The 60,948-nt window shown below is 37.9% G+C and overlaps 1 protein-coding gene across 1 annotated transcript; it reads right to left on the minus strand.

Moving 5' to 3' along the window:
- Positions 1–42,893: 42,893 nt before the first annotated feature.
- Positions 42,894–43,844, minus strand: LOC145632980 (uncharacterized). The gene has a single exon (XM_081685297.1). It carries the CDS (start codon positions 43,842–43,844, stop codon positions 42,894–42,896), a length of 951 nt encoding a protein of 316 aa, XP_081541423.1.
- Between the last annotated feature and the right edge of the window lie 17,104 nt (positions 43,845–60,948).

Consider the following 60,948-nt stretch of genomic DNA (forward strand, 5'->3'; position numbering starts at 1 on the left):
CTCACTTTACTCCTATGACAAAAATTCGCATATTTTACGAGCATTCTGTGAGAGTTGGTGTCCTACTGTAGGCGTCGCTCGAAGTGCGCCTACGTTAAAAGCATGTTGTGAATATGCTTGGCACTCTTAGGAAGTGGGAATTGACGTATACGATCAGGGACAAGGAAAGTAGGGAGCCGCCAACAAGTTTTTAAGGAACTTGTAAACCGTTCACGGATCATAAAAGGCAACCACGAATAAAGGGACAACGAAGGCAACAACGATTGACCCGTGAAAGTTACACCCCATTCATAATCTATGAGATTACTAACTCCATATGGTTCGGAACCAGGAAAGGAGGATCGGGGATGATGGTACGAAGTGAGTCATGTAGTCACATTCGCCCGTATTGGCCTCTACTCAATTCTTATAGTGAAAAATGATTCCTGCGATCTCAAAGGCATGCAAACAAAGATTCAATTTGCTCCAATATATTATTAAGCTAAATTGGTTGAATATTAATGCAACATATAATTCTAAAAAATTTGTGATCACTTGATTAAATAACAAGATTAAAAAGGAACCTAAACCGGTTGTCCAAATTATCTTATTAGGCGTGATTTTCAATTACATATTCCCTTTAAACATGCAATATAGTGATCATAAAAAATATAATAGAATAAACATTAATATTGGAACCAATTTAACAATAATAGTGTTAGCCAAATCAAATAATAATAATAACAACCCTAATCATGATACTAGCAATATTAAAAATAAAATAAGAGTAATTAAATTAATTAATTACTCACATTCTGCGCGTTACTTTAAATTGCTACATCATGAATAAACTATTAGTAACTTCAATAAAAAAAATATAAAGTAAATGAAAATTAAATTAAATAAAAAGTAGAGTTGATTTGGTCCAAACCCTCAGTTATTTGTACCTTTCACGCCTTGGTTTAAGGACGGAACCTCGGGTTAAGTATAGACTCCTTGGAGTGCTTAGGGGAATTATTATGGAAGAATAAGGAGGCTAGAAATTAGGTTAAAGAGGGAGAAGAGAATTATATTTAGTGTAAGGTGAGAGAGAATGATTATTGGTGCCCCGTACATCAGAAATGAGGGGGTATTTATAGAGAAAATGTGCTGAGGGAGCACACGGAACCCTAAAATGATAAAAACCCTAAAAAAGTATCCCGCGTCACGGAAAAGTGTACCGTGACACGGGAAATCCCACCGTCAGACGGGAAACTTTCCCATGACACGGTACAAATTTACGTGACACGGGAAATATTTAGGTTACGGGAAGTGAAAACGCGTTTAGGGATTACGCGGAGAAAACACGGAGCAATCCCGTGGCACGGGATGTGCAACGTGACACGGGAAGAAATGTCGTGACACGACATTGTCCACCGTGGCACAGTGCAGTATGCCGTGTCACAGTGTAAAAAGTACACGGAAATTACACTGAATATTCCCGTGTCACGGAATGGGCACCGTGACACGGGAAATTGCACCGTGACACGGTGAAAAATCCCGTGACACGGGAGAAAATTGTGCAGAAATAATAAAATGGGCACCGTGTCACGGGAATCAGCCCCCAGACACGTCAGCTTTTGCCGCGTCGCGGCATTTTTGCAGCTGCGCGGTAATTTCAGTTTTTTTACACCGTTTTTAAAATAATCATAACTTTTGATCCGTAAATTGGAATAAGGCATATAATATATCATTGGAAAGCTTATCAAGTCTTATTTCTAACCCAATTGGAATCAAGTTAAAATGATATGTAGATTTTAAGATATGGACGTTTTAATGGAAGGGTGTCGGTTTTAGGCCGAGTTTAGTGTTTTGCTCATATCTTTTTCGTTATAGCTCGGAATTGGGCTTATGAAATATGGTTGGAAATCTTATTTAAAGGCCTATCCAACAAATTAATAATTGGATCAAAATTGTATAGCCATAAAATCAGTTTCTCTCAGTTTTGCGATGTGGACACGAAAAGTGGAAAATAGGTTATGGTTTAGGAAAATGAGCTAGAAATTCGATTGGTTCATGAAATATATTGGATAGAACATGGATTTAAGCACTCCAAAGATTCAATACTCAACTCGACCAATAATGGCGGTGAAAGGTGTTCATCAACGGGTTTGGTTTTGGGGAGACATTTTTAGGTGTCTACAGAAGCCCCCACTTTGACTGAGTTTGTAGAAACGTCAGTTTCAAAAACGATAGTCAAAGTAGCCGATAGAGACGGAGAATGATTTAAGACGTTCTGTGATCCTAAATCACTCTGTATACGCCGATACCTGCAAAAAATATTAGTTCTACAGATAAAAGAGTAAAGGGATAGAATGCGTATCTGACACCAGTGTATTGGTGACAAATGAGTTAGGTAGTTTCCTATGCTTGAAGGAATCCATCGGATGACGTTTGTTGAAACGCTTTCCATGCTTGAGGAAAGCCGAAAGATGAGTTTGGTAGCTTTCTAAGCCTGAAGAAACCTACCGGATGACACTTTCCATGCTTGAGGAAAGTCGACGTATGAATTTGGTGTCATTCTATGCTTGAAGAATTCCACCGATAATGCCTTCCATGCTTGAGGAAAGTCGACTACTTGGCGGTTTTCTATACTTGAAGAAAAATCCACCGATAACGCTTTCCAAGCTTGAGGAAAGTCGACTTGGCAGTTTTCTATACTTGAAGAAAAATCCACCGATAACGCTTTCCATGCTTGAGGAAAGCCGACTTGGCGGTTTTCTATGCTTGAAGAAATCCACCGGATAATACTTTCCATGCTTGAGGAAAGTCGACAAATGATGAGATTGCAAATCTCTATGTATCGAGAACCTTGCGTCATGAAATAATGGTGGTTCGATTGTCCCCGAACGTAGGCTGTAGATGGTCCGCTTGTCCCCGGACGTGGGCTGTAGTTGGTTCGCTTGTCCCCGAACGTGGGCTGTAAATGGTTTGCTTGTCCCCGAACGTGGGCTGTAAATGGTCCGCTTGTCCCCGGACGTGGGCTGTAGATGGTCCGCTTGTCCCCGGACGTGGGCTGTAGATGGTTCGCTTGTCCCCGAACGTGGGCTGTAGATGAGACCTGCAAAAATAAATTTGCCAATGGACTCGTATATATTGTGATTGACTTGACCAACTGACTTGACCAAGTTTGACTTGACACAACATGACATGACATGAGTATGACTTGTGATTGTGTGTGTATAGTTTGAGTGTGTGTGTGTGCAGACACAAGCAAACGAAGATGCAAAAACAAAAATTTTCCATCAATTTTTGTCATGAGTGGAGGGTGCCGACTTTCTCCCGAAAAAGAAAGATGTGAAAACTGAACTTTTATTTTCGAACTTCCCTCGATGAGAAAATTTTGAAAATGTTTTGAACTTCCCCAAAATAAAATAATGAAAAAGGGAAGAAGTTTTGAACTTCCTCCTTGAGCAAGACGAAATGAATTGTATGGATTGAATTGCTTGTCCTGAAAATAATGTATGCATGATGCATGTTCTTAGGCCAGGAGGCTAAGGACAATTACATCATGTGACATGATAGATGAATGAACTTAAGTCATGGAGCTAAGCATCATATATGGTGTAAAGAAGCGATCTTGAACGTCACTTAGGTCTGGAAGCTAAGCACGTATAAAGATGAAGTGATTATTGCATAATGAACGTTGCTTAGGTCAAGGAGCTAAGCACGATATGCTTTGTATGATTAAAAATCATTGATATATAAATGTTTCTTAGCACATTATGCGATGCATGAAACAATGAATATTGCTCAGGTCAGGAAGCTAAGCAAGTATACAATGTTTCTTCTAATATCTTTAAATATGATGAAACATGCACAGTGTTAAAACAATATTTCATGATAAAGGGCTCTTAAAGGGAAGGATGATTGATATAGATATGGTCATATGGATGTGTGAGTGAAGTGTGTGAATGTGATACTAAGGCTGGCTGGAAGGGTTATGGCGATGGAAAGAGATGTGAGAAGAGTTAAAGATGATGACTCTTCAGGGTAAGCTAATGTGATTTGGGTTCAAGCCCCCAAGTCTAGCTCTAAATGGGTAGGGATATAGAGATAAGCATTGGATATTCTTTTACTCGATCATGCATAGATATGAATATGAATGTGGCCGCACCTCAATGTGAGGTTGCCTACGTATCCGTTAGGAATCAGGCCGAACGTAGCTCTAACCGAACTTTGCACAAGTGTATGCACACCTCAAAGAGGTCTTTCAAGGGTTGCAATGTGGTTAAGTTGATGGTTTAAGGAAGAAAGGGGTAAAAGGCTCAAGACCCGAGAGAAGCCCCCAAGATGTGTAATTGTGAATTTGAAAATTTTGAATTTTGCAAGTTTATTTTCAATATATATTTTTTTTCTTTAATTTTTTTTTTATTCTTTTGAATCAATGTAGGCAATCTCAGATCATGCGGTCCATCACTGACTTAGCATTCATGTTTCTCAGGCACGGTACCAAGCACTCGATGAGAGACGCAATTTGAGACATGTTCATATCAAAGACATTGGAACACTTGCCTTTAGACATTGTTTTATTGTTACTTTGCTGCCTTTTTTTTTTACTTGCTTTTTGAATGTTATACAATTACACATCTTCCAATCCCAGGGTTAAGTGAATATGGGTTTGAAGAAATGAAGGCCAAACGTTAGACGAGGCTCAAAATGGTTGATGAAGAAATGGAATGTGATTGAACGGTTAACAAGGAATGACAGGGTTGCAAAGGTGCCTCAAGTCATTGGTGTACCTTGGGTTTAGTTCGGTAATTGATTTTTTTATTTTATTTTATTTTATTTATTTTTTATTTTTGAATGAAAAATTCTATGATCGAGATGTAAAGGAAAATTGCTCATTTTATTAATGGAAAAGGTGAACAAAACAGATGAAACATATAAAAAAAAATTCAAAGTGGAAAACCTATGCTAGACATGAATGGGGAATGGAGATGAATGATAAAGAAAGAAATCATGAAATCTTGCACGAAGGATCTGCTGTGCGCCTTGTATTCATTACTTCTTGCCGCCTGTAGGGACAGGAAGTTTGTTTGCATCCATCAAGTCTTGAATGACGTCCTTCAAATTCCAACATTGCTCCGTGGTGTGGCCCCTTCGTTGATGGTACTTGCAATGGGCATTGGGATTCCATTTGACGCTCCTTTCTTCAGGTTTTGGCCCTGGAAATGGTCCAATAGGTGTGATCAAGCCTTGACCGTAAAGGCGATCAAAGGCCGCATCATAAGTCATTCCTAAATAAGTGTAAGTTCTTTTCTTCTTGGGCAATGGAGCATCAAGAGCTAACACTTCATTGATATCAACTTGGCTTATATTGTTGGTAGTAATTTCGTGCTTAGAAGACGAAGAAGAAGGATGGTCGTTCTTCTTGTTTTTCCAAGTGTTATTATTGTTACTACCAGCAGTCTTTATTAGCTCATCCTCGATATTGATGCCGATGTCGTATACAGCTTCGAAAGTGTTCAGTGGAAGAAATTTGAGATGTTCCCTATATTTATGAGTCAAATTTTGAATAAAGAGGCGAACCATCTCTCTTTCTTTGGGAGGATCTACCAAGAGTGAACCTGTTTCCCTCCACCTGTTCAGGTAAGCAGTGAAGCTTTCATTCTCTTTCTGTTTGAGAATGGAGAGTTTACGTTCAGAAGTTTTAGTTTGAATGTTACACTTGTAACGATTCATGAAACTGTCGGTGACATCTTGCCAAGTCGCAGTATGCTTCGCATCTAAGGAATAAAACCATTGTTGGCAAGCATGTTCTAAGGAGAGAGGGAACACCGTAGGGAAGAGTGTTACGTCCAATCCCTTAAGAGCCATGGTTGCAGGGAACGCCTTCAAATGGAATATTGGATTGTCAGTAGGCTTGAACTTTGGAATATCAGAAGTGGAGAACTTTTCAGGGAGTCTGTCCTTCACATCTAAAGGAGTGGGAGGCTGTTCCACATAAGTGAAATCCTCAGAAATCTTACTCATTTGTTCCTTCAGTTTGTCAAGGGTGGAAACAGTGACCTTGTTTTGTTCCATGGTAGTGACCCTAGTGGTAAGGGTTTGCATCATGGAAGACAGTGCCTCGATGGATTTGTTGATGTTCTCAATATCTTCTTTAGTGACCATTGTAAGGTGATGAGTAATGGGATGGCAAAGTTCTCTTTGAACGCCTATTAGATCTGAGAGATTGTTGCGGTAATGACTCGAACCGTATTAATCTATCCTTGTTCCTTGACCAAGTACTGTGAAATAAAATAATTCACTTAATTGTTTGACTCATTGCTCAAGATAGGAAAGGAAGGAAAAAAATAGACATTTGAAAACAGGTGAGAAAACTCCACTCATTTTTTTATTATGACGAAAAAAGGGTGCAAGAACCTAATATACGATCATAAACGACCTGGTGCACGACTCGAGTCGGAACATAAAGAAAGTGTGTGGACTATACTTGACTCGTGAGTGACTAAGTGATGTTATAAGACTCGTGGTATGATCGTATGGCTAGACATGTGAACAATAACCAAAATGACTGACGCGAGGACCAAATTAACACGGAAGACTTAAAAAAAAGCTGACTGGACTTATTTCAAGGGCACCGTGACACGGAAAACTTTACCGTGTCACGTGACAAGCTACCGTGACACGGTGTTTTTTTTTGTTTTTTTGTTTTTTTTTTTTTTTGGAAAATCCACCGTGTCGCGGTAGAAATTTGTCGTGCCACGGAATTTTTTTTTTTTTTTGCTGCAGGTCCACCGCGCCACGGTGGACTGTGCCGTGGCACGGGAATGTTTACCGCGCCACGGGAAACTCCACCGTGCCACGGGATTTTTTTTTTTTTTTTTTTTTTGGAAATCCACCGTGTCACGGTGAAAATTTGCCGTGACACGGTAGAGTTTCCCGTGGCACGACAGAAATATATATATATATATATTTTTTTTTTTTTTGCTGCAGGTCCACCGCGCCACGGTGGACATTCCCGTGTCGCGGCAACCCTTCCCTTTTTTTTTTTTTTTTTTGCTAATTACTAAGTGAGTACGGTCCATTGGCAATCGTTAGTCATAAAATAATCCACCATAGACAAAGAAATATCGTTAAGTTTAGGATCAAAACGACCAAACATAAAACACGTAGGCACAATGATGCAAAGAATAGTTCGCAACCTAAGGTCAAGTTCTATGTTCGACTATGGTCAAGTTTATTTGGTGTCAATAGGGTACCATGGTTAAGAGTTTGGACGCGTTAGCAAGGCAGCCTCCCTTGAGGGTGTATGCCAACGGGCGGCTCCGCGAGTTCGTGATGAAATCGAACTCGACTCCATGGTTTGGGTGGATTTAATAACTCGGATGAACCCTTATTGCCATGAGCGTTTTTGGGTTGATAGAGCTTAAATCCCCCGGGGCTAAGACGTATGTAGAACACATACGTTTTTTCAGAAAAATCAAAGGAAGTTGACTGTGAGAAGAGAAAATAAGCCACCGGACTGATTTTAGGACTGCCGTGACACGGCAAAGATTCCCGTGCCACGGTACGGCACACCGTCAGACGGTGCACTGTAACGTGACACGGCAGATTTTGCCGTGGCACGACAGTCAGAAAATTTGACTGGTGCCCTGTTTTCCTTCGTACGCAATCAAGTTATTCAATTTTTCCTACGGGACAGACCTAAATGCGACGTTAAGACGTCTATGCATATGCAAAAATGCCAAATTGATCACAGGAATATTTTTCAATAATATTTCAAGTCTCATCCACTCATCTTAATTAAATATCGATCACTCAAATCGATAAATAACCAAGAATCCTCCCCAGTGGAGTCGCCAAATTGTAGGCGTCGCTCGAAGTGCGCCTACGTTAAAAGCATGTTGTGAATATGCTTGACACTCTTAGGAAGTGGGAATTGACGTATACGATTAGGGACAAGGAAAGTAGGGAGTCGCCAACAAGTTTTTAAGGAACTTGTAAACCGTTCACGGATCATAAAAGGCAACCACGAATAAAGGGACAACGAAGGCAACAACGATTGACCCGTGAAGGTTACACCCCATTCATAATCTATGAGATTACTAAATCCATATGGTTCGGAACCAGGAAAGGAGGATCGGGGATGATGGTACGAAGTGAGTCATGTAGTCACATTCGCCCGTATTGGCCTCTACTCAATTCTTATAGTGAAAAATGATTCCTGCGATCTCAAAGGCATGCAAACAAAGATTCAATTTGCTCCAATATATTATTAAGCTAAATTGGTTGAATATTAATGCAACATATAATTCTAAAAAATTTGTGATCACTTGATTAAATAACAAGATTAAAAAGGAACCTTTCCCATGACACGGCAAAGTGAACTGTGACACGGGAAATCCCACCGTCAGACGGGAAACTTTCCCATGACACGGTACAAATTTGCGTGACACGGGAAATATTTAGGTTACTGGAAGTGAAAACGCGTTTAGGGATTACGCGGAGAAAACACGGAGCAATCCTGTGGCACGGGATGTGCACCGTGACACGGGAAGAAATGCCGTGACACGGCCTTGTCCACCGTGGCACAGTGCAGTATGCCGTGTCACGGTGTAAAAAGTACGCGGAAATTACACGATATATTCCTGTGTCACGGAATGGGCACCGTGACACGGGAAATTGCACCGTGACACGGTGAAAAATCCCGTGACACGGAAGAAAATTGTGCAGAAATACTAAAATGGGCACCGTGTCACGGGAATCAGCCCCGTGACATGTCAGCTTTTGCCGCGTCGCGGCATTTTTGTTGCTGCGCGGTAATTTCTGTTTTTTTACCCGTTTTAAAAATAATCATAACTTTTGATCCGTAACTCGGAATAAGGCATATAATATATCATTGGAAAGATTATCAAGTCTAATTTCCAACCCAATTTAAATAAAGTCAAAATGATTTGTAAATTTTATGATATGGACGTTTTAGTGGAAGGGTGTCGGTTTTAGGCCGAGTTTAGTGTTTTGCTCATATCTTTTTCGTTATAGCTCGGAATTGGGCTTATGACATATGGTTGGAAAGCTTATTTAAAGGCCTATCCAACAAAATAATAATTGGATCAAAATTATATAGCCATAAAATCAGTTTCTCTCAGTTTTGCGATGTGGACACGAAAAGTGGAAAATAGGTTATGGTTTAGGAAAATGAGCTAGAAATTGGATTGGTTCATGAAATATATTGGATAGAACATGGATTTAAGCACTTCAAACATTCAATACTCAACTGGACCAATAATGGCGGTGAAAGGTGTTCATCAACGGGTTTGGTTTCGGGGAGACATTTTTAGGTGTCTACACCTACCACAAACACACTCCATACAATGGCAGGAGAGTGGCCCATTTCATTGTGGGATTTGCATAGACTTGGTGGCTTACCCATTTATGGGGAAATTTATGATGAGACTTTCCCTCATTTTGCGACCCTAACAGCAACAAATGAGGACAACAAACGGTACATTTCGAAGGCTTGTGAGCATTTGTTTGTTGCTTATCATTTCCTTTACAAAGAATCGGGGCCAAGGAGGGAGGTTCTAGCTAAAGAATGGATTAGATTTGGTACTAGTAGAAAATTCGCTATGCCGCACCACCAAAGAGGACAAGATATCTCTCGACTCCTCCACAATCTACACATGACCCTGACGGAACGTTACCAGACGTACCTACGGCGTGGACAAATGAAGAGTTATCCATGTTTGAGCGTTTAGGCCTTCCCGACAACAATAGAAGGGGAATAGCCTATACTGCTGCTGACAAGGGAATAAACGCGTCGTCAATTGTCTATCCCTAGATCAAATACAATTTATAAACCTAAACAAACCTAATATGAGTATAAGGCAAGCATAGGGGTCGAACCACAGGGAACGAATAAACACCGCCAAATGTTATCGACAATTAAGCTAGTCCGGAATAGGAGATAAATAAACTAAAGTCTAAAGACACTAAAACAAGAAATAAAACACTAAGAGAAATGGTTTAGGTATAACATTCACTTGAACATAAACAAAGGCATAGAAATTGAATTAATTATGAACTAAACATGCTCGAATATCGGGGTCAATTGGCTTCTCCTAACATAGCCTCTATGTTTCCATACTAGAACCATATATTGGGAGGTGCAATCAAAGAACATTCGATAGTAATGAACCTTAACTAAGTCAACTTCCGTTCCTTTGTAGCAAAGATTCACCTTTAATCAACCAACAATGTGCACTTGCAAGAAGATTAAAGAATATCAAGCATATAAAGACTTTAATCACAAATAAATCAATTCTAAACCCTAGAACATGCTCAAGATCCAACTACACCACAACCATCCCCTTAATGGGGAAATTACTAACTAATCATGCTAACAACAAGATTAATTAACAAATAATCAAGAATAGACATGATTAATAAGCAATACCAATAACAAAAATAATAATCAAAAGAAAGCAAATAAAAATAGAGGAGAGAGAGTTAGAGATTCTCATTGATTGAAGATGAAAGTCTACAAACAAGATGACCAATCTTCTTCTTCAAAATCCAAACTCAACAATGGTGAAACCCTCACTTTCTCTCTCTAAACTACTCCAATCCTAACCTAAACCTAGAGAGAGAAGCTCTCCTAAAACTAATTAGATAATAGAATAAAATTAAATTATCTCTCCTTACTAATTACCCCAAAATTGGGTATTTCTACTAAGCTAAGAAAATAAAAGAGAAATAAAAAATAAAGAAAAAAAGAGAAAATAAAATAAAAGAAAGAAACAAGAAAAGGAAAGTAAAATAGGAAATAAAAATAAAAAGAAAAAGGAAAATTAAACACCACCAAAATCAAAACATCAGACGCCCCCCAAATTCATTCCCTTTCTTCTTTTTCGATCTTGGCTGCTTTGTTCTCCATTGAAGCGCATTACCGCCGCACATCACATCATCAATGGCTATCATCGAGCATCATCTTCGATTTGCAATCTCAACCGTTTGATCTCATTAAATATCATGTGCATAGCTCGTGAAATGGTTCGATCGAACCATGGGTTGGTGTGGCCGAACTACGGGGTTGGTTCGGTTGAACCATGGGTGTGTTCGACCACACCTCTTCAAATTACAAAACTTCAAAAGTTTCTGACTCGCACTTCGACCGAACTCCTATGCGGTTTGCTCGAACCCAATTGATTTGCTATTTGCTCTTATTTTGGTCGCTTGATTGAAGAGTTGAGTAATTGCGGTGGATGCGGAGATTGGGTGGCTGAAATTGAGTGGCTGCGGTGGTGGTGCGGTGCGCGGTGTTGCTGTTCGAATTGGAACAGGAGAATTGGTTGATTGTTGCGGTGATGATTGGTGGTTGGAATTGCAGGTCAGATGTGGTGAAGGACTGCTGTTTTAGGTGGCTGAAAGTGGTTGATTGCGGTGGTCTGGGTTGCAACTCGTGTTGGTGAGGGGCTTCTATGGTTTTGGTGGCATTGCTGCGCGAAGGGTGGACGGAAGAGGTTAATTGGTGTGAGTTTTGGTGGTTTGTGAATTGGTTGTAGGTGGTGCTGCTACTGGTTTGTGGCTGGTGTGAGGGATGTTGCGGGATGGCTGTAAATTAGTGGTTGAAGGTTGGACTGGTGGCAGAAAGTGGTAATTGGGTAGTGATGGAGCAGGGGCTGTTGATTGGTTTTGTTGGTGTGGTGGAGGATAGGAAATTGTGGGGTGAAGGTTAAGGTGGGCAACACTCAGCAGCTAGCAAAGAATTGCACACACTTTTACTCGTCCCCGAACTCCAAACTCACTTGACATGAAACTCGTGACCCTAAATACAAAACCAAGGAGAAATCAAGACAAATAAAAATGAAATAAATAAATTAGGAATAAATAAAGTAAAAGAGAAAAAGAGAAATAACACTAACCTAATAAAAATTAAATAAAACTATACAAGTAAATAAAATCAAATAAATAACAAAATAAACTTAAAACTAATAAAAACTATGAAAGTAACAAAGAAAAGGAACGAAATAAAATAAATCAAAAGCAAATAAAATACGAAAATAAACTAGAAATAATTAAATAAATTAAAGAAATTAAATTAAAACATACTTAAACTAAGAAATAAACTAGAAACAATTAAATAAAGAAATTAAATTAAAACATACTTAAACTAAGAAATAAACTAGAAACTTTATTAAAAAGAAAACAAGAGAATAAAAGGGAAAATAAGGGAAAATAAACACGGAAATAACTCTAAAACTACTCCCTAAGAGTGACATAAATATCATTCATAAGCTGCTTTCTTGTCTTGTAGGTTATGTGCATTTGTACTTCCACATTGTGATAGTAGATCAATAAGACCCGTGACATTTGAGATCGCAGCCTTGATGGCTTGTGGTAAACCATTCAGCTTGGCAGTTCCTGTCCTGGGAAGCATTTATCATGGTATGAACAACATTTTGAGGTCTCCCAAACCTTCGTATTCTGGTACCAAATCAGAACAAGAACATCGCTTTGTTTAATGATGGAAAGCTCGAGATTCCACAGTTTGGCTACCTCATCCCCCTTCACTCTAGCTACATTCTTGTACGCTCCGGTGACAAATTTTTCATAGAGCCTTACAATCCTCATCGATTTGGCAGACAATTTGGGTTTTGTCAAGACGTTCTCGGTACGCTTACGCGTGCCATAGATGATCGTCAATCTGTAGGCTATTATGAAGCTCTTCGGTATTGGGACTTGATTTTGTTTTGTTGCAGCCAATCCCGAGTGTTGACTCCTTGTCTTTCCCTGAATTGGCGTGACCTTGTAACTCGGACTTTTCGGTCTTGGTGGTCTAAAGTGACAGTTAATGACCTTAGAGACAAGGTTGACGTTCTTTGTGCAAGTATTGAAACTGATCCCAACAAGTCTAGGAAGAGCCAGGAACATGCTGGTGACACAAGTGCTCCTCGACCGAAGACCAATGTGTTGGGGTTTGGTGAGTCCGACTCACCGCGGAAACAACCCTAACCTAAGGAACCACTCGTAATTAATAAAACCATAAAGCATAAATAAATAAGCACAAGAAAAGGAAGAACGAATCATACCCTTGAAGCGAGCTTCACCCTCTCAAAACGGGCTCTTACTTGAAAGCCTTGAGCACCGCAAATGTCGTGCCTCCAACGGTATCCACCCACAAAGGACGAACACGACTTTTTAGGTCCGCTACCTTGGAGTTAGTAAGGTCCGACCAAAACCCAAGTGTTAATGGAGTTTAAGAGTTTTTCCAAAATATGGAATGCTCTTTCTAACTCCCACTCAAGCACTTTACTCCAAATCCCAAGGTTGGTATTTATAGAGGAAAGTATGAGTGGGAATTTCTATCCCATCAATGTGGGATTCATGAAATTCCACAAATTAATTTAAAGCTAAATTAAATTAAATATATAAGCAAGTAATAAATCAACAAGTGTCCTAGTCATATGTAAAGAGGAGTATGGACCACTTGGAGACGAGGGGACCATACTTGCTCCCCACTCCTTCCTCTCCTTGTGAAACTTGTCCACACCAAAAAACAAGCATACTTACTAGCTTCCCCTTTCTACCCGACCTAGGCCCATGGCCCAGCTAGCCTCGCACCGTGCGGGCTGCTAGCTGCTACCAGCTCGGCCCACTACGCCCACACACATCAATGCGGGCTGCTGATGCCGATGGCGCTGCTAGCTAGCCACGCACATGTGTGGGCTGCTAGCAGCAGCGCACGCCAGCACGCCACGCACTGCTTGCGGGCTGCTGGCCGTGCTGTGCTAGCATGCCTCGCACATGGTGCGGGCTGCTAGCCACGCCTTGCTAGCATGTCTCGCACATGGTGCGGGCTGCTAGCTCGGCTAATCCCCTAGCACTTGGGATTCCAATGCTAGGGGTATTTTGGTCATTGTTGATTTATTACTAATTTGTCGTCTCGTCTTTTTATTATTTTTTACTCGACTTCCGACGCTCGGTTTCGACGCTCTAAGCTTGAATTTCCGACGTCTAAATATTTAACACTCGGGCGACGAATTAATTTCTTCCGAATTAATTCGTCGAGTCGGTTCGTATATTTTGCTTGGGTGCGACCCGAAGGGTTTTAGTCAAGATTAAGCTGTAATGTTAATTATATTAATATTACTGATCGGAAGCGGCCTCCACCCAAGCATTCCGATCACTTGACCTTACTGAATATATTAGCTTTCTAATAATTCTGAACCCGCTATCAGAATAATACACTTGTTAGAAGGACACCATTCCTTTCAATCTCCCACTTGTCCTTCCGGACAAGTGTGCATTTAGTGTATAGCCCCTTTCCTATGTCTCTTCATGAACTACAGAGTAAGATTACTCGTCATCTCTGTTACGTCCAGAAGTGTTTCTCAAAATCCGAGTTTGACTGTCAATAAGCAGATGATTTCTAAAATCCATATGAGCACGGCCATGCATTTTCACATTCTCACTCTTCGAGAGGCCTTGTAAACAACAAGACATGTTCCCTATTGTTAGTAGGGGGACATTTCCAGTCTTGTAATGTAGCTTCTCTTACTAAGAGGACCTAGCCGCCCGATATCTGTCATTATAATCCCCAGTTACGGCAGATGTTTGCCGGATACCAAAGCGGACTAGTACTCAAACAAGAGACCTCCCACTACTCATGGTCAAGGAAAAGAGTTCCGATAGTAATAATGAGAAAAATACTTATGACGATTTTAAATCTCTTAAAGTATTCTCATAGGTCGATCCAGTACGGTTCTAAACCAAAACATGTGCAAATGATTTATATCCTTAGAGCACAAGAAACGGTGCTATAAATCATACTACACACTAATCTCTAATGGTCATTAATCGTCCACAAAAAATATGACCTTGATTAGGGATAATTTTCGATTAAAATATTCAATGTTCACTTAATAGGTGTTTCTTTATCCAAGCCATTGACTTGATACCCTATTTTGAATATTTATTAAAATCGAATGGACTCATTATTTAATTCTAAACCACAATTAAATAGAGACGGAGTGATTTAAATTGCATGAAAAATTTAATTACTCCAAAAACTGAATGGTTCATCATAGTGCTTTCAAAATTTAATTAAAACACTATAATATGGAAATCAAAGCCAGTTCGCGACATGCTTGATTCCCATTGCCTCAATGTGTTTGTTGTGCTTCACTTGAGACAAGGGTTTAGTAAGTGGATCGGCTACATTGTCATCCGTTCCCACTTTGCAAATTCTGATTTCACCCTCTGTCTTCCATTCTCGAATCATGTGAAATCGCCTCTTGACATGTTTGACCTTCTGATGTTCTCGTGGCTCTCTAGCCTGAGCAATAGCTCCATTGTTGTCACAATAGAGGTCTATTGGACCCTTGATGGAGGGTACAACACCAAGTTCATCGATGAACTTGCGAATCCAAACTGCCTCCTTGGCTGCCTCAGACGCTGCCAAGTACTCGGCTTCAGTTGTAGAATCAGCGGTTGTGCTTTGCTTTGCACTCTTCCAACTAAACGCTCCTCCATTGAGACAAAATATGTATCCGGATTGTGACTTGGAGTCGTCTCTTTCTGTCTGGAAGCTTGTGTCGGTATATCCCTCAACAACCAATTCATCTTTACCCCCATAGACCAGGAATTAATCCTTGTTCCTTTTTAGGTACTTCAGAATATTCTTGGCCGCAGTCCAATGCGCCTCTCCTGGGTCTGATTGGTATCGGCTTGTAGCACTCAAGGCATACGATACATCCGGCCTAGTACATATCATGGCATACATGATCGATCCAATAAGCGAAGCATATGGAATACGACTCATCCTTTCTCGCTCATCAGGTGTCTTTGGACACTGCTTCTTGCTTAAGGTTATGCCATGTGACATGGGTAGGTGCCCTCTCTTGGCTCCTTCCATTTGGAATCGAGCTAGTACCTTATCGATGTAAGTACTTTGACTCATTCCTATCATCCTCTTTGATCTATCCTTATAGATCTTGATGCCTAGTATGTACTGAGCCTCTCCCAATCCTTTCATTGAAAAACATTTCCCGAGCCAATCCAGTTAGGTTGGTCCATGATATGGGTCCAATAGTAGTGTAGTTGGATGGGGCTTGAAAAGAGCTTTCCAACGATATATTATAAGCCCAATTCCGATGAATATTGAGGAAGTTATGGCCAAATTACTGAATTGGGCCCGGTTTGAGCCTTATATGCGGCCCAATGATCTAGGGGAGGGCCTAATATGATTTATCATTCCTAATGCAATTAGAAATGGTTTTAGTCTTCTAGATTCTTCTAGAAGGTTATTTTCATTCTTAATTCAATTAGAATTGATAAATTGACTTTTGTTGACTTTTCAGAGTTTTAATTAAAATCAAAGAACATTTTGAGGAAAAGATACGATTTTATCCTCCTGTACGGCAAAATTTATCTGATTTTAGAAAACGCGTCAAAAACAGGTTTAGCTCCTAACGCCAGGCATTGGCGCCTGGTGCCAATAAGCTGGTGTTGGCGCCAGCTCTGTTTTAGGTGCGCCAATGCTCTGTTTTGATATTTTATCTTTTTGGCTGATTTCTCTATAAATAACGTCGTAAAAAATCCGTTTTCATTCACGAATTCTCATCAACATTCATCTACATTCACCTACAACCAGTTTTCATCAATTCACAAATTCTCCCTTAATCATTCGTTCATCTCCTTCTCTTTCTCTTTTCTAAACTAGCTTTTTACATACAAAATTCCGCATTCGCAAGATCTAGAAACACCTAGCCATATTCGAAGTTGCCTTCGCCCTAGACGTGAAAGGTTTAATTTCTCAGGGTTTGGTCCCAAATCTCTCTTTCAATTATTATTTAATTTAATTGTTTGTTTATTATTTTCCTTGAAGTAATTAACGTGTGTATTTTGTTATTAGAAAGAGGTACGAGACATCAAAGTAAGTACTTTAATGGTTTTATTTGATATTATGATATAGAAATCATGTCTAAATTGTTATTATGATATTCCTAGTATCATATTTAGGGAAAAGGTTATAGTATCAAATATGCTTATTATGATTGTTACGATGCCTTTTATGTTCCACCTAATATTTATGATTGTTAGTATCATGTTAGGGTTAAAGATTTGATTTTTATTGCTTAGTGACATGCTAGGGTTTGTTATTAATCTTGTTAGTATCATGCCTAGGATTTTGCTATTATTATGATTTAATATTAACATGAACATGATTATGATTATAATTGTTATAATTTATGATGATTATGAACATTATTAATATTATTATTAATATGATGGTTATTGTTTATTTTGATTATTATTATTATGTTGCTTGATGATTTTATTCTTATTGCTTGATCACGCCTTTTATGCATGTTTAAAGGGAATTTGTACTTGTAATCACCCTTAATAAGATAATTAATAATCTTGTTTAGGGTTAATGTGATTATAATTCAAGTGATCGCCAATAATAGATTTGTTTGTGCATTTAATTCAACCAACATAGATAAACAGGTTTAGGGTAATCCTATTGATTGCATGTTAATCAGAAAGCGCACATGAATACGATCAGAATAAAGTAGAGGCCTATTATTAGGGCAGGTTCAATCTCTTTTAGGTTGGATTTGTACCTTCATCTCCGAACCCTTATTTGGTTCTAGACCTTATGGAGTTGACGATCTCTTGGATCGTTAAGGGGTGTAACCTTCACCCTATGAACGGTTAACAAGTTCCTAAAACTTGTTAGCGACTCTTTTGCTCTATCTTCTTTCCCTTTGGACGCCACCGTACTTTAGTGTATGATCACAGTGGGGTTCAAGCTAGGGGATTAACGCTTGAAATTATTCCCTACAGGACTTTTCCAATTTCTTTACTTATTTTAGGGTTGACCTAAGGTTTAATGTTGCTTGACTCATTGACTTGACACGACTCAAGGAATAAACTTGACTCGCTGTGATTTACTCAAGGTTGACTCGACTAGAAGTGAAATGACACGTGTGACTCATGACTCGTGTGTGCATTGTATTGTGATCGTGTGACTCGAAAATGCAAAAAAGCAAAAAATTTTTGTCATTTTTGTGGAGGGTACCGACTTTCTCCCGAAAAAGAAAGACACGAAAAAGAAAGAAGCGAAGTTTTTGAAGGTGGATATTGAATGAGCTTAGTCAAATGTTGTGCAAGGATTAATTCATCCTAAGCTATCTCAATTGTTGACTCCATGATGAAAGTATTTGGGTAACTTAGGCACGGAGGCTAAGCACTTCGTACTTTGTGATGCAATGATGAGTGATGAGTGATATGACAAGGCATGCTTCAGCGTTGTTTAAGATTCTATGACAAAGGGTTCCTAAGGGAAGGTATATTTGGTCATGTATCTATGCAGTGTGTGAAAGTGATACTAAAGTTAGGACGCAAGGGCTAAGTGTGTGAGAAAAGATATTATTTTAGAAGAGTCAAATGATGGTGACTCTTAGGCTAGGTAAGCTAATGATGTAAGGATCAAGCCCCCAAGTCTAGCTCTAATTGAATAGGGATGATCATAGGGGATCCCTTAATATGATCATGGTGTGAGTGTGTGAATGTGAATATGAATGCATTTTTATTACGGCCGCACCTCGATGTGAGGTTGCCTATGTATCCGTTAGGAATCAGGCCGAACGTAGCTCTAGCCGAACCTCACACAAGTGTGTTTACCTCAAAAAGGTCTTTTGAAGGGTTGTAATGTGGTTAGGCTAAAGGTTATAGAAGAAGGGGATAAAAGCTCAAGATCCTCGATAAGCCCCCAAGGTGTGCAACTTTGCTATTTAATATTTGTATTTTCATGCTTGAGATTTTCTACTCTTTTTTAGCTCTTTCTTTTGCCTTAGCATTTATTTCATTTTTATAAGTGTGGGCAATCCCGATCATGCGGTCTATCACTCACTTGGTATTCATGATTCTCAGGCACGGTACTGAGCACTCGATAAGAGGCGCAATCTGAGACGTGTTCTTATCAAAGACATTTTCATATCACAGACATTGGAACACTTACCCTTTTGTACACTTTTTTTTGTTTATTTTTCTATTTTTGCTATTTTAATATTTTGAAGTCACTCAAGCTTTTTATGATATTGAAAACTGCATAAGTTGCACACTATCCCATCCCAAGGTTAGGTAGATATAAGTTGAAAAATGACAGGTCTATCGTTAGATGATGCTCAAAGTGGTTTATGAAGAAAGGATTGTAAATTAGAGAGGTGAAAGGCAATATTATGTGGCTACAAGGGGTGCCTCAAATCATTGGTATACCTTGTGCTTAGCTTTACAATGTTTTTTTTATTTATTTTTTTTTTTTAATGCAATGTAATGAAATGATCATATGCAAGGAAATAAATACTCATTTTATTAAAAGGAGAAGAAATAATTGTCCTACAAAATAAATCTAAGGAGAATAAAAAGGTGCCTATGCTAGACTTATTGGGGAAAGGAAAAAATGAAAAGAAATAGAAAAAAAGGTCATGAAATCTTGGTGAGAAGCTTGCCTTGTGCATTTGTTTCATAATTACCCTCATTTTTTTTATTTGTCAATCACATGACTTAAACTCGATTCAACATGAATGGATGGAAGAAGGTAGGAAGAATGAAGGTTGTGATATGGAGAAAGCATGTAGAGAATGGAAAGATGATGTAGATGGAGAGATATGAAAAAAATTAGGAATAGAATGTACCCCCAACTCAAATGACGGAAAAAGCCGACTCATACGTGAACCTAAGACATGGTCATGGTGTATATTTTATATTAGTGGGTGCATTATTGTGAGTGAAAGTGACATGTTAAGACTTGTGTCATGACCATGTGGCTAGACTATGTGACTAGACTCGAACAAAGACTAAGTTAAGACCTCACGTATATGCATTAAACTGGACAGGCTGTGGTATTTTAGTCATAAATTTTGATTTGTGACTCTTATTGGGATGAACCAACTCCAAATTAAAGATAAAACTCGGGACTACAGATCCGTAGGCTGTACGACTCGTAGTTCTTCCTAAAACTCCGGCTATGACCAAAACAAGTTGACCCTTGTGCAGTATACGGGAATAAAAATCCGGGTTGACTTAAAGGAACTATGACTCGATTTTAGGTATATTTTTTAGCTCAAATTAATCAATTAATTGATTAAGAAAAGTATTTTAGTCATTAATCAGTTTATTTAATCTTAAACAAAAGTCAAACAAACGGTTAGGAAAAATACATAGAGTATGCACAACAAATAATGCACAATTAGGCAAGTAGGCACAATCGTGATGCAATGAGTTTGCAACCTAACCATGGCTCTAGTTCTCTAAATTTCGGGATATGGGTTAGTCAAAGAGGTTCCATGGTTAATTGTTTGGATGCACCGCGTGGAAGCCTAACCGTGAAGGGTTCGCGCGAGTGGATGGGACACCGTGAGTTAAGAAAAACTCGCTTCCATGGTTTGGTGAATTCAACATTCTCGGATGTACCCTTTGTTGCACAACGTGTTCTATCAGGTAGATAGAGCATGAATTCCCAGAGGGTTATGTCCATATATAGAACACATATGGGTTTCGAAAAAGTGAGAAAAACTCAATCAGGAAGTAGGATCGAGCAAACAGTGCAAAAAACTGGTCGAAATTAGAACGCATATTTCTGGCTCGGTATTGGAAGAACTTGGTGCCAGCAAACAAAGGCCAGCGCCATAATTTGGCTTTAGCGCCTGGGGACAGAAGTTGTCGACTGGCGCTAACGTCAAATAATTAGCGCTAGACTTCGTTCGTTGACGGTAGTTCCTATGTGCCTCAGCAGCTTTCTGTGCTCGATAAAATTTTCCAGTTTAGCGCAGCATTATTTCGATCCTAGTTGTGAAAAATATTCCTCAAATTTCCTACGTGTAAAAATCCTATGTTTTAACTTATTTCGGATGGTCTTTCCAATGAGATTTTTTTTATGCATATGACAATGTTAATCAAAATTACGCACATGAAATACTTAGAACTTTTCGAGTCTCATCCACTCATTTTAAATCATTGTCGAAATAAATTTCAGGAATTAAAATAGAAATCCTCCCCAGTGGAGTCGCCAAAAACTGTAGGGAATATTTCAAGCATTACCCCTAGCTTGAACCCCACTGTGATCATACAATAAAGTATGGTGGCGTCCAAAGGGAAAGAAGATAGAGCAAAAGACTTGCGAACAAGTTTTAGGACCTTGTAAGCCGTTCACAGGGTGAAGGTTTTACCCCTTAACGATCCAAGAGATCGTCAACTCCAATAGGTCTGGAACCATGACTGGTAGTTTGGGGATGAAGGTACAAATCCAACCTAAAAGAGATTGAACCTGCCCTAATAATAGGTGTAGGGAATATTTCAAGCTTTTAAATCCCACTAGCTTGAACCCCACTGTGATCATACACTAAAGTACGGTGGCGTCCAAAAGGGAAGAAGATAGAGCAAAAGAGTCGCCAACAAGTTTTTTAGGAACTTGTAAACCGTTCACGAGGTGAAGGTTACACCCCTTAACGATACAAGAGATCGTCAACTCCATAAGGTCATGAACCAAATAAGGGTTCGGGGATGAAGGTACAAATCCAACCTAAAAGAGATTGAACCTGCCCTAATAATAGGCCTCTATTTTATTCTGATCGTATTCATGTGCGCTTTCTGATTAACATGCAATCATTAGGATTAACCCTAAATCTGTTTATCTATGTTGGTTGAATTTAATGCACAAACAAATCTATTATTGGCGATCACTTGAATTATAATAATATTAACCCTAACAAGATTATTAATTATCTTATTAAGCGTGATGACAAGTACAAATTCCCTTTAAACATGCATAAAAGGTGTGATCAAGCAATAACAATAAATATCAAGCAACAATAATAATCATAATAATAATAATAATAATGTCATAAATAAAGTAATCATCATCAAAATAATAATAATATTCATAATCATAAATTATAATGATTATAATTATAATCATGTTCATGTTAATATTAAAGCATAATAAAAGCAAGATCCTAGGCATGATACTAACAAGATTAATAACAAACCCTAGCATGTCACTAAGCAATAAAAATCAAATCTTTAACCCTAACATGATACCAACATAAATAAATATTAGGAAGAGAATAAAAGGCATCATAGCAATCATATTTAATATTAAAATTAACCTAGCCATGATACTACGAATATCATAATAACAATATAAACATGATTTCTACATCATAATATCAATAAATCAATTAAAGCACTTACTTTGATGCTTCGTACCTCTTTCTAATAACAAAATACACACGTTAGTAACTTCAAGGAAAATAATAATCAAACAATTAAATTAAATAATTGAAATAGAGATTTGGGACCAAACCCTCAGAAATTAAAACCTTTCACGTCTAGGGCGAAGGCAACTTCGAATATGGCTAGGTGTTTCTAGATCTTGCGAATGCGGAATTTTGTATTAAAAGAAAAGTTAGAAAGAATGAAAGAAAGAGAGAGAGAATAATCAAGAAAACTTGATGAGAATTGGTGAATGAATGGATGTAGATGATGAATGGTGAATCTTGATGATTGAAAACGGAGTTTTTAATACGATATTTATAGAGAAAATCAGCCAAAAAAGATAAATTAACAAAACAGAGTCTGACGCTCAGAAAACAGAGCTGGCGCCAACCCTGGCTAACTGGCGCCAGGCACCAGCACTAGCGCCAGGTGCCAATGGCTAGCGCCAGGCGCCAGGCCTGGGGTCAGACGCCAAGCTTAAATTTAACGCGTTTTCAAAAATCCGATAAGTTTACCGTATTGGAGGATAAAATAATATAATTTCTTCGAAAATGCTATTTGATTTTGATTAAAACTCTGAAAAGTCAACAAAAGTCAATTTATCAATGCTAATTGAATTAGGAATGAAAAGAACCTTCTAGAAGAATCCAGAAGACTAAAACCATTCCTAATTGCATTAGGAATGATAAATCATATTAGGCCCTCCCCTAGATCATTGGGCCGCATATAAAGCTCAAACCGGGCCCAGTTTAGTAAATTGGCCAAAACTTCCTCAATATTCATCGGAATTGGGCTTATAATATATCATTGGAAAGGTCTTTGCAAGCCCCATCCAACTACACTACTATTGGACCCATTTTATTGACCAACCAAACTGGATTGGCTGTTTTCTCAAAATAAAGTTTTCAAAAACAGGGAGAAGAGAAAAGAAAATAAAACTTTCCGCAACACTAGACTTTCCACACTTTCGTTTCATTCGATTATGATTCGACATGAAAGGTACTCATCACTGGGTTTGGTTTTGGGGAGACACAAATGGGTGTCTACAGAAGCCCCCACTTTGACTGAGTTTGGAGAAACGCAGGTTTCGAAAACAAAAGTCAAAGTATCGATAGGGACGGAGAATGATTCAGAACGTTCTGCGATCCTAAATCACTCTTGTAACGCCGATACCTGCAAAACTAGCATTAGTTGAACAGATAAAAGAGTTAAGAAACGCATAACCGATTGTTTTGATGACCTCCTACAAGCTAGAGAACGTCATCCCTCTTGAAAACCGCTACGCCTGTAACTGCTTCCAATTTGGGAGATTGTTTCTCCTGAAACGATCTTCCCCGCAATGATAATATTCCACGTCCTAGGGAATACCATCGAAGATTATTTCTCTTGAAACAATCCTCATCCGCATTGATAATACTCCACATCCTAGGGAATACCATCGAAGATTATTTCTCTTGATACAATCCTCATCCGCATTGATAATATTCCACATCCTAGGGAATACCATCGAAGACTGCTTCTCTTGAAACAATCTTCAGTTGTTTGTTACAACTCTCCATAATCCAGGGAATGCCACCTTGCTGTTTCGATGTTCACTCGTCTCTGAAAAAAGAGCTTCTTTTTTATATGACTCCAATTTCCGCCGTGATAGTCTTCGAAAAGATCACTGCTTTTATCCTTAATGTTGCTATGCCAGTACGCCGGCGCTTTGCTGCTTGTGAACCAGTATGTCGGTGTTTTTGCTGTGATGACAATCCTCTTTCTTTGGGAATAGTTGCCAACACAACTCTTATATGATGTATGAAAATCCGATTTAGGGAAAGTTGTCAATGCTTCATAACAATCCATCCTTGGAATTGTTGCCACGATGAAGCGACAATCCGTATCTCGGAAAATTTGCCAAAATCCAATTTTGGGAAAAGTTGTCAATGCTTCATAACAATCTGTCATAAGAATTTTGCTACGATCGACAATCCACATCTTGGAATATAACTCTTGAAAGCAATCCACCTTGGAAATTTGCCAACGCTATGCGACAATCCTTTTAGGAAAATATTTCCACAATTGACAATCCGCGTCTTGGAACATTTGCAAAACAAAAGAGTCGACCGAAAATCCACTTCGGGAAAATTTGCCACTTGATGAAATGAATGACAATCCACGTTGAGGAACTTTTGTCAAAATTTATGATGAGTAGAGACCTACGACAATCCTTTGGGAAATTTTGCCATAGGGAACTGGGTGTATGAAAATCCAATCTCGGAAAACTTGCCAACGATATGTGAATGTATGACAATCCGAACTTGGAAAAACTTGCCAAAAAAAGAAGGAGCACGACAATCCACGCTTGGAAACTTTGCCAGAGATGACAATCCAATCTTGGAAAAATTGTCGTTGACGAAGATGCACGACAATCCATTTTTGGAAATATTGTCAGTTAGGGATGACAATCCAATTTTTGGAAAACTTTGTCGTTTAATAAGAATGGGCGACAATCCATATTTGGAAACATTGTCGTTTAAGTGCTTGCTTTTGGACCGATTGTAATGAGCCAGTGTTTTAGGCCCTTAAGCTAAGTGAGACGATTTTTTGTCAGGTCAATCACTTACTACGATTGTAATCAAGCCGACTACTAATCATGTCAAATTGCTTATAGGGACTAAATGGCGTACCAAGGAACCCGAAATTGTTGTATGAAGTCGAAATCACCTTTCTGAGATGCTTCGAACTCTGTCGTTGCTGAGATATTTCTAGAGCCAGGAATTGGAGTAGGGTCCTCCCTATTCTGCTGCACCTGTATTTATTTTGACTATAGAACTTTGCCAATCTCTTTAGCCATCTTAGGGTTTACCTAAGGCTTAAAATTATCTTAGGGTTGACCTAAGGTTTAATGTTGCTTGACTCATCGACTTGACACGACTCAAGGTATAAACTTGACTCGCTGATTGACTGACTCGAGGTTGACTCGACTCAAAGTGACTTGACACATGTGACTCGTGACTCGTGTGTGCATTGTAATGTGATCGTGCGACTCGAAAACGCAAAAAAGCAAAAATTTTCCGTCATTTTTGTGGAGGGTACCGACTTTCTCCCGAAAAAGAAAGACGCGAAAAAGAAAGAAGCTTTCAAATGCATGTTGAACGAGCTTAGTCAAATGACATTTGATACTATCTCTCAAGGTGCAAGGATTAATCCATCATAGGCTATCTCAACTTTTGACTTCATGATGAAAGTATTTGGGTAACTTAGGCACGGAGGCTAAGCACTTCATACTTCGTGATGCAATGATGAGTGATGAGTGATGTGACAAGGCATGCTTCATCGTTAATTTCATGACAAAGGGTTCCTAAGGGAAAGTATATTTGGTCATGTATCTGTGCGGTGTGTGGAATTGACACTAAAGCTAGGCCGCAAGAGATAAGTGTGTGGAGAAAATATTATTTGTTAAAAGAGTCAAATGGTGGTGACTCTTAGGCTAGGTAAGCTAATGATATAGGGATCAAGCCCCCAAGTCTAGCTCTAAGTGAATAGGGATGAGCACAGGGAATCCCTTGATATGATCATTGTGTAAGTGTGTGAATGTGAATATGAATGCATTTTTATTACGGCCGCACCTCGATGTGAGGTTGCCTACGTATCCGTTAGGAATCAGGCCGAACGTAGCTTTAGCCGAACCTCGCACAAGTGTGTATACCTCAAAAAGGTCTTTTTAAGGGTTGTAACGTGGTTAGGCTAAAGGTTTAAAGAAGAAGGGGATAAAGGCTCAAGACCCTAGATAAGCCCCCAAGGTGTGCAACCTCGCTTTTGAATCTTTGTATTTTTATGCTTGAGGATTTTAACTCTTTTTTAGCTCTTTCTTTTGTTTTAGCATCTATTTTATTTTTATAAGCGTGGGCAATCCCGATCATGCGGTCTATCACTCACTTGGCATTCATGTTTCTCAGGCACGGTACCGAGCACTCGATAAGAGACGCAATCTGAGACGTGTTCATATCAAAGATATTTTCATATCAAAGACATTGGAACACTTGCCCTTTTGTACACTTTTATTTATTTTTCTGCTTTTTTTTTTTCTATTTTGATTTTTTGAATTACTCAAGCCTTTTTGAAATTGCATAAGTTACACACCATCCCATCCCAAGGTTAGGTAGATGCAGGTTGAAAAAAGAAAGGTCTATCGTTAGACGAGGCTCAAAGTGGTTTATGAAGAAAGGATTGCATATTTGAAAGGTGAAAGGAGATATAACGTGGCTACAAGGGGTGCCTCAAATCATTGGTATACCTTGTGCTTAATTCGACATGGATATTTTTTTTTTAATGCAATGTAATGAAATGAAATAATCATATATAAGGAAATAAATACTCATTTTATTAAAAGAAGATAAAGAATCTACAAAATTAATCTAAGGAAAGGAAAAGGTGCCTATGCTAGACTTATTGGGGAAAGGAAAAAATGAAAAAGAATAGAAAAAGAGGTCATGAAATCTTGTCGTTGAAGCTCGCCTCTTGTCTTGTGTTGTTTCCTTTATCATCACTCGCTCTTCTTGTTAAATGCAGGCATGGGAAGCTTGTTATTATCAATCAAATGTTGGATAGCCTCCTTAGCTTCCAACAACTCTCACTAGTATGACCCCTACCTTGATGGTACTTGCAGTGTTCGTCTGGATTCCAACTAGGAAATCTCTTTTCAGGTGCGGGATCTTGAATAGGTCCAATGGGAGTAATGAGTCCTTTGGACTGGAGTCGATCGAAGGCGGTATCGTAGCTCATCCCAATGGGGGTGAAGTCTTTCCTTAGTTGCTTCTTAGATCCTTGGTTATCCATGGCTAAAACTTCACTGAGATCAAAGGTACTAACATTGTTACTAGAGTGGGTGTTTTCGGAAGAAGAAGGACTGTCGCTCTTCTTTCCTTTCTAGCCACCGTGGTTACTATTGTTAGTAGCTTTTTGCTTTGCGATGTCATCTTCGATTTCAATTCTGATGTCATAAACGGCCTTGAAAGTATTCAAGTTGTGTTGATATTTTAAGTGCTTTGAATACTTTTCTTGGAGATTCTTCATAAACATCCTCACAGACTCCTTTTCAGTGGGGACCTCAATCATCTTGGCGGAAGTTTCCCTCCACTTATTAAAGAAAGAAGTAAAGCCTTCATTCTCTTTTTGTCTTAGCATCTCAAGTTGTCTATGATCGGTTTCAACTTGAATATTACACTTATACCTATCAATGAAAGCGTTTACTATCTATTCCCAAGTAGAGGTTTTCTCTTTGTCAAGGGAGAAGTACCATTGTTGGCAAACGGTTTCAAGAGACCATGAGAATAGAGAGGGGAAAAACTTCTTATCGATACTCTTAATGTTCATTATGGTTTCGAAAGCTCTTAGATGGAAGTAAGGGTTATCTGTTGCCTTGAATTTTGGGATTTCAATGGCGTTGAACTTATGCGGAAGAAGTTCCTTGTCCAGCGAGACCCCTTGCGAACTCATGCCCTGAAATTTATAGTCACTAGATAGCTTCCTCAAACTTTCTTGCATGAGGTTCATTTGTTGTTGCTTCACGGGGTCATCGATCTTGAGTGCGAGAAGCTTCAGTGTCTCAGTCACGGTAGCCAGTTGGTTCTTAAGATCATTGACTTCTTCTTGAGTTGCCCTTATCCTTTTAGCCTTCCTCTTTTGACGAATCGGTTTATTGAAAAGTGAAACTTGAATAAAGAGGTTGTCCTTGATTAATCGCCCTTCTCTCCTCGACCAAGTACTGTGGAAAAGGAATTTGGGGATATTCATTGTTAATTATTTGACTCAAACTTTATTCAACATGCAATGGATGGAGGAAGTGAAGAAAGATTGGAATAGAGCGTGAAGGAAAATGATGTAGATGGAGGTGGAGGGATATGAAGAATTAGGAATAGAATGTACCCCCCCAACTCAAATGACGGAAAAAACCGACTCATGCATGAACCTAAAACATGGTCATGGTGATATGTACTCAAAGTGTGTGCTAAGACTAGTGAGTGTAGGTGATCTGTTAAGACTCGTGTCATGACCATGTGGCTAGACTATGTGACTAGACTCAAGCAAAGACTAAATTAAGACTTCACGTATATGCATTAAACTGGACAGACTGTGGTATTTTAGTCATAACTTTTGATCCGCGACTCTGATTGGGATGAAACCAACGCCAGATTAAATAAAAAACTCGGGGCTACAGATCCATAGGTTGTACAACTGGTAACTCTTCCTATATCTCCAGCTATGACCAAAACAAGTTGACGCTTGTGCAATATACGGGAATAAAAATCCGGGTTGACTTAAAGGAACTATGACTCGATTTTATGTTTATTTATTAGCTCAAATTAATTAATTAAACAAAGTCCTTTAGTCATTAATCAGTTTATTTAATCTTAACACAAGTCAAACAAACGGTTAGGAAAAATCACATAGAGTATGCACAACAAATAATGCACAATTAGTCAAGTAGGCACAATATGATGCAATGAGTTTGCAACCTAACCATGGCTCTAGTTCTCTAAAGTTCGGGATATGGTTTAGTCAATAGAGGGTCCATGGTTAATTGTCCGGATGCACCGCGCGGAAGCCTAACCGTGAAGGGTTGGCGCGAGTGGATGGGACACCGCGAGTTTTAGAAAAAACTCGCTTCCATGGTTTGGTAAATTCAACAATCTCGGATGTACCCTTTGTTGCACGGAGCGTTCAATCGGGTAGATGGAGCATGAATTCCCAGAGGGTTATGTCCATATGTTAAACACATATGGGTTTCATAAAAGTGAGAAAAAATTCAATTAGGAAGTAGGATCGAGCAAACAATACGAAAAGCCGGTCGAAATTAGAACGCATATTTCTGGCTCAGTATTGGGGGAAATTGGCGCCAGCAATCAGAGACTGGCGCCAGTTTTTAACTGTAGCGCCTGGCGCCAATACTGGCGTCTGGCGCTACGGCTAAAAGTCCGGCGCCAAGCTCTGGCCCCTGACGCTATTTCCCACATGCCTCAGCAACTTTCTGTGCTCGATAAAATTTTCCAGTTTCGCGCGGTGTTATTTCAGTCCTAGTTGTGAAAGATATTTCTCAAATTTCCTACGTGTAAAATCCTATGTTTTTAACTCATTACAGATGGTCTTTCCAATGAGATCTTTTTTATGCATATGACAATAATGTTAATCAAAATTACGCACATGAAATACTTAGAACTTTTCGAGTCTCATCCACTCATTCTAAATCATTGCCGAAACAAATTCAGGAATTAAAATAGAAATCCTCCCCAATAGAGTCGCCAAAAAATTGTAGGGAATATTTCAAGCTTTTAAATCCCACTAGCTTGAACCCCGCTGTGATCATACACTAAAGTACGGTGGCGTCCAAAAGGGAAGAAGATAGAGCAAAAGAGTCGCCAACAAGTTTTTTAGGAACTTGTAAACCGTTCACGAGGTGAAGGTTACACCCCTTAACGATCCAAGAGATCGTCAACTCCATAAGGTCATGAACCAAATAAGGGTTCGAGGATGAAGGTAAAAGTCCAACCTAAAAGAGATTGAACCTGCCCTAATAATAGGCCTCTACTTTATTCTGATCGTATTCATGTGCGCTTTCTGATTAACATGCAATCATTAGGATTAACCCTAAACCTGTTTATCTATGTTGGTTGAATTTAATGCACAAACAAATATATTATTGGCGATCACTTGAATTATAATCATATTAACCCTAACAAGATTATTAATTATCTTATTAAGCGTGATGACAAGTACAAATTCCCTTTAAACATGGATAAAAGGTGTGATCAAGCAATAACAATAAATATCAAGCAACAATAATAATCATAATAATAATAATATCATAAATAAAGTAATCATCATCAAAATAATAATAATATTCATAATCATAAATTATCACGATTATAATTATAATCATGTTCATGTTAATATTAAAGCATAATAAAAGCAAGATCATAGGCATGATACTAACAAGATTAATAACAAACCCTAGCATGTCACTAAGCAATAAAAATCAAATCTTTAACCCTAACATGATAACAACATAAATAAATATTAGGAAGAGAATAAAAGGCATCATAGCAATCATATTTAATATTAAAATTAACCTAGACATGATACTAGGAATATCATAATAACAATATAAACATGATTTCTACATCATAATATCAATAAATCAATTAAAGCACTTACTTTGATGCTTCGTACCTCTTTCTAATAACAAAATACACACGTTAGTAACTTCAGGGAAAATAATAATCAAACAATAAAATTAAATAATTGAAATAGAGATTTGGGACCAAACCCTCAGAAATTAAAACCTTTCACGTCTAGGGCGAAGGCAATTCGAATATGGCTAGGTGTTTCTAGATCTTGCGAATGCGGAATTTTGTATTAAAAGCAAAGTTAGAAAGAATGAAAGAAAGAGAGAGAGAATAATCAAGAAAACTTGATGAGTATTGGTAAATGAATGGATGTAGATGATGAATGGTGAATCTTAATGATTGAAAACGGAGTTTTTAATACGATATTTATAGAGAAAATCAGCCAACAAAGATAAATTAACAAAACAGAGTCTGACGCTCAGAAAACAGAGCTGGCGCCAACCCTGGCTAGCTGGCGCCAGGCACCAGCACTAGCGCCAGGCGCCAGGCCTGGTTCCAGGCGCCAAGGCCTGGGGTCAGACGCCAAGCTTAAATTTAACGCGTTTTCGAAAATCCGATAAGTTTACCGTACTGGAGGATAAAATAATACAATTTCTTCGAAAATGCTATTTAATTTTGATTAAAACTCTGAAAAGTCAACAAAAGTCAATTTATCAATGCTAATTGAATTAGGAATGAAAAGAACCTTCTAGAAGAATGCAGAAGACTAAAACCATTCCCAATTGCATTAGGAATGATAAATCATATTAGGCCCTCCCCTAGATCATTGGGCCGCATATAAAGCTCAAACCGGGCCCAGTTTAGTAAATTGGCCATAACTTCCTCAATATTCATCGGAATTGGGCTTATAATATATCATTGGAAAGGTCTTTGCAAACCCCATCCAACTACACTACTATTGGACCCATATTATGGACCAACCAAACTGGATTGGCTGTTTTCTCAAAATAAAGTTTTCAAAAACAGGGAGAAGAGAAAAGAAAATAAAACTTTTCTGCGACACTAGACTTTCCACACTTTCGTTTCATTCGATTATGATTCGACATGAAAGGTACTCATCACTGGGTTTGGTTTTGGGGAGACACAAATGGGTGTCTACAATAGGCCTCTACTTTATTCTGATCGTACCCATGTGCGCTTTCTGACTAACATGCAATCAATAGGATTAACCCTAAACCTATTTAATCTATGTTGGTTGATTATTAATGCACAAATAAATCTATTATTGGCGATCACTTGAATTATAATCAAATTAACCCTAAACAATATTATTAATTAGATGAGAAGGAAATTGATATTATAACCTTTTTCCTAAACATGATACTAGGAATATCATAATAACAATATAAACAATATTTCTACATCATAATATCAATTAAAACCATTAAAGCACTTACTTTTATGCTTCGTACCTCTTTCTAATAACAAAATACACACGTTAGTAACTTCAAGGAAAATAATAATCAAAACAATTAAATTAAATAATTGAAATAGAGATTTGGGACCAAACGCTCAGAAATTAAACCTTTCACGTCTAGGGTGAAGGCAACTTCGAATATGGCTAGGTGTTTCTAGATCTTGCGAATGCGGAATTTTGTATGTGAAAACAAAGTTTAGAGAAGAAAGGATTGATGAATGATTAAGAGAATGAGAGGATTAATTGAATGAAAACTGATTGTAGGCGAATGTTAATTAAAACTGATTGTTGATGAGAATTGGTGAATGAAAACGGAGTTTTTAATACGTAATTTACAGAGAAAATCAGACAAAAAGATAAAATAAACAAAACAGAGTCTGGCGCACAAAAAACAGAGCTGGCGCAAACCCTGGCTAACTAGCGCCAGGCACCAACACTAGCGCCAGGCGCCAATGGCTAGCGCCAGGCGCTAGGCCTGGTTCTAGGCACCAATGCCTGGAGTCAGGCGCCAAGCCTGTTTTTAACGCGTTTTCGAAAATTAGATAAGTTTGCCGTACTGGAGGATAAAATCATATAATTTCCTCGAAAATGCTATTTGATTTTAATTAAAACTCTGAAAAGTCAAAAGTCAATTTATCAATGCTAATTGAATTAGGAATGAAAAGAACCTTCTAAAAGAATCTAGAAGACTAAAACCATTCCTAATTGCATTAGGAATGATAAATCATATTAGGCCCTCCCCTAGATCATTGGGCCGTACATAATGCTCAAACCGGGCCCAGTTTAGTAAATTGGCCATAACTTCCTCAATATTCATCGGAATTGGGCTTATAATATATCGTTGGAAAGGTCTTTGCAAGCCCCATCCAACCACACTACTATTGGACCCATATCATGGACCAACCAAACTAGATTGGCTGTTTTCTTAAAATAAGTTTTCAAAAACAGAGAGAAGAGAAAAGAAATTAAAAATATCCGCAACACTAGACATTCCACACTTTCACTTCATTCGATTATGATTTGACGTGAAAGGTACTCATCACCGTGTTTGGTTTTGAAGAGACACAAATGGGTGTCTACAAAAGCCCCCACTTTGACTGAGTTTGGAGAAACGCGAGTTTCAAAAACAAAAGTCAAAGTATCAATAGGGACGGAGAATGATTCAGAACGTTCTGCGATCCTAAACCACTCTTGTAACGCTGATACCTGCAAAACTAGCGTTAGTCAAACAGATAAAAGAGTTAAGAAATGTGTATCTTGCACCGTCAAGCACACGTCTCTGAAAGTAACCGATTGTTGTTGTATCCTTGTTTTGAAGACCTTCTGCAACCTAGAGAATGCCATCTCGCTTGAAAACCGCTACGCCCGTAACTGCTTCCAAATTAGAAGATTGCTTCGCCTAAAACTATCCTCCTCCGCATTGATAATATTCCATGTCCAAGGGAATACTATCCAAGACCACTTCGCTTGAAATTACCTTCAGTTGTTTGTGACAACTCTCCATAATCCTCGGAACGCCACCTTGTTGTTTCGATGTTCACTCGTGTCTGAACAAAGAGCTTCTTTTTTATATGTTCACGCTTCTCTGCACAAAGAGCTTCTTTTTTATATGACTCCAATTTCCGATGTGATAGTCTTCGAAAAGATCACTGCTTTTCAATCCTTAATGTTGCTATGCCAGTACGTCGGCGCTTTGCTGCTTGTGAACCAATATGTCGACAATCCTCTGTTATCTGGGAATAGTTGCCAACACAACTCTTGTATGATGTATGACAATCCGATTTAGGGAAAGTTTTCAATGCCACGTAACAATCCATCCTTGGAAATGTTGCCACGATGAAGCGACAATCCGTACCTCGGAAATTTTTCCAAAATCCAATTTTTGGAGTTGCCAATGCTTCGTAACAATCTTTCATAAGAACTTTGCTACGATCGACAATCCATGTCTTGGAATATAACTCTTGAAAGCAATCCACCTTGGAAATTTGCCAACGCTATGCGACAATCCTTTTGGGAAAATATCGCCACAATTGATAATCCGCGTCTTGGAACATTTGCAAAAAAAAAAAAGAGTCAACCGACAATCCACTTCGGGAAAATTTGCCACTTACTGAAATGAATGACAATCCACGTTGAGGAACTTTGCCGAAGTTTATAATGAATAGAGACCTACAACAATCCTTTGGGAAATTTTGCCATAGGGAACTGGGTGTATGACAATCCAATCTCGGAAAACTTGCCAACGAGCCGATGAATGTATGACAATCCGAACCTGGAAAAACTTGCCAATAAAGAAGAAGCCCGACAATCCACGCTTCGAAACTTTGCCAGAGATGACAATCCAATCTTGGAAAAATTGTCGTTTAAGAAGAATGCGCGACAATCCATATTTGGAAATATTGTCATTTAAGTGCTTGCTTTTAAACCGATTGTAATGAGCCAGTGTTTTAGGCGCTTAAGCTAAGTGAGACGATCTTTCATCAGGTCGACCACTTATTGTGATTGTAATCAAATTGACTACTTAATCATGTCAAATTGCTTATAGGGGCTAACTGGCATACCAAGGATCCCAAAATTGTTGTATGAGGTCGAAATCACCTTTCTGAGAGGCTTCGAACTCTGTCGTTACTGAAATATCTCTTGCGCCAAAAATTGGAGTAGGGTCTTCCCTATTCAGCTACACCTGTATTTATTTTAACTATAGAACTTTGCCAATCTTTTTAATTATCTTAGGGTTGACCTAAGGCTTAATGTTGCTTGACTCATCGACTCGACACGACTCAAGTTATAAACTTGACTCTCTGTGATTGACCAACTCGAGATTGACTCGACTCGAAGTAAAATGACACATGTGTTAGACTCAAATCAAAGTGATATGACACGACATGACTCAATGTGAACATGACTCGTGTGTGCTTTGTAATGTGATCGTGCAACTCGAAAATGCAAAAAAGCAAAAATCTTCCGTCATTTTTGTGGAGGGTACCGACTTTCTCCCGAAAAAGAAAGACGCGAAAAGAGAATCAAAGTGTTTGAAGGTGCATGTTGAATGAGCTTAGTCAAATGTCGTGCAAGGATTAATTCATCCTAGGCTTTCTCAATTGTTTACTCAATGATGAAAGCATTTAGGTAACTTAGGCACGGAGGCTAAGCACTTCATACTTCGTGATGCAATGGTGAATATGATTGATGAGCGATGTGACAAGGCATGCTTCATGTTAAGATTTCATGACAAAGGGCTCCTAAGGGAAGTATATTTGGTCATGTATATGTGCAGTGTGTGAAATTGACACTAAAGCTAGGCCGCAAGAGCTAAGTGTGTGGAAAGATATTATTTGTTAAAAGAGTCAAATGGTTTAGGCTAGGTAAGTTAATGATGTAGGGATCAAGCCCCCAAGTCTAGCTCTAAGTGAATAGGGATGAGCATTGGGAATCCCTTGATATGATCATGGTGTAAGTGTGTGAATGTGAATATGAATGCATTTTTATTACGGCCGCACCTCAATGTGAGGTTGCCTACGTATCCGTTAGGAATCAGGCCGAACGTAGCTCTAGCCGAACCTTGCACAAGTATGTATACCTCAAAAAGGTATTTTTAAGGGTTGTAACATGGTTAGGCTAAAGGCTATAGAAGAAAGGGATAAAGGCTCAAGACCCTAGATAAGCCCCCAAGGTGTGCAACCTTGCTTCTGAATCTTTGTATTTTCATGCTTGAGTTTCTACTCTTTTTTAGCTCTTTTTTTTTTGCAATATTTGTTCATAAGTGTGGGCAATCCCGATCATGCGGTCTATCACTCACTTGGCATTCATGTTTCTCAGGCATGGTACCAAGCACTCGATAAGAGACGCAATCTGAGACGTGTTCTTTTCGAAGATATTTTCATATCAAAGACATTGAAACACTTACCCTTTTGTACACTTTTATTATTTTTTTGCTTTTGCTTACTTTTGCTATTTTAATTTTTTGAATCACTCAAGCCCTTTTTTAGAATTGCATAAGTTGCACACCATCCCATCCCAAGGTTAGGTAGATGTAGGTTGAAAAAAAGAAGGGTTTATCGTTAGACGAGGCTCAAAGTGGTGTATGAAGAAAGAATTGCATATTTGAAAGGTGAAAGGAGATATGACGTGGCTACAAGGGGTGCCTCAAATCATTGGTATACCTTGTGCTTAATTCGACATTTTTTGTTTTTTTTTTTTTAATGTAATGAAATGATCATATATAAGGAAATAAATGCTCATTTTATTAAAAGAAAATAAATAATGATCCTACAAAATAAATCTAAGGAGATTAAAAGGGTGCCTATGCTAGACTTATTAGGGAAAGGGTAAAAAATAAAGAAGTAATAGAAAAAAAGAGGTCACGAAGTCTTGTCGATGAAGCTCGCCTCTTGTCTTGTGTCATTCGCTTCCTCATCACCCAGTCTTCTCGCTAGCTAGAGGCAATGGGATCTAATTTGCCTCTATGAGATCTTGAATGTGGTTTTGAAACCTGTAGCATTCATCAGTAGTATGACCGCGCCCTGGATGGTACTTGCAATAGGGGTTTGGATTCCATCTCGAAGATCGATTTTCTGGTGTTGGATCCTCGGTAGGGCCAATAGGTTTGATTAATCCTCGATCATAGAGACGATCGAAAGCATCATCGTAGGTTATTCCAATGGGTGTGAACTCTCGCCTGGGTTTCCTTTTAGATCCTTGATTGTCCATGGCTAAGACACCATTAAGGTCAAAGGTACTAACATTATTACTAGAGTGGGCGTTTTCGGAAGAAGAAGGATTGTCGCTCTTCTTTCCTTTCCAGCCACCGTGGTTACTATTGTTAGTAGCTTTTTGCTTTGCGAGGTCGTCTTCGATTTCAATTCCGATGTCATAAACGGCCTCGAAAGTATTCAAGTTGTGTTGATATTTTAAGTGCTTTGAATACTTTTCTTGGAGATTCTTGATAAACATCCTCACAGACTCCTTTTCGGTGGGGACCTCAATCATCTTGGCGGAAGTTTCCCTCCATTTATTAAAGAAAGAAGTAAAGCCTTCATTCTCTTTTTGTCTTAGCATCTCAAGTTGTCTATGGTCGGTTTCAGCTTGAATATTGCACTTGTACCTATCAACGAAAGCGTTCACTATCGATTCCCAGGTAGAGGTTTTCTCCTTGTCAAGGGAGAAGAACCATTGTTGGAAAACGGTTTCAAGAGATAGTGGGAACAGAGAGGGGAAAACCTTATTATCGATACCCTTAATGCTCATTATAGTTTCAAAAGCTCTTAGATGAAAATAAGGGTTATCTGTTTCCTTGAATTTAGGGATGTCAGTGGCGTTGAACTTATGCGGAAGAAGTTCCTTGTCCAGCAAGACCCCTTGTGAACTCAGGCCCTGAAATTTATAGTCACTAGATAGCTTGCTCAAACTTTCTTGCATGAGGCTCATTTGTTGTTGCTTCACGGGATCATCGATCTTGAGTGTGAGTAGCTTCAGTGTCTCAGTCACGGTAACCAGTTGGTTCCTAAGATCATTGACTTCTTCTTGAGTTGCCATTATCCTTTTAGCCTTCCTCTTTTGACGAATCGGTTTATCGAAAAGTGAAACTTGAATAAAGAGGTTGTCCTTGATTAATCGTCCTTCTCTCCTCGACCAAGTACTGTGGAAAAGGACTTTGGGGATATTCATTGTTAATTATTTAACTCAAACTCTATTCAACATGCAATGGCAGGAGGAAGTGAAGAAATATTGGAATAGAATGTGAAAGAAAAATGATGTAGATGGAGGGGTATGGAGAATTAGGAATAGAAGGTACCCCCCAACTCAAATGACGGAAAAGAACGACTCATGCATGAACCTAAGACATGGTCATGGTGACATATACTCGAAGTGTGTGCTAAGACTAGTGAGTGTAGGTGACATGTTAAGACTCGTGTCATGACCATGTGACTAGACTATGTGACTTAGACTCAATTAACGACTTGACAAGGTGTTATTGACAGCGAAAATTAACCGAATTAATTAGCAATCTGGTTAATTAGACACTAGGTTATGACTCAACCAAAAATCCGAACTGTCGGCCAAACGAGAGGACTGGCGTCGCACTGTGGAGCTTGGCACCAAACGACAGAGCTGTCGCCAGGCGCCACACTCCATCGTATGGGGCTACAGCTAAGACCTTGGCGCCAATATTGGAGCTTTGATCTGGGACTATTTTCGGTGTTATTAGTCAATTGAGGTATGCCTAAAGTCGTACTAGGTCAATTTCGATTAAAATATTAGACTTTATTGACTCAAATTAATTAATTAATTAATTAATTAGGCAAAGTTCTTTAAGTCATTAATTTATTTAATCTCAACACAAGTCAACAGACGGTTAAGAGAAATCATAATATATATGCACAACAAATAATACACAATTAGTCAAGTAGGCACAATATGATGCAATGAGTTCGCAACCTAACCATGGATCTAGTTCTCTAAAGTTCGGGATATGGTTTAGTCAATAGAGAGTCCATGGTTAATTGTCCGGATGCATCGCGCGGAAGCCTTACCGTGAAGGGTTGGCGCGAGTGGATGGGACACCGCGAGTTTAGAAAAACTCGCTTCCATGGTTTGATGAATTCAACATCTCGGATGTACCCTTTGTTACACGGAGCGTTCAATCGGTTAGATGGAGCATGAACTCCCAGAGGGTTATGTCCATTTATAGAACACACAAGGGTTTCAGAAAAGTGAGAAAAAATTCAATCAGGAAGTAGGATCGAGCAAACAATACGAAAAATCGGTCGAAATTAGAACGCATATTTTTGGCTCGGTATTGGGGGAAATTGGCGCCAGCAAACAGAGACTGGCGCCAGCTTTTAGCTGTAGCGCCTGGCGCCAATGCTAGCGTCTGGCGCTACGGTTAAAATACTGGCGCCAATGCTCTGGCCCCTGACACTACTTCCCACATGCCTCAGCAGCTTTCTGTGCTCGATAAAATTTTCCAGTTTCGCGCGGTGTTATTTCGGTCCTAGTTGTGAAAGATATTTCTCAAATTTCCTATGTGTAAAATCCTATGTTTTTAACTCATTACGGATGGTCTATCCAATGAGATCTTTTTTATGCATATGACAATAATATTAATCAAAATTACGCACATGAAATACTTAGAACGTTTCGAGTCTCATCCACTCATTCTAAATAATTGCTGAAACAAATTCAGGAATTAAAATAGAAATCCTCCCTAGTGGAGTCGCCAAAAACTGTAGGGAAAAAATTTCAAGCGTTAACCCCTAGCTTGAACCCCACTGTGATCATACACTGAAGTACGGTAGCGTCCAAAGGGAAGGAGATAGAGCAAAATAGTCGCCAACAAGTTTTAGGAACTTGTAAACCGTTCACAGGGTGAAGGTTACACCCCTTAACGATCCAAGAGATCATCAACTCCATAAGGTCTAGAACCAAATAAGGGTTCGGGGATAAAAGTACAAATCCAACCTCAAAGAGATTGAACCTGCCCTAATAATAGGCCTCTAATTTATTCTGATCGTATTCATGTGCGCTTTCTGATTAACATGCAATCAATAGGATTACCCTAAACCTGTTTATCTATGTTGGTTTAATATTAATGCACAAATAAAACTATTATTGACGATCACTTGAAATATAATCAAATTAACCCTAACAAGATTATTAAATATCTTATTAAGCGTGATTACAAGTACCAAATTCCCTTTAAACATGCATAGAAGGCGTGATCAAGCAATAAAGAATAAATATCAAGCAATATAAAAATAATAATCATGATCATAATTAAAATAATAATCAAACAATAATCATCATAATAACAATTATAATCATAATAAAAATAAATTATAATTAAAATAATCATAATAATAATCAAGACAATAATCATCATAAATTATAATCATAATCATGTTCATGTTAATATTAAAGCATAATAATAGCAAGATCCTAGGCATGATACTAACAAGATTAATAACAAATCCTAGCATGTCACTAAGCAATAAAAATCAAAGCTTTAGCCCTAACATGATACTAACAATCATAAATATTAGGAAGAACATAGGAAGCATCACAGGAATCATAATAAGCATATTTGATATTATAACCTTTTCCCTAAACATGATACTAGGAATATCATAATAACAACATAAACATGATTTCTACATCATAATATCAATTAAAACCATTAAAGTACTTACTTTGATGCTTCGTACCTCTTTCTAATAACAAAATACACATGTTAGTAACTTCAAGGAAAATAATAATCAAAACAATTAAATTAAATAATTGAAATAGAGATTTGGGACCAAACCCTCATAAATTAAACCTTTCACGTCTAGGGCGAAGGCAACTTCGAATATGGCTAGGTGTTTCTAGATCTTGCGAATGCGAAATTTTGTATGTGAAAACAAAGTTTAGAGAAGAAAGGATTGATGAATGATTAAGAGAATGAGAGGATTAATTGAATGAAAACTGATTGTAGGCGAATGTTAATTAAAACTGATTGTTGATGAGAATAAGTGAATGAAAACGGAGTTTTTAATATGTAATTTATAGAAAAAATCAGCCAAAAAGATAAAATAAACAAAATAGAGTCTGACGCACAAAAAACAGAGCTGGCGCAAACCCTGGCTAACTAGCGCCAGACACCAACACTAGCGCCTGCCGCCAATGGCTAGCGCCAAGCGCCAGGCCTGGTTCCAGGCGCCAATGCCTGGAGTCAGGCGCCAAGCCTGTTTTTAACGCGTTTTCGAAAATCAGATAAGTTTGCCGTACTTGAGGATAAAATCATATAATTTCCTCGAAAATGCTATTTGATTTTAATTAAAACTCTGAAAAGTCAAAAGTCAATTTATCAATGCTAATTGAATTAGGAATGAAAAGAACCTTCTAGAAGAATCTAGAAGACTAAAACCATTCCTAATTGCATTAGGAATGATAAATCATATTAGGCCCTCCCCTAGATCATTGGGCCGTACATAATGCTCAAACCGGGCCCAGTTTAGTAAATTGGCCATAACTTCCTCAATATTCATCGGAATTGGGTTATAATATATCGTTGGAAAGGTCTTTGCAAGCCCCATCCAACTACACTACTATTGGACCCATATCATGGACCTACCAAACTGGATTGGCTGTTTTCTTAAAATAAGTTTTCAAAAACAGAGAGAAGAGAAAAGAAATTAAAACTATCCGCAACACTAGACTTTCCACACTTTCACTTCATTCGATTATGATTCGACGTGAAAGGTACTCATCACCGGGTTTGGTTTTGGGGAGACACAAATGGGTGTCTACAGGCACAAAGATAAAATCTGAATTTATTCCACTTTGTACAAAACAAGGATTCTAAAAAGGAGTAGTTTTATTCAATTTCAAACTCTTTAAAACATAATTATCAATCCTAACTCCATTAGGATTTAAAAGAACCTTCTAGAGTATTATAGAAGACTATAATCAATCCTAATAGCTTTAGGAATGATAATTAATAATAGGCTCTCCTCTAGATCATTGGGCCGCATATAAAAACCAAACCGGGCCTAGTTTAGTATTTTGGCCATAACTTCCTCATTATTCATCGGAATTGAGCTTATAATATATCGTTGGATAGGTCTTTTCAAACCCCATCGAAATACACCATTATTGGACCCTTATCATGGACCAAAATAAACTGGAATGCACGTTTTTCAAAAATAAGGTAAGAAAAGAAATATTTTCTAAAACAGAAAGAAGAGATATTTTAATAAAAACATCCTCATCACTAGACTTTTCACACTTTCGCTTTGTTCGATAATCAAATGACATGAAAGGTATTCATCACTGGGTTTGGTTTTAGGGAGACACATTTGGGTGTCTACAAGTAGCGCTTTAAAAACTTGCCATTAATTGGACCTACGCGCAATCCCTCAGCATCAACAATTTTGTATGCTCCATTAGTGTAGACTTATCGTACCACATAAGGACCATCCCATTTTGATGTGAACTTATTTCCAGTTTTGCGCAAAGTAATGATAGGCCTTTTCACTGCTAGAACCATGTCTCCCACTTGAAAAGAACGAGGTCGAACCTTTTTGTTGATTGCACGTGTCATGCGAGCTTGATAGCATTGCAATTTCTGTTGAGCTTGTAATCTTTTCTCATCAAATGCTTCAAGCTCAGCCAATCGAAGCTTGTCATTTTCATCACTAGTTAAATCCTCTTGAATGGCAATTCTTAGTGATGGAATTTGAACTTCTAAGGGTAGGACAGCCTCAACACCATACACCAACAAATATGGGGTAGCTTGTGTTGCATTCTTATATGTCGTCCTATATGCCTAAAGTGCTTCCCCTATCTTTTCATGCCAGTCACACTTAGACTTTGCAATGGTCTTGCTTAGCAAGTTACAAAGTGTTTTGTTAAATGCTTCAGCTAGACCATTTGCAGGAGCATTGTACATGGATGACTTATGTTGCGTGAATTTGAACTTTTGGCAAAGGCTATCCATCAAGTTGTTGACGAATGGATTTCCATTATCAGTGACAATTCTTTGAGGAATTCCATATCTATAAATGATATGGGTGCGAATGAAATCGATAACATTTTCTTTTTTCACCTCACGAAGGGGAATAGCTTCAGTCCACTTAGAAAAGTAATTAGTGGCAGCCAGTATATAAGCGTGACAACCAGATGACTTTGGTGTGATCGGACCAACCACGTCAAGACCCCATCCTTTGAATGGCCATGAGGTCACAGTTGGATGTAGTGGTTCTGGAGGTTGGTGAATGAAGTTTGCATGAAATTGACATGCTTCACACTTTTTAACAAACTCCATGCAATCTTGAACCATTGAGGGCCAATAATACCCCGCTATTTTGATACGACCATGAAGCTTAGGACAAGATTGATGAGCTCCACAAATCCCTAAATGAAATTCCTTTATTGTTTTGGTTGCCTCTTCATCTTCTAGACATCTCGACCATAACTTGTCAAAAGATCGTCTATAAAGAGTCCCTTTAAAGAGAATAAAACGAGAGGCTCCACGGCGGATTTCTATTCAATGTTGTGGATCATTAGGCAGCTTATTAGTGATCCAAATAGTCGATGATTGGTTGACGCCAGTCTTCTTTGTCAATTTGGCAGACAGTGATCATTTCAACCTCCTCGACCTTGTCATCTTCAACTTCATATTCTTCAGGTGCAACTACCCAACGATTGCAAACAAGTACAGACATGGTATCCTCTGCCCCCAGTGCCAAAGTGGCTGCAAGACCAGCAAGCGCGTCAGCCATCTTGTTGGCACTCCTTGGAACATGGCTTAGCTTGACAATGTCAAACTTGTCAAGCAATCTTGATGCATGTTTATGATAAGGAATTAAATCCTCTTTCCTGACTTCATATTCGCCTAAAAGTTGACTTATAACTAGTTGCAAATCTCCATAAACATTAAGATCTTGAATTCTCATTTCAACCGCCATTTGAAGACCCATAATAAGAGCTTGGTACTTAGCCATGTTGTTTGAGCACAACTGAGTTAGCACAAATGAGTAAGGTAAAACGTGCTTTTCTGGTGACACAAAGACTACCCCTGCTCCTTCGCCGTCTTGACGAGTAGCCCCGTCAAAATACATTTCCCATGGTGGTAGTATTTCGATGTTAAACACATCTTCTCCAGGCAAATAAACGGACATCTCCCATTCAGGTGGTACTGGGTGGTCGGCAAAGAAGTAAGCGATGGCTTGTCCTTTGACAGACTTTTGTGGTATGAACATTATATCGTACTGTTTGATGTGTACAACCCATTTAGCTAGTCTTCCTGACAACACTGGTCTTGAGAGGATGTGCTTGATTGGGTCGGCTTTTGAGACGACATGGACTATATGAGCTTGCATGTAATGCTTCAACTTTTGAATGGCAAAAATTAACGCAATACAAATTTTTTCAATTGGTAAATAACTCAGCTCAGCACCCACCAACGTTCGACTCAAGTAATAAAGAGCTATCTCCTTGCGATCTTCAATTTCTTGAGCACACATTGCCCCCAATGATCTTTCTTGAGCAGCTATGTAAAGGATTAGAGGTTTTCCTTTAACTGGTGCCCCCAAAACCGTCGGAGAGGACAAATACTTCTTTATATTGTCGAACGCTTTTTTACATGACTCATCTCATTTGAATGGAGCATCCTTTTTCATGAGATGACTAAATGGTTGACATCTGCCTGCAAGATTGGAGATGAACCTCCGAATATATCCAAGGTGCCCTTGGAGACCGCGTAGTTCTTTGAGATTTCGTGGTACAGGCATTTCTTGAATTGCCTTAATTTTGGTTTGGTCAATTTCAATTCCCCTATGTTTTACGATGAAACCTAAAAATTTTCCTGAGGTAACACCGAACGCACATTTGAGAGGATTTATTTTCAATTGACATTTTCGTAGTTTTTCAAAGATTTTGCGAAGGTCACCTAGGTGATCCTCCCTCTTTTTAGACTTAGCCACTAAATCGTCTACATAACACTCCACAATTTTGTGCATCATATCTTCGAGATCTTTTGCATTGCATGTTGATACGTAGCCCCGGCATTTTTTAAGTTGAATGGCATAACTTTGTAGCAAAATATCCCTTTTAGGGTGCGAAATGCCGTGGCTTCTTGATCCTCAAGCGCCATGTGAATTTGATTGTATCCGGTTGTGCAATCCATGAATGACAATGCCTCATGTCCAGTGGTGGCATCGATCATAATTTCCGTGACTGGAAGTGGGAAGTCATCCTTGGGACATGCTTCATTCAAATCGTGGAAGTCCACACAAACTCGTAGTTGCCCATTTTTCTTCCTCACAGGGACAATGTTTGCTATCCATGTAGGGTATTTGACTTCACGAATGAACCCTGCATCAATGAGTTTGTTCACCTCAGATTCAATTTCCGGGATCAACTCTAGCCTAAATCGCCTCTGTGATTGCTTCTTTGGACTCACACCCTTTTTTATTGCCAATCAATGGACGACGACTTTCGGGTTGAGACCTGCATTTCTTTGTAACTCCATGCAAAGAAATCTTTGTACTCGGAGAGTAATTTGAAGTACTCTTGTTCTTTCGCTTGGGTAAGAAGAGCACTAATGTATATAGGGCGTGGGTCTTCGAGAGTGCCAAGGTTTAATTTAACTCTTTTAACTCATCTACTGTTGCTTGCCCCCCATCTTCAAGTGTCTTGGGAGCTTCATAAGTTTCTATTTCCTCGTCGGGATTTGACACCTCTTCAGCTGTCACATGGTTTGTGGAAACAATCTCCTTATGTTCCTCTATAGCATGGTCTGACGACTCATTTTGGTTAGGGAAAACCACGGTGTGAACTCTTTCCTTTAAAGGTTGTTCCTTAATGATGTCTATGTCTTGCATTCTCTTCATACGAGAGGGGACAATAATATTTCTCGGCTCATCATTTTTCATGACATTGTCTTCCCTTTTCTTTATGCGACTAAAAGCTGACTGTCTTTGTTCTTTGCTAGAGGCATTTGTCATGCCTACGCGGTTAAAGACAGATACTTTTTGTCTTAAGGGTTGCAAACTTGAAGTTTCTTTCACCCTATGGTCACATTCTCCAAGCCTATTGAACACTGAGACATGATTCCTCGTTGTAGATGGTTGAAGTCGATCAAATACAAAAGTTCTAGGTGTGGGAACATCGTTCTCACCTTCACCTTCCTTGAGTTCCTCGGCAGTAATGTACTGTGAGGAAGAAGCATCTAATTTACGCCATACACCAATTTTGATTGGTTTGGGGCGCTGAAACCCTAAGCCTACCTTGGATTCTTGATAACTAGAGCCATAGTCAAGCAGTTTCTTCTGAGTATCATTGAGTCCGTTGGGTTTAATGTCTATGACCTTACCCATGGGTGTTGGGTTTTCAAAGTCATATCCTGCCTTTTCCAATAGCTTGTATGCATTTTGGCCGAAATTTGCTTTATTAAGCTCTTTTGCCTTAGATGACTCTGTTGATAACTTAGAAATTGGGTTTTGCGCGCCTTTACCCAATGGTACAGTTGTTTTACTCTTCAAGTTTTGGATTGTAGTGTCATCAATTGGCTTTGCTACCTTAGCATCAAGGTTAACCTCTCGACACACAAAAGGTGATTCTCCCTCCTTGCGACGTGATTTTGGGATGTATTGCAAAATAGGAGTTGACAACTTTGGCTTTTCTTTTATGACGAGCTGAGAGACACTCTTTTCGTCCACTTCTACCTTTTGTTGAGACTTCTCCTTGACAGGAGATGTCTTTTTGTCATTTGAAACCAAAGCAGTGCTTTCCGTTAACTCTCCCATTGTGAGTTCTAGGCGTATTATGCCTATTGCACGCTGACTGTAAAGGTTATATCCTTGGATCACTATGCGATTGTTAGAGAGTTCATCCATCTTGATTCCTAACTCTGTCATAGTGGATTTTGGCATGATGTTGACAGCAGATCCACCATCAACTAAAATGTGACTCACTTTTTGTTCACTGATGTACCTTGACACAAACAAGGGTCTATTGTGGGGTTTTGACCCCATCAACAAATCATCATCTGTGAACGTCAAGGTTATGTTGCACTACACACATTTTGTGGCATCTTCCGCAGGTTCTCCAGCATTTTTCACCTTATCGGCATACAACTCTGGGTGTTGAAGTGCAAGAGATAATTGTTGACACATTTCTTTAGGCAAATGAAAAATTTGCCTCCATCCCATGCGTGAAGGAAGAGCATCCAAGATAGTAGATATTTTTGGGTTTACTACCACCTCGGATTGTTGTACAATTGATTTTGTTGATATTTCATCATCACCTTGTTCCTCCTCACTTTCCACAAAGGAAACCATATTCTCCGTAACCACAGTAAAGTAGTCTTCCGGGAAGTATTCCTTCAAAGTTACAGGAGGAAACGGCTCTTGCTCAAGAAAATCAATAGGGAGGACCTTTTGCTTGCTAGCCTCCTTTGCCTTCTTTCTACCCTTCGCATGCTTAGATTTTCTCTTCTTTTGCTGTTTTCTTCTACGATGTGAAGGTTGTGATTTAGGAGTATGCACTTGTTTCCTTGGCCTTCTCTTTGTCACCAATGTCCAACCTTCGTCATCGTCTTCATTTCGGGAGTTAACATGTGTTTGGTGTTCAACCTGGGATGAGACTTCATGTCGAATAGGTTGACTCTCAACAAGTATGATCACAGGTTCCAAACTTCTAAATTGCAAAGTTTGAGCCTCAAATGATGGTTCAGTAGCTACCGAGGCATGATTTGATGTCACTGGCTCGTCGACATCTAGCTCGATTGTTCCATCCTTCGCCAATTGCATAATTTTCTCCTTAAGTGTTATACACTTTTCAATAGGATGACTGATCAGCCTATGATACGGACAATAATTGGGATCGGATGTCTTGTTCATCTGCTTAGGGCGCTTTGACTCAGGCAACACGATGATTTTGTTTTCCAGCAATTTGTCTAACATGCTAGACAAGTCAGAGTCTGGGAAAGGGTACTTCTTAGCTTGAAGCTCTTTTAAAGTGGGTTTATCTTTCTTGACAAATCTCGAAGATAAACCCTTACTTTCTTCTTTCTTCTTCCCTGAAATCTTAATGGGTGCAGAAGAAGTAGTCACGAACAACGTCTCCTTAGTTGAACTTTTGGAGGACTTGTCATTTTTATAATACTCCTTCTTTTCTTTCCTGGCTTCTGAAGCAAGCCCCTTTTTCTTCCTGTTGTAGGTGATCGAGAGTTCCATGTCATGAACTCTCGTCGCCAACTCTTGAAAAGATCTTGGTTTGATACCCTTTAGGATGTAATGTAGTTCTCAACTCATCCCATTAATGCACATTTCTATGGCAGAGGTTTCAGTCAGTCGATCCTTACATTCCAAACTTAGAGCGCGCCAGCGGTTGATGTAATCAATGACTGGCTCTTCATCCCACTGCGTAGTTTGAGTTACCTCAGTCATGCTAACGACACGCTTAGTGCCGAAGAATCGCCTCAAAAACTCCATTTCCATTTGATCCCAACTGTCAATGGACTCAACCTCTAATTTAAGTTGGTGTACCAGTCAAAAGCGGTACCCTTAAGAGAAAAAACGAATTTTTTAACAAGCAAGTCACCCTTGGTACCACCATTGCTGCACGTCTCTATGAAGTGTGCAACATGTTGTTTTGGGTTACCCTTTCCATCAAAGAGTTGGAATTTTGAGGTTGGTATCCAAACGGCATTTTTCAGCTCATCTATCCTCCTAGTGTAAGGCTTCACATAACATCGGCTATTATATGAACCTCCCCCTCCAAGTTGGCTCTTGACAACATTGGCTATCATAGCTTGAACTTGTTCAGCAGTGATTAAATTTTATGCCCCATTTGGCTTTAATTCCATCGATTTAATGCTACCATCTGAGTTGTCATCGCTTTCAGTCTCAATCGTTTTTTTTCTCATGTTTCTTTGTCAAAGCAGCAATTTGTTCATTCGGATGTTTGATTTGAGCATCTTTTTCCTCCCCATCTTTCTTCAGCTGTTCAAGGGTACTGCTCATTTCAGCCAGTTGTTGTTCGACCGTCTTAGTATGCGTCACCATAACAGCAACAAAAGTAGGCTCAGGTGAACTCATACTAAACTCATTCTCATGTCCTTCATAAGACTGATCGAAGGATGAGTTTGTGTGGATGACAGGCTCTAATGAACCAAACACAAGACTCTCATGTGGCTCATGACTGGAGGACGTGAGAGACCTCATAGAAGCAGCAAGACGAGCGCGACTTTTTCGTGCTTTGGTTGGGATTGACGCGGCACACAAGCTTCTTGCGGCGGAGTCAACAACAGCTTGCTTCATCCCTCTAGTAACGATGCCCTCATCAGTTTGGCTGTTAAGCATTTCAGCCAACTCAGCAGCCCGTTGTTGAGCTGTAGCAGAGATCCTTTTGATGACAGGGGTCTTTGAGGCCATTTCAAGTTTTTTTTTTTTTAACGTACGGAAACAGAGATGAGAGGCAGAGATAGTCCCACCGAGCGTGCCAAAATTTGTTTACACAAATTTTGAGTCTAAATAAATAAAGATGGGAAATAAAGTAACAAATGAATTTATATTAATATGTGATTTTTGGGTACAATCTCTGCATAAAAATTTTATAATAAAATAAACTAAGTCCTCTGATTCTGTTCCGTAACTTGACGATGACACGTGTGTGACACCTGTAGGTTGACGTTTGATGACGTCGACTTGAGTTTGAACGCAGGGTGACGTTTGATGGTGTCAACCTGTATTCAAGAGTTTTGTTTGAATACACCTGAACGAGTGCTTTGAAGATTAGTCCCGTTCAAATGTGTTTAAGTGTATCTGAACAAGTCGGTACGAGTTTGATGTGCTTGTTAACTTACTTCAGAGAGAATTCCGTTTGAGTTTTATGAGCTCTTGGGATAATGATTTCTTGATCCCCTCAACTGATGGAGGAATTGTGTATTTATAGGAGATGAGAACTTCTTGAGTGGACTTAGTAGGTTTGGGCCTGGCCCATTTTATGACTTAAAAGTCTTTTAACCTGGTCCGTTTAATTTATTTTATAACCCTTATTGTATTTGATTAATTCAGATTATTTATTTGGGTGGGCCAAAAATAATTAAAAATGGATCATTAACATGATTTAACCCAAATTAATTTATTTAATTTAATGTATGACACTTATAAAATTTCCGTGTCTACACGCATCTCACCTCAATACTTGTTATTGCCCTTTTTTCCTAGCTCTTTAAGCCCTTAATTTAGAGATGGTAGTTGCACTGATCGGATATACCACAAAACATACAATGTTTAGGGCTAGTGCATCATTAACCAAACAAACCGGAATGACCAATAAGAAAAATTGACACGTATCCTTTATTTTCTCTCCTACTCTTTAAATCACAAGTAATCAAAAAATTACTCAGAAGAGATCAAAATAAGGAAGGGAAGCAAAACGTAATCGAAAGCATGAATTCAAAAAGAGAGGTGATATCAAGGATTTCCCGTAAATTGAGCTATAGGACGTATGTCATTGCTCCTACAAGACCATTACAAGTAAGTTTTTTAAATTTTTTGTAAATTTATTTGAATGATATAGATCAATGGATATGAATTTGCACAATCAATCGGCTTATTTCTTACTGTTTTATGTAAATTTACACATTTTATAAAAATACTATGCTTTTTAAAATGGAGTATTTGATAGGAATTTCACTTCTCTAGGATAGACCTTTAATTGATAATGTATTGTGTTGTTTAAATTATGGTAAAATTAAATTTGTAGTCATTTAAATGAGAAAATAATGAATCACATTGATCCATTTCCTTGATTCCATTTCATGAATCATCAACAATGAATTCTATCTATACTAAGTGTAACTCCATTTATCAATCATCAACAATAAAATATATAGTTCCTCCGTTTTGTTTTAGTTGATACCATTTGACTTTTACACTATTCACACAACATGCTATGAGTTGCTTTTATGGTTTATACATACTATTAAACATATCAATGTATATTTTATTAATATCCATTTTTTTATAATTTTACAATGTTGATAATTAGATATATGAATCGTTAAAAACATAATTGGCAAGCGTGGTAATAGAAAGGTGTCAACTAAAAAAAACAGAGAAAGTATAAAAGATCCGTCAAATTAACATTTCACAAAGAAACAATACACATATCAAAACAAGTGATTCATCATTTCATCGAATGTAATAGTGTAACCCTAAAGCTATAACTGTGTCTGTATTTGTGTAACGATCGTATTGTAGAAAGTCTTTGGAATAGGGAAATCAGAGAAAGAAAAAGAGGTAGACGACGCATGTCGAAAGGCAAAAGAAGCAACTCATGCAGTGAAAGAAGGTGCACAACAAATCAAAGAAACGGGTGAACATGTCAAAAGCACGGCTGAGAAAGTGTCACAAACAGCAGGTAACATTGTTAACAAAATGAAGGAGCCAATTATAGGTGCAATGAGCAATGCATGGGGCAACACCACTGAGAAGATTGAGGACAAAGTTGCTGAAAAGATTAGAGATAGAGTCATGGGAAAAGAAGACCAAGAAAAAAGTGATGATGAAAAGTCTAAGTAATTAATCCAATATTAAAGTTTAGCAACACCTATTATACACTCGGATTTATCGTACATCCAAAAGTCTTGTTATTTTGACAGTTTGTACAATTGCTTGTTTGTTAGTATGTAGCAATGAAAAATAAGTGTGGGTGCTTTATGTACATTGTACACTTGTTTGCGAAGTAGACACAATCTATCCCAAGTGACAAATTACATACTTTGGTATTTCATATTGAGTTGATACATATGTGATATGTCAGTATGCATGTGATGCCATTATGTCAATAAATTGACTTAACATTTTTTTACTCAAATACCATATGCACATTATTTGAACGAACATAATGGCATAATATTAAAGGAGTAACTCAATTAAAAGCTTAAGTTGATAGTGAAGCCCAAAATCTATTTAGTTTATATTTTTCTAGAAAATTGAAAAAAAATTACTACTATTAACTTGAAAATAAAAATATGCACAATACATTCAATTGAAAAAAAAAAAGGTTGCACTAAAAACTAAAACACGATTATTTCTCTCTCTAAATCCCAATGCTCTGTTCTCTCTCCTCACCCCATTAAAACCCTACCCCTGCTAACCCTAGGAACTCGCAGGAGTTTCGGCGCCGCAGCCGAACTCCGGCGAGCTTCCTCCTCCCCTCTTCGATCTTCTTTTCTTACTTCCCTTCTCCCGTTCTTCTGAGGTGTTTCATTCTCACCGATTGGAAGTCGTGCCTCTTATCTCCTGTGAGCCTCCTTTTCCCTTTTTCTTGTGTTTGTGTGAGCATATATATATCCCTATTAAAAAAGTTTCGAGGAGAGTGTTCCAAACGCAGGACTCCATCACCTTCCCCGCCTTAGCATGCGTGGAAGGATATCGTTTAAAGGGTCTCTCTGCCGGCGAGACAAGGCCTAAGGACTAGGCCTAACGCCGCCGTCATAGGTCATCGGTAACTTTGACCGTGACGGAAACGGTAAAGTTAGGGTTAGGGTTTCGTGGGTCCTTGCGCTGGAGGGCTAGGCCTAACGCCACCGTCAAGAGAAGTTTGTGACGGAAACGGTGAAGTTAAGGCTAGGGTTTTGAGGTTCCTTATGTTCGTGGGTCCGTGTTCTTGTGTTCGTGGTTTCGGTGGTGCTCTCCTCTGGTTTGTTCTCTTTCCTAAGTATGTTTTATTTGGTAATTCTAAGAATTTACTTGTTTTAGTTTGTTTTATGGTATGTTTTAGCCCCCTTTGGTTGTTTTCCGGGCTATTAAGTTGTTTTGGCTATAGTATTTTGGATGGTTGTGTGCAAAGGGAGTTAGGATCCTTTGTTAAGGATTGTGGTGTGGTTTTAGTGGTAAGAGAGTTTACAGGTTTGGTTGTTGGGGGTTTGAACAAGAAGTTGGCCTTGGCTAAGGTGAAGTGTGTGTTTTGTTGGAGTGGATGTTATTGGTTTGGTTTCTTTTCCCTCGATTTTAATGATTCTTGTGATTATTACTCTTGAAATTTGTTATCAGAAGCAGGCGCCCAAACTTTGTTTTGGGGTTTCTCGAGCCTCGACGTTGTCAAAGCTTTCTTGCCAACAAGGAAAGCTATTGATTGGAAGGTCACTAGTTCAAGTGTCCCGTTTGATGACCTTACTTGGTGATGAGTTGATCCCGTCAGGTAAGGAAACGCTAACCATGGTTAAACAGTTTCGATTCTCTCCGTTGCTCTCTTTATGGTGTGCAGTATGTTTCTGCTCCTTGGTTTGTAAGGAGTCCCTTATCTGCGACAGGTCTGGCCAACTCAAGTTTATTTTTATTTTAATTGTCAAAAAGTTGTTGTAAAGGCTTAAGTGTTAAAAGTCATGCTTTAGTTCTTATCTGTATTTTGTAAACTCTGATTTTATAAATACATTTGCTTTTGTCAAAAAAAAATTAAAATTAAAATTAAAATTAAAAAATGAAAATAAAAAAAAGGTTGCATATTCAGTGAATAAAGTTGAGCATTATGACATTAAGGACTTGTTTGGCTCACCTTATTTTTGCTTATCTGATCTGGTGTGGTCTTATCTGATCAATTCTGATTGTCTAATTTGATTAAACTTTGACCTTAAATGTACAATAATAATTTGCTTAAATGTACAATAATAATATATTAATGTGTATTTTATTAATATGTAATTTTCACAATTTTTTTAATTACCAAATTAAAGATATTTAGCTATAAAAAAAATTGCACATAAAACGATGATCAGAACTTATTTTTTCTAATCTGACCTGATCTAAACTTATTTTTTCTAAAATACGTAAAAATAAGGTGAACTAAACAAGGCCTAATTTGTCACATTCTTCTCGATCATTAATTAAATCTTCTCATTGGGTATTTGGATCCAATGAGATGATTAATAAAATAAATATATAAGAAGTGGCAGATCCAAGATTTAAGGTATCGGAGTACAAAATTAAGCTTAAGAGAAAATCAAAGTAATATATAGTGTGTAATTATTTTTTTACCAACTAAAATTTGAATTTTTAATTAATTTCACTATTGTATTAGTCTATGCGAATATGGTATATTGGTATTCCATCCTCAGGCAACAATTAAGATCTATAAATGAGTAGATAAATATTTCCTTATCCTTAAAAAAATGAGTAAATCAGTATATATTAGTGTGAAAAATAAAATTATCTAAGAGACCTGTTGTCTGTTACAACCAGTGTCTTTAGTAAGAAAAAGGATAGCAGAGCCGAGTAGATTTCAGCATTACTACTACTAGTCTACTACTACTATTACTACTACTTTCAGTTGGGCTCTAAAAGGTTTCTTCGTAACATCCGTTTTATATCATCTAAGGGCCTGTTCACATTTACTGAACTGAGCTGAACTGAACTGAACTGAACTGATTGGAGCTGAACTGAACTGAACTGAACTGAATTGAGCTGAAATGAATATTTTATAAGAGAGGGAAATTAAGAACTGAACTGAACTGAACTGAACTGATTGGAGTTGAACTGAACAGAACTGAACTGATTGGAGCTGAACTGAACTGAACTGAATTGAAATTAAGTAAATGTGAACAGGCCCTAATTTTCTATTAGCTTAGTCATTTATTTTATATTCTATAAAAATTAGGCACTAGGGAACATACTACAATTGATCTTTTTCTTTTCTTTTTTTTTTTTCATTTTTATTTTTTGGTATTTAAAGAGTCATAAGGAAGGGGGTGAGAATCGACCCCGAAATCTCCTGCAAACCGGGAAGAATGCTCTTACTACTTAAGTTATTCCTCATTTTCATTTTCTTGTAGTATGTCATCTGAGTAACATCTATCAAAGGATGTTTGATTCATATATATGATATCCTTTGCATAAAATGATAAATTAAAGAAAGATATTAAAGTTGACCGGACATTTAAGAGCATAAGTTGTAGGTTGCTAAACTGTTTAATTTATTATTGACCGCGACTAGCAAGAGAATCATTTGAGTAATAGAGTAAGATTAATTGTTACGTGATTAGGACTCAGACATTTAAGAGCATGAGTTGTAAGTTGAAACGGTTTATAATTGACCGTGTTTGCATGGAAATAACTTTTTGGATTTTTTTAAGCTATGCCCCAAGGTTATTTAGTTTCTAAGGTGTGTCCATACTTTTTAAAATTACAAGATATACCCTCCAACTTAAAGTGTTTATTCAACCGTACCCTATAACATTAATCCAATGTTAGTAGTTGTGTTAACGGTTCATTACCACACTTTGGAGAGAAATTTCACGCCCAGATTGGATTAGAGTTATATAAGTAGGTTAACATTTAACATTTTTTTCCAAATTTTCTCATCTGCTTTTCCTTCTTTCTTCTAAAAGCAACCATTGATATGTCAAGCTCTCGATGTATTTCTTATTCTTTTTTCTCATCCGCTTCTTATTACTTCCTATTTATTTACAATTCTAACGCCGAGTTTACGTCAGAGGGTACAGTTGATTAAACAACTTAAGTTGGAGGGCACAACTTGTAGTTTTGAAAAAGCATGGCCACACCTGAGAAACTCAACAAGCTTGAGGGCATAGCTTAGAAAAACCCTAAATTTTTATTTCTTTTAATTATTATTATTATTATGACACTTGCTAACGAACGCCTTTATGACTTTGAAGAAATATTTGAAATATTTCTTAAATTGGTATTAATTTGTCGGTGTATATCAAAATAACCGTCGATCGGCGTAATTAATGATCATTTTAATCTGATAATTATATATTTATTTAATTTATCCAACACCCCTGGGATGTTCATTAGCTTTTGTCATTTTCAATTACTATGTATATATATGTATAAATCACCAATCAATCAATAACTTAATATTAAAACAGACACCGGAAGTGACACATATATATCACTATCTGGTGCTATTTTTTCCCTCCAAAATCACTATTTTGATTTTTTTTCTTTTTTTGTTTTTTCATTTTACATGACATTTACTATTTCAACATTGATTACACAAGATTCAGAATATATTTACCAAAAAATTGATTTTGGTAAATGTAAGTTAGTACGAGTAAAAAATAAAATGAACATCATACAATTTTCAATTTACATTTAGTCGACGCCTCTTGCATTTTTAAAAAATGGAAAGAATATAAAATTTTATATCATGTTAGCCATTATATATTCATATCTCCTACACAAGTTAAGATATTTTCATAAATAATAATTAAAAAAAAGTTATATACTAAAATAAATATAGAAATTATGACAATTTAAAAACCCTAGCCTCCTCTCTTTGACTCTCTATTCTCTCTCATAAACTTTAGCCTCCATTGTCAATTTTGAAGAGGCTTCCATCGGATTTCGCCGGTGGCCTGGAAAGCCCTAATCTTGATTTCTTTTAAGCTTTTTGTTTCATAGGTTACAATAATGTCTCCCTCAAAAGAAAGGGTTTATCTCCTTCGAAAGACAAGGTTTTTCAGGCTCCTTTGAAAGACAAGGTTTTATTCATGTTTAATTTTGTCTCCGATTGTGCGGGGTTACGATTGATTATGACTCGAATTCGGGTTATGGAATCAGCACAAGAATTTACTTTCTCACAAAATTGCGAAGCGAAGACGGATCCACTCAAAAAGTTGTATGAGACAACGAATCAAGAATGTGCCGAATTGTTATATTTATGTATTTGGATTCTTAGCCCTTCCCCGATTAATTCTTGTTTGATTTTGTTAAATTCGTTTTCATTATCGTTAATTGTCAATTGTAGATGTCATATGGCTATAATTAATGAAATTTAGTGTCCTTCAGGACTTTTTTCAAAAAAATTATAGAGATGATGACACGTGATTTATAAAAAGTACGTAAGGGGTTGTTCACATTAACTGAAATGAGCTGAACTAAACTGAACTAATTGGAGCTGAATTAAACTTAACTAAACTAATTGAAACTGAACTGAACTAAACTGATTGAAACTAAACTTAACTGAACTGATTGGAGCTTAATTGATTGAACTACACTGAACTGAATACAGCTGAAATGAATATTTTATGAGAGAATGAAATTAGGAGCTAAACTGAACTGAATTGATTAGAGCTGAACTAAACTGAATTGATTGTTGCTGAAATAAACTGATCGAACTGAACTTAATTGAGCTGAAATTAAGCTGAAGTGAACATGCCCTAAAAATTAAATTTTCATTTTATATATATATATATATATATATATATATAAGATATCTTTCTTATTATAAAATCCTTATATATTAACTTTGAGTAATGTTTTTGTTAACTGTAGGGAATAAATTTCAAGCGTTAACCACTAGCTTGAACCCCACTGTGATCATACACTAAAGTACGGTGGCGTCCAAAAGGGAAGAAGATAGAGCAAAAAGAGTCGCCAACAAGTTTTAGGAACTTGTAAACCATTCACGAGGTGAAGGTTACACCCCTTAACGATCCAAGAGATCGTCAACTCCATAAGGTCTAGAACCAAATAAGGGTTCGGGGATGAAATTACAAATCCAACCTAAAAGAGATTGAACCTGCCCTAATAATAGACCTCTACTTTATTCAGATTGTATTCATGTGCGCTTTCTGACTAACATGCAATCAATAGAATTAACCTAAACCTGTTTAATCTATTTTGGTTGAATATTAATGCACAAACAAAACTATTATTGGCGATCACTTGAATTATAAATCATATTAACCCTAAACAAGATTATTAATTATCTTATTAAGCGTGATTACAAGTACCAATTCCCTTTAAACATGCATAAAAGTTGTGATCAAGCAATAACAAAATAAATATCAAGCAACATGATAATAATAATAAATATCATGAATAATAATTATAATAATCATAATAATAATAATATCATCATAAATAAAATAATCATCATCAAAATAATAATAATAATAATATTCATAATCATCATAAATTATAACAATTATAATAATAATCATGTTCATGTTAATATTACAGCGTAATAATAATAGCAAGATCCTAGGCATGATACTAACAAGATTAATAACAAACTCTAGCATGTCACTAAATAATAAAAATCAAATCTTTAACCCTAACATGATACTAATAATCATAAGTATTAGGAAGAGAATAGGAAGCATCGAAGGAATCATAATAAGCATATTTGATATTATAACCTTTTCCCTAAACATGATACTAGGAATATCATAATAACAATATAAACATGATTTCTACATCATAATATCAATTAAAACCATTAAAGCACTTACTTTGATGCTTCGTACCTCTTTCTAATAACAAAATACACACGTTAGTAACTTCAAGGAAAATAATAATAAAAACAATTAAATTAAATAATTGAAAGAGAGATTTTGGACCAAACCCTCAGAAATTAAACCTTTCACGTCTAGGGCGAAGGCAACTTCGAATATGGATAGGTGTTTCTAGATCTAATGAATGCGGAATTTTGTATGTAAAAAGCATTTTTTAGAAAAAGAGAGAGAGATGAAATAATCAAGAAAACTTTATGAGAATTAGCGAATGATTAAAGAGAATGAGAGAGAATTGGAAACTGATTGTAGGTGATTATAATTGAAAATCTGGTTATTGATGATGGAAAATGGAGATTTTACGACGTTATTTATAGAGAAAATCAGCCAAAAAGATAAAATAAACAAAGCAGAGTCTGGCGCACGCAAAACGAGATTGGCGCTAGTCATTGGCCATTGGCGCCAGGCGCCAACGTCAGCGCCAGGCGCCAATGCCTGGCGTGTGACGCCAATCCTGTTTTTGACGCGTTTTCCAAAATCAGATAAATTTTGCCGTACAGGAGGATAAAATCGTATCTTTTCCTCAAAAATGATCTTTGATTCTAATTAAAACTCTGAAAAGTCAACAAAAGTCAATTTATTAATGCTAATTGAATTAGGAATGAAAAGAACCTTCTAGAAGAATCTAGAAAACTAAAACCATTCCTAATTGCATTAGGAATGATAAATCATATTAGGCCCTCCCCTAGATCATTGGGCCGCATACAAGGCTCAAACCGGGCCCAGTTTAGTAAATTAGCCATAATTTCCTCAATATTCATCGGAATTGGGCTTATAATATATCGTTGGAAAGCTCTTGTCAAGCCCCATCCAACTACACTACTATTGGACCCATACCATGGGCCAACCAAACTGGATTGGCTGTTTTCTTTAAAATAAGTTTTCAAAAACAGAGAGAAGAGAAAAGAAATTAAAACTATCTGCAACACTAGACTTTTCACACTTTCACTTCTTTCGATTATGATTCGACGTGAAAGGTACTCATCACCGGGTTTGGTTTTGGGGAGACACAAATGGGTGTCTACAGAAGCCCCTACTTTGACTTAGTTTGGAGAAACGCAAGTTTCGAAAACAAAAGTCAAAGTATCGATATGGACGGAGAATGATTCAGAACGTTCTGCGATCCTTAATCACTCTTGTAACGCCGATACCTGCAAAACTAGCGTTAGTTAAAACAGATAAAAGAGTTAAGAAACGCGTATCTTGCACCGTCGAGCACACGTCTCTAAAAGTAACCGATTTGCTGTTGTATCCTTGTTGTTTTGATGACCTCCTGCAAGCTAGAGAATGCCATCTCGCTTGAAAACCGCTACGCCTGTAACTGCTTCCAATATAGAAGATTGCTTCGCCTGAAACGATCCCCCTCCGCTTTGATAATATTCCACGTCCAAGGGAATACCATCGAAGATTGCTTCTCTTGGAACAATCCTCAGTTGTTTGTGACAACTCTCCACAATCTAGGGAACGCCACCTTGCTGTTTCGATGTTCACTCGTCTCTGAACAAAGAGCTTCTTTTTGATATGTTCACGCGTCTCTGAACAAAGAGCTTCTTTTGATATGATCTTCTGAATGATGTGTCCACGTGTCCCTGAACGAAGATCTTGATAATAGGATGTCCACGGGTCTCTGAACGAAAGAACTTCTTTTTGATATGACTCCAATTTCCGCTGTGATAGTCTTCGAAAAGATCACTGCTTTTTAATCCTTAATGCTGCTATGCCAGTACGTCGGCGCTTTGCTGCTTGTGAACCAGTATGTCGGCAATCCTCTTTTATTTGGGAATAGTTGCCAACACAACTCTTGTATGATGTATGACAATCCGATTTAGGGAAAGTTGTCAATGCCACGTAACAATCCATCCTTGGAAATGTTGCCACGATGAAGCGACAATCCGTATCTCGGAAAATTTGCCAAAATCCAATTTTTGGAAAAAGTTGCCAATGCTTCGTAACAATCTTTCATATGAATTTTTCTACAATCGACAATCCACATCTTGGAATATAACTCTTGAAAGCAATCCACCTTGGAAATTTGCCAATTCTATGCGATAATCCTTTTAGGAAAATATTGCCAAAATTGACAATCCGCATCTTGGAACATTTGCAAAAAAGAGTCGACCGACAATCCACTTCGGGAAAATTTGCCACTTACTGAAATGAATGACAATCCACGTTGAGGAACCTTTGTCGAAATTTATGATGAATAGAGTCCTAAAACAATCCTTTGGGAAATTTTGCCATAGGGAACTGGGTGTATGACAATCCAATCTCGGAAAACTTGCCAACGATCTATGAATGTATGACAATCCGAACTTGGAAAAACTTGACAAACAAAGAAGGAGCACGACAATCCACGCTTGGAAACTTTGCCAGAGATGACAATCCAATCTTGGAAAAATTGTCGTTGAAGAAGATGCACGACAATCCATTTTTGGAAATATTGTCAGTTGGGGATGACAATCCATATTGTCGTTTAAGTGCTTGCTTTTGAACCGATTGTAATAAGCCAGTGTTTTAGGCGCTTAAGCTAAGTGAGACGATTTTTTGTCAGGTCAATCACTTACTACGATTGTAATCGAGCCGACTACTAATCATGTCAAATTTCTTAGAGGGGCTAACTGGCGTACCAAGGAACCCGAAATTGTTGCATGAGGTCGAAATCACCTTTCTGAGAGGCTTCAAGCTCTGTCGTTGCTGAGATATTTCTGGCGCCGGGAATTGGAGTAGGGTCCTCCCTATTCAACTGCACCTGTATTTATTTTGACTATAGAAATTTGCCAATCTTTTTAATTATCTTAAGGTTGACCTAAGGTTTAGCGTTGCTTGACTCATTGACTTGACACAGCTCAAGATATAAACTTGACTTGATATGATTGACTGACTCGAGGTTGACTCGACTCGAAGTGAAATGACACGTGTGACTCATGACCCGTGTGTGCATTGTATTATGATTGTGCGACTCGAAAATGCTAAAAAGTAAAAAATTTCTGTCATTTTTGTGGAGGGTACCGACTTTCACTCAAAAAAGAAAGACGCGAAAAAGAATTGAAGTTTTTGAAGGTGCATGTTGAATGAGCTTAATCAAATGTTGTTTGACACTATCTCTCAAGGTGCAAGGATTAATCCATTCTAGGCTATCTCAATGGTGGACTCAATGATGAAAGTATTTAGGTAACTTAGGCACGGAGGCTAAGCACTTCATACTTCGATGCAATGACAATTATGAGTGATTTTGACGAAGCATGCTTCAGCGTTAAGATTTCATGACAAAGGGTTCCTAAGGGGAAGTATATTTG

This window comes from Chenopodium album, chromosome 5 (assembly GCF_948465745.1).
Source record: "Chenopodium album chromosome 5, dcCheAlbu1.1, whole genome shotgun sequence".
Taxonomy (NCBI): Eukaryota; Viridiplantae; Streptophyta; class Magnoliopsida; order Caryophyllales; family Amaranthaceae; genus Chenopodium; species Chenopodium album.

Bases quoted from the DNA above. Each gene is read 5' to 3' on its own strand.
- LOC145632980 (XM_081685297.1), bottom strand. From the start codon at position 43,844: ATGTGTGCTCAAGAAATTGAAGATCGCAAGGAGATAGCTCTTTATTAC.